The sequence below is a fragment of the Bufo bufo genome, chromosome 4 (genome assembly GCF_905171765.1).
Source record: "Bufo bufo chromosome 4, aBufBuf1.1, whole genome shotgun sequence".
Taxonomy (NCBI): domain Eukaryota; kingdom Metazoa; phylum Chordata; class Amphibia; order Anura; family Bufonidae; genus Bufo; species Bufo bufo.
Window position 1 is genome coordinate 481580189 of NC_053392.1, and position 72089 is coordinate 481652277.

Here is a 72089-nt window from a genome sequence, read left to right on the forward strand (position 1 = left end):
CAAGGACCAAGCTCAGAAAACCTCAGCTCAGTCTCGGAGCCTACAACTGCCTAGAAAGCAGCCATAAAACCAAAATATCCCTATAAGAGAGAGACCAGACATCTGAGAAGATCTAGAACTCACAAGGCCATGCATTGGATTCAAACAGCAAGGTATTGTGCTGTGCTAGTTTATGGCATAAAGGCTTTTCTGCTGTGGAAGGGAATATTGCTAAAGCATTCCCCATACTTTGAGATGGATTGACCACCATTATCTCTGTTCTGCAGCCCTCAGTCCTGTGGTTCTGCTGAGAGACTGCAAAGTGTCCTTAGAGAGAGGGAGTACTACAACCACCATCATTGTTGCTGTCTGCATGCTGCTATTGAGAGATTATTGCACTGTGACATACTGTTGGGATTGTGCCTTTTGCTGCTTTGTACTACTATCCCTGTCATTAAGGCCTCATGCACACGACCGTTCCGCCCATGTGCCTTTTGCAATTTGTGGAACGGAACGGGCGGCACATTGTAGAAATGCCTATTCTTGTCCGCAAAACGGACAAGAATAGGACATACTATATTTTTTTTGCAGAGCCACGGAACGGAGCAAAGGATCTGGACAGCACACGGAGTGCTGTCCGCATCTTTTGCGGCCCCATTGAAGTGAATGGGTCCGCACCCGAGCCGCAAAAACTATGGCTCGGATGCGGACCTGAAAAACGGTCGTGTGCATGAGGCCTAACTGAGTAAAGAGGGACCTTGCCTGATAACTGTCTCCATCATTCACCGGTCTTGCCTTGCATGCAGCAAAACATCCAACATCAAGTGCACCCCAATCAACACCAGGCAGGAGCACCAATATCAGGGTGTGCCCTGAGGGAAGAAGGGGTGCATCCTCCAGTCACTGCATAGCCCTAGGCAATACACCAGTGGAGTTGGCCACCGTGATATGTATTACCTACTACCTTCAGAGCCACAACTACCAGACCCATCCTCCGCTCACTCTCCAGTGGTCGACTGCACAATCAGAAATTTTGCAAACTAACTTGTGGAAAAGTGGCATCATATAATAGTGCCACGTTTAAAGTTGCTGAGCTCCTCAGTATGATCCATGCCTGGCTAGATTGCATGAATGTGTACTTGATATTATGCACCTGTCTGCAATGGTTCACTTCTAAAGAGTTAAAAGGGTTATCTAGGACTTAAAGGAAATGTCTATTTTTATTTTCTGATTAAATTTTTTTAAATTCTATTTCCTGAACATTATTATGGGGGTGGCCATCTTGCCTGAGCTGTTCTTAACAACATTTACAGAGAATAAAAAAAAATAATTTACAACAGCCCCATGGGCCATAGACACAGTGGACTGAAAGGGACCTTATTGATTTCTATAGGAGAGGTTTTTTTAAGTTTTTTTAGGCATGCTCTGGGAAACATGGGAAAACAGATTAGTTATCATGGCCTACTCAGCAGGAGGAAGGCTGGCTCTGCCCCTATGAGTTATAAGCTGTGTAGTGTAGTTGAGAGTTGCCAGCCAAAGTATAAGAAGCTGTATGGTTCTGTGCAGTGTGAGGTCTACTAAAAAAAACCTCCATCCCTGCATGCTGAGGACAAGTGCCAAACCTCTGACGGAAAGAAGCATTGAATCTCCATAGACTGTTTAGGACCATAAGGAGAGTATGTGGACAGTTAGTTAGGTAAAGTTAGTTAGGTAATTGCTCAGTTATGGCAACATACCTTACTGCATGTGGACTAGGTATATTGCTTCAGCACCCGCCACACTTCTGAGATGGACTTGCTACTCAAGTTCTGCACCCCGCAGCCTGGAATTACAATGTAATCTTGTGAAAGAATTGCACCTAGAGATGAGTGAATTTCTCAAAAATTAGAATTGTCCGATTCGCCAAATTTAAAAAAAAAAATCGTTTAGAATCGATTTTGCGGTGAACCGCGTTAAAAAACGTCTATTTCCTGGCTGCAGAGAGCCTTTATAGTGGTGTACACAGTGCCTTGCAGTAACACGCATAGGAAGTGTGCTGTGGTAGTGAAATAATACTGTGAGTCAGTATGACATGCAGATGACAGGCGTCGCTCTTAGATTCACTGCACACGTCACTTATTTGGGCAGTCACGGGACCAAAACTGACTAAATAACTCAAGTATGAACTCAGCTTACAGGTCGATGTTAACGCCAAGAAGAAGCACACTACTTTTACACCATCCTCAGCTGATTTCACATACAGTAGATGTCTACAGAACCTGTTCTATTAAACGCTTAAAAAGGTAGAGCCTCCCGACAGAGTGGAGAGGGTGTCAGCAGTAAGTTTGTGTTGACGTTACAGATTATTTTGCCTTTCCTCTCATCCGTCAGAACAATAACCTCCAAAAAAGGATCCTTTCTGTTGAGCATCCGCCTTCACTGGGTCAGCATTTGGTCAGTAATCCATCAGTATTGCTAATGCCAAAAAAAAAACAGGAGTGGATCCAAAGCATTGATGACTAGTGGATTGAATATTTGTGTTTTGTAACCACTCCTGCTTTTGGCTACCAAATCACAAGCCAATTCTGATGGGACCATACAGGCCTTACAGCTGCTACACAGACAGGATCCGTTGTGCGCCTCATTTTTCCTTCCTTCTGAAACATCAGAAGAAGGGTCAAATAAATGATGATGTAAGCCAGGCCGAAAGGCAAAATAGTGGCCAAGACATGAAGTGGGGAGGGTGGGAACAGCTTGAGAAGTCCACAGAGTGGCCCTATGACACAGTGGTGAGGTGGAAGCAGCATGAGGAGACCACAGAGTGGCACAATGACAGTGTGGAGGTGACGGCAGCATCAGGATGCCACAGAGTGGCGCAATGACAGAGTGTGGAGGTGGCGGCAGCAGCAGCATCCAGAGGAGGCCACAGAGTGGCACAATGACTGTGTGGAAGTGGCAGCAGCAGCATCAGGAGGCCCCAGAGTGGCAAGGTGACATAGTGTGGAGGTGACAGCAGTATCAGGAGACCACAGAGTGGCAAGGTGACATAGTGTAGAGGTGGCAGCAGCATCAGGAGACCACAGAGTGACCCGGTTACGGAGTGGGGAGGTGGGTGGCAATACGAGTACCAGATGAAAATGGTGGGTGAAAGAAGGAGCACTTGGCATCAGATGCGTGGCATCAGGCAGGTGGCAGCATCAGAATAGTAGCTGAGGCAGATAGCCAGAGGAAACCAGTCTCTTTTAAGTGTTGGTGTGGCACCATGGATGATATAGTCTGATGCATCAGGCATTGGTGGGTAGAAATCCTGGCTTATCCACGCCTGATTCATCTGGTCAGTCTCTCCACATTTTGGGTGGACAGGCGAGTTCTTCCTAAGGTAACTATGGCCCCCACCCCACTAAACAACAACTCTGATGTCACACTACTGGCCAAGCAGGACAGCTTTTCCAGGGCAAACTCTGCTAGTTGCGGCCCAAAATCCAGTTTGGCTGCCCAGTAGTCCAGTGGATCTTCAATGTGGGGTGGCAGGGTACTGTCCAAGTATACCACCACCTGCTGGTTCAGGTCCTGCTCCAGGTCTAACTGCTGCTAGTGAGTAGTTTCTTCACTAGGCCGGTGAAGAAAGCTGCTCATCAGTGACTATAGACTGAAGTTGCTACTGATGGAGCTGGAACTGCTCCTACCCCCCCCCCCCCCCCACCCTGCCAAAGCAGCCATGGCAGAGGAACGTGAGTGCAGAGGGCCCGCGAGAGGATGGACGATGGCGCAGATAGGCAGCGGCCAACTCACTACATAGGATGTCTCTATAGTAGTTCAGTTTGTCCTCCCTCTCGGTAGGTGTAAAAAAGGCCCACATTTTGGACCGGTAGCGAGGGTCCAACAAGGTGGAGAGCCAGAAGTCATCCCTCTGCTGAATGGTGACAATTCATGTGGTCCTAAGATCTAGACGCCACATCTCCATTCCCCTGACCAGCCAGATTTACCAGCATCTGTTCCAGGACATGAAGTAGTGGAATGACGTTGTTCATCCCGTAGTCCTGGTGACTGACAAATAACGTGGCCTCCTCAAAGGGCCTGAGCAAACGGCAGGTGTCACGCATGAGCTGCCACTGGCTGACATCGAAGTTACACAGAGGAGTACTCCTGTTCGCTTGGCTCATCAAGAAATCGTTTATGGCCTTTCTCTGTTCGTATAGTTGGTCCAACATATGGAGGGTGAAATTCCAACGGGTGGAAACTTTGCATATCAGCCTGTGTTGGGGCATGCTGTTCGGCCGCTGCAGCTTAATGAGGGTGTGCTTTGCGATGTACGAGTGGCTGAAGTGCATGCAAAGTTTCCTGCCCATTTTTAGGATGTCTTGCATATGGGTGAAAGGCTTCAGGAACCGCTTGACAACCAGATTGAACACATGTGCCATGCAGGACGCATGGCTCAGCCCTCCTTGACGCAGCGCCGATACCATGTTCTTCCTATTGTTGGTCACCATGGTTCCGATTTTTCAGTTGTCATGGAGAAAGCCAGGATTCGATTTCTTGATGAAGGACACAGAGCAGTTCCTCACTTCTGTAAGGCTACTTTCACACTAGCGTTCGGGGCTCCGTTTGTGAGCTCCATTTGAAGGCTCTCACAAGCGGCCCCGAATGCATCCGTACTGCCCCAATGCATTCTGAGCTTGCAGCTTTCGGGTGTCCGCCTGGCCGTGCAGAGGCAAACTGATCCGTCCAGACTTACAATGTAAGTCAATGGGGACGGATCCGTTTGAAGTTGACACAATATGGCTCAATTTTCAAACGGATCCGTCCCCCATTGACTTTCAATGTAAAGTCTGGACGGATCCGTCTGACTAACTTTCACACTTAGAATTTTTTCTAAACTATAATGCAGACGGATCCGTTCTGAACGCAATGCAGACACCAGACGGACCCGCTCTGAATGCAAGTGTGAAAGTAGCCATACTCCGTTTGCCCAGGCAAATGAGGTCCAGAACAGCGTGACACCGCTGTGCCCTGCACATGTGGTGTGCTGGAGAGGCACTGTGAATTGTCCCTGCAAAGGAAGCTGAGGACACGGTGGAGGATAAGGAGGCAGAGGCGGACATTGTTACAGGACCAACGGCGTGACAACGTGGAGGTGGAAGCGGCATCACCTGTGCAGGAACCACATTCACCCAGTGGGCCGTAAAGGACATGTATTGTCCATGACCGTAGTTACAGCTCCACACGTCGGTGCTGCCGTGCCCTTTGGCAGACAATGACAGGCTCAAGGACTGGCCCACCTTTTGTTCTACATGTGTGTGAAAGGCTGGTACTGACTTTTTGGCAAAGAAATGACGGCTTGGGACTCTCCACCTTGGCTGGCACAAGCAGTGGCCTACCGCCAATATAGGCAGACCACGCCGTTGCTATGGGGCCTGCGGCACAGGGGGGCCCGGAGCGCACGGAAGGCCCCGCCCCCTCCGTTTGCTCTGCACACTTAGTTAGTGAGTTAACTGCCTCCCCCCCCCCCCCCCCCCCCCTGTCAGAGCTACTGGCCAATCATTGACCTGAAGGATCAGGACTCCAGGGGTGCAGGCGTGCTGCATTTCAAACTGGCCAATCAGCGCAAGACAGCGCAAAGATGCAGCTGCTGATTGGCCAGTGTATTGCTGGGATGGCACAGGCTGCAGGAGCGGGCGCCACAAACTACACACAGAGCAGCTACTCAGGGAGCGTAATATCCTTCCTTTCCGCCTGCCTGGCTGAAGACTGGTCATCTGCCCTGCCGACAGCAAGTGCAGTGGCACTAGTGAGTGCAGCCCCCAGCCCAGACTAAAGGACCGCGGTCCGCTCCTGACCGGACAGGGAGGAAGGGGGGCTCATAGAGGACAGTCTGCTTTCCTCCTACTCTGTCCTTTATGAGCCTCCCCCCCTGAGTCCTTTATGAGTCCTCCCAACCCCTAATGCCCCCCAAAATGCCCAGGGGGGGAATAGGAGGATAACACACTGTCCTCTATGAGCCCCCCCAGGTCCTCTAGGAGCCCCCCAACCCCTAATGTCCCTCAAAATGCCTGGGGGGGAGGAGTAGGAGGAAAGCACATTGTCCTCTATGAGCCTCCCCCCCCGCCTCCCGAGTCCTCTATGAGCCCCCCCACCCCCTAAAGCCCCCCATTCCCCCAAAATCCCGTAGGGGGGGGGGGGGGTAGGAAGAAAGCACGCTGTCCTCTATGAGCCTCCCCCGAGTCCTCTATGAGCCCCCCAACCCCTAATGTTCCCACCCCAAATGCCCAGTGAGGGGAGGAGTAGGAGGAAAGCACACTGTCCTGAGCATTTTGGGGGGCATTAGGGGTTAGAGGGGCTTGTAGAGGACTCGGGTGGGGGGGGGGGGGGGGGGGGAGGCTCATAGAGGACAGTGTACCAGTCATTTGGGGGGCATTAGGGGTTGGATAACCCCTCTAACTCCTTGCTGCTGATACTGAGTGTGCACATAGCCACCGATTATATTCCCCCAACCCACCCACCCACCCCCAAACACATCAGTCACCTTTGGTGTGGGTGGGGGGATAGGTGGCTATATGCACACTCAGCATCAGCAGCAAGGAGTTAAAGGGGTTTGGGCAGTAGCATACTGCAACCGTTTGGGGTAAGAGAAGTGATGACAAAATGGCGCTGGTAGCAAAGGGGTTAAGATGTGGGGGATGGCCTACGTCTGGCTTTAGCACAGTGGACACAGGCAGGAGGAGCGATGTGTATGTGGGCTCCTGCCCTGCACTCGTTCAGCTGTGCTCACATACATATCGCGCCCTGTGTCCACGGTCCTTTGCCCACTCTGCTAAAGCCTGACATAGCCTATCTATGCCCGGCTTTACCAAAGCAGACAGGCAGGAGCAGTGATGTGATCATATTTATTGTATGTATGTGTGTGTCTGTCCCTGTGTCTGTGTTTGTGTCACCATCACCATGCCCACAGTGTTCCTATGTCTTGACGCAGCTGCATCAGGACGTTCTGTGCGGGCAAGATAAAGAAGATGGAAGAGGAGGCAGAGACGCCAGCATTGAGTCCGTGGGAGAAGCACAGGGAGGCACACTAAGGACACAGGTAACACTACCACATGGTCTACACTAGTGTTATCTGTGGTTTTACATAGGACTGCAGGTAACACTACCACATTATCAGCACTAGTGCTATCTGTGGTTTTACATAGGACTGCAGGTAACACTACTACATTTTCTGTAATCAGAGAGCCATCACTGTGTTATCTGTATTCAGAGAGCTATCACTGTGTTATTTGTGGTGTTACATAGCACTACAGGTGACATCTACTACATTATCTGTACTCAGAGAGTTATCACTGTGTTATTTGTAATGTTACATAGGACTGCAGATAAAACTTTAATGGAAGATCCACAGGAGTTCCATAGACTCAGATACCACAGGGCTTTGTTCCTACGGCATTACCTTTGCCGCAAAACTGACATGTGCCCTTCATTCAATGGGTCAGTACGAATACGTATGAACGTATGTATACATTTCTTTATTGGCAAATGGGGGTGTGGTGGGGGAGGAGCAGAACAGAAGGTGGGATGGGCCAGGGATGGGTAGTGGGCGGGGTTAGGGGGCCCAATTCAGATTTTTGCTATGGGGCCCAGTTCTGTGAAGGGTGCAGAGTCCACCACTTGAAAAGGGAGGGACTGCAGCACCAGAAACTTGGACAGGAGCACATTCAGCTTCTGCGCCATTGGATGAGTGCACGCATACTGTTGTCTCTTGGCAATCACTTTGGTGATCGATTGCTGACAGAATGACTAACGAGGAGTAGGAGGAGCAGGAGCATCAGGACCAGCAGATGATGGGAAGGACAGACAGCTCCCTTCGGCTGAGGTGGTGGAGCCTTAACTGCCTGAAACCGGGTGCGTACCACTGGGTGATGCAACGGTTGCTGCGGCAGGCTGGACCACCACATCAGAGCCACGGTTCTCCCAGGCCACTTTATGGTGGCGCTGCATATGTTTACGCAGGGCCGTGGTGCCAACATTGGCACCCTTGCCACGCTTCACCTTCTGCCCACAGATTCTACATGTGGCCATGTTCACCTATTCTGGCGGCTTATAAAAAACCTGCCACACCGCCGAGTAGGTGATTTTACCCCCAACACTACGCACTGACTGACTGCTACTGCCGCTGCTTCCGTGAACCCGTGCACCACTACTTTCCAGGTAGGCTCCTGCGAAGCGGCTGGTCTACCCTTGGCATGTTTGGCTACCGACCTCCCACTGATGCCACCCTGCTGACTCCCGGCCACGCTAGCAACTTGCTGGATCCACTGCTGGCTCACGGGCAAGCTGCCACCCTCTTCACCCAATGGTGATGAAGCCCCTAATTCATCCGGCTCCCAAGTGCGATCAGCTACATCATCATCATTGAGTACTGTGTGCACGTCACTGATGTCCTCCTCAACGGTCTCTGGGTCAGGAGCCTCACCACTCACAACATCTAGCGGCTGAAGCGGCGGATGTCTCCTCCACATCTGGGCTGGCCAGTAGCAGCTGACTGCCTTCTAGTAGCTCGTCCTCGCTGTATAGTAGGGCTGAGCCCACAGCATATAATACTTTTCTGGCTGAGGGAACAGAAAAGGACAGCGGAAGGTTGAGGACAGGTGAGGGTACAGTGCCTGCTCCCGGGCCATGCCAACTAAGGGTTGCGTCTGACGAACCCATCGACGCTTGGCTTGGGGAGTCTGATATCACTTGGGACAAGGTGGATGACCGAGTCAACCATTCAAGAACCGCTGGGTTTCTGTTCAAGACACGACCGCTAAATGACACCGGGAGCTCAGGCCTCTCGCTGTGACTCCTGCTGCCAAGCCCCCTTACTCTGCTGCGACCTGTGCCTGCGCCAGAAACATTTAGTCCTCTGCCACTCCCCTGTGCAGGGCCTGGCACTTCTCTTTCTGACATACTGTTAGATCAAATAAATAAAAAGTCTGTAATTTTCTCACTTCACCACACAACGGCTAATAAGCCCTTTTTTTCCCATTAATACACGCCCAAAACAGCTTTAATTTTCTCACTTCACCACACAATGGCAAATACTTTTTTTTGTGCCACTAATACACGCAAAAAAGGGCTTTAGAACATATAACTGCACCGCTGAACGGCAAATATATTTTTCTTTTTTACACTTATACACTCCACAAAAGGGCTTTAGAACACAGCTTAATGGCAAATAGGCCCTTAATTTTTTCCACTTATACATGACACAAAAGGCTTTAGAACATATAACTGCACCGCTGAACGGCAAATAGGCCCTTATGTTTTTCCACTTATACACGACACAAAAGGCTTTAGAACATATAACTGCACCGCTTAATAGCAAATAGGCCCTTATTTTTTTCCACTTATACACGACACAAAAGGCTTTAGAACATATAACTGCACTGCTAATACGCCCCCTTACTCTGCTGCGACCAGTGCCTGCGCCAGAAACATTTAGGTCTCTGCCACTCCCCTGTGCAGGGCCTGGCACTTCTCTGTCTAACATACTGTTAGATCAAATAAATAAATAAAAAAGAAAATAAAACACCCCATAAAAGTCAGCAATTTTCTCACTTCACCAGACAACGGTTAACCTCCTCAGGACCGCCGTACGCAGGATTGCGTCTTTGCGGCGGCCCTGCTCTTCTGGGTGGACGCGCCGGTGCGTCCTCTCGCGAGAAGCGAGATTTCCTGTGAACGCGCGCACACAGGCGCGCGCGTTCACAGGATCGGAAGGTAAGCGAGTGGATCTCCAGCCTGCCAGCGGCGATCGTTCGCTGGCAGGCTGGAGATGTGATTTTTTTAACCCCTAACAGGTATATTAGACGCTATTTTGATAACAGCGTCTAATATACCTGCTACCTGGTCCTCTGGTGGTCCCTTTTGTTTGGATCGACCACCAGAGGACACAGATAGCTCAGCAATATGTAGCACCAAGCACCACACTACACTACACCCCCCCCTGTCACTTATTAACCCCTTATTAGCCCCCTGATCACCCATATAGACTCCCTGATCACCCCCCTGTCATTGAATTACCCCACTGTCATTGATCACCCCCTGGTATAAGCTCCATTCAGACGTCCGCTATGATTTTTACGGATCCACTGATAGATGGATCGGATCCGCAAAACGCATACGGACGTCTGAATGGGACCTATACAGGGGCGTGATCAATGACTGTGGTGATCACCCCATATAGACTCCCTGATCACCCCCCTATAGACTCCCTGATCACCCCCCTGTCTATTGATCACACCCCCTGTAAGGCTCCATTCAGATGTCCGATGATTTTACGGATCCACTGATTAGATGGATCGGATCCGCAAACGCATACGGACGTCTGAATGGAGCCTTACAGGGGGTGATCAATGACGGGGGGTGATCACCCCATATAGACCCCTGATCACCCCCCTGTCATTGATTACCCCCTGTATTGATCACCCCCCTGTAAAGCTCCATTCAGACGTCCGCATGATTTTTTCGGATCCACTGATAGATGGATCGGATCCGCAAAACTCATACGGACGTCTGAATGGAGCCTTACAGGGGCGTGATCAATGACTGTGGTGATCACCCCATATAGACTCCCTGATCACCCCCCTGTCATTGATTACCCCCCTGTCATTGATCACCCCCATGTAAGGCTGCATTCAGATGTCCGTATGATTTTTACGGATCCACTGATAGATGGATCGGATCCGCAAAACGCATACGGACGTCTGAATGGAGCCTTACAGGGGCGTGATCAATGACGGTGGTGATCACCCCATATAGACTCCCTGATCACGCCCCTGTCATTGATCACCCCCCTGTCATTGATCACCCCCCTGTAAGGCTGCATTCAGATGTCCGTATGTTTTTTTCGGATCCACGGATACATGGATCGGATCCGCAAAACACATATGGACATCTGAATGGAGCCTTATAGGGGCGTGATCAATGACTGTGGTGATCACCCCATATAGACTCCCTGATCACCCCCCTGTCATTGATCACCCCCCTGTCATTGATCACCCCCCTGTAAGGCTCCATTCAGACATTTTTTGGGCCCAAGTTAAAGGAAATTATAATTTTTTTTCTTACAAAGTCTCATATTCCACTAACTTGTGTCAAAAAATAAAATCTCACATGAACTCACCATACCCCTCACGGAATCCAAATGCGTAAAATTTTTTAGACATTTATATTCCAGACTTCTTCTCACGCTTTAGGGCCCCTAGAATGCCAGGGCAGTATAAATACCCCACATGTGACCCCATTTCGGAAAGAAGACACCCCCAGGTATTCCATGAGGGGCATATTGAGTCCATGAAAGATTTAAATTTTTGTCCCAAGTTAGCGGAAAGGGAGACTTTGTGAGAAAAAAAAATATAAAATCAATTTCCGCTAACTTGTGCCAAAAAAAAATAATTTCTATGAACTCGCCATGCCCCTCATTGAATACCTTGGGGTGTCTTCTTTCCAAAATGGGGTCACATGTGGGGTTATTTATACTGCCTGGCATTCTAGGGGGCCCTAAAGCGTGAGAGAAAGTCTGGATCAAATGTCTAAAAATGCCCTCATAAAAGGAATGTGGGCCCCTTTGCGCATCTAGGCTGCAATAAAGTGTCACACATCTGGTATCGCCATACTCAGGAGAAGTTGGGGAATGTGTTTTGGGGTGTCATTTTACATATACCCATGCTGGGTGAGATAAATATCTTGGTCAAATGCCAACTTTGTATAAAAAAATGGGAAAAGTTGTCTTTTGCCGAGATATTTCTCTCACCCAGCATGAGTATATGTAAAAAGACACCCCAAACCATAGTGCCCAACTTCTCCTGAATACGGCGATACCACATTGTGACACTTTTTGCAGCCTAGGTGGGCAAAGGGGCCCACATTCCAAAGAGCACCTTTAGGATCTCACAGGTCATTTACCTACTTACCACACATTAGGGCCCCTGGAAAATGCCAGGGCAGTATAACTACCCCACAAGTGACCCCATTTTGGAAAGGAGAGACCCCAAGGTATTCCGTGAGGGGCATGGAGAGTTCCTAGAATTTTATATTTTTTGTCACAAGTTAGCGGAAAATGATGATTTTTCTTTTCTTACAAAGTCTCATATTCCACTAACTTGTGACAAAAAATAAAAACTTCCATGAACTCACTATGCCCATCAGCGAATACCTGGGGGTGTCTTCTTTCCAAAATGGGGTCACTTGTGGGGTAGTTATACTGCCCTGGCATTCTAGGGGCCCAAATGTGTGGTAAGTAGTTTGAAATCAAAATCTGTAAAAAATGGCCGGTGAAATCCGAAAGGTGCTCTTTGGAATGTGGGCCCATTTGCCCACCTAGGCTGCAAAAAAGTGTCACACATGTGGTATCTCCGTACTCAGGAGAAGTTGGGCAATGTGTTTTGGGGTGTCATTTTACATATACCCATGCTGGGTGAGATAAATATCTTGGTCAAATGCCAACTTCATGACCGTTGCCGCGGTACCTTGCACAGGGACAGGGGTAATGCCGTTACTGTGAATTGCGGACAGTACAAGGACATCCCTCTTGTCCTTATATCTGACCAGCAACAGGTTTCCACTGGTAAGGGCATGGGTCTCACCCCTGGGGATAGGTACCTGGTGGGGGTAGGTAGGGAGGCCACGTTGATTTTTCCGCACGGTCCCACAAGCGAACGTGGATCTGGCGGCGAGGGACTGGAACAAGGGGATACTAGTATAAAAGTTATCCACGTACAGGTGGTAACCCTTATCTAGCAGTGGGTGCATAAGGTCCCACACAAGTTTCCTGCTAACACCCAGAGTGGGGGGACATTCTGAGGGTTCAATACGAGAATCTCGCCCCTCGTACACACAAAACTTGTAAGTGTACCCTGAGGTACTCTCACAAAATTTGTACAGCTTCACGCCATACCTCGCCCGCTTTGAGGGAACATACTGGCGGAAAATAAGTCTCCCCTTGAATGCAATGAGAGACTCATCAACCGAGACCTCCCTTTCAGGTACATAGGCCTGCACGAATTTGGCCCCAAAGTGATCGATGACCGGCCTGATTTTGTACAGGTGGTCATAGCAGGATCACCTTGGGGGGGGGGACATGCTGCATTATCTGCAAAATGCAGGCATTTCCGGATGGCCTCAAACTGGGTACGTGTCATGGACGTACTGTAAAGTGGGATCTGGTAGAGGATGTCCCCACTCCAGTAATGCCTGACACTAGGTTTTTTGACTAGATCCATGTGCAGCACGAGGCCCCAAAACGTCCTCATCTCGGCTGCACTGACCGGAGTCCAGCCACCGGCTGATGGGGTATAAGTAACTCCATTTTGTCCTGTCAGCAACGTGTATTACATTTGGCCAGTGCACTTACAAAATCTCCCTTCCCCCTTCCCCCCTTTTGGAATGTTAGAAACTTCCTGTGCGGTTTTAAGATACCCATACATTCCTTAGTTTGTAAGTTTGAACAGTCTTACCTTATAGGGTTATCTTGGCTCAAATGCCTGCTGGCCTATGTGTGTATACCTGATTGGTCAAATGCTGTTACTATGAGTCATCTATTATGTTAATGCAGAGCTCATGTGTGGTCATACTATAGGTCAAACAAATGCTAACATATGATTGGATGTCAAGGAAGCTCAACCCCCTCTATTATAACTGTTTGCCAACTGTGAAATAAACCAGAATGGATTGGAACTAGACACGTGTTCAGTGTTCATCTGATTCATTCTCCCGGTACCGGATAAGATTTAATTCAAGTTGATCACCGAAATCATGTGTCAGGGACACATTAGGCACAAGAGTCTATATTGCCTTACACCTGCCCTAGCCAAAAAGGAGCCCGAGTATTGAGCAACGAACTGTTGGGCGTACAGGTTCGTCTGCTCTACCATCAGATATGCAAAGTGGTCACTGAAAAAAAGACAAAAATAGTCGTATTCAGTGAAGCCCACTGTGGAAATCTGGATTCCTGGTTGGCCTACAAAATCAGGAATCGCGGGCTCAAAATGCTCTGGGGTACACCAGACAAGTTCACCGGCAGGTGGACTGATCTGGTGGTCCGGAAAACTAGTACGAGCCCCAGAGCTGGCGGTCCCATTGGTCCGCCTTGGGGGCTCATCATCATCGCTAGATGATGAGGAGGACGCGGATGACAAAAGGAAAGTGGGGTCATCCTCGTCCTCACTGGGGCTCTCGGACTCGGAGGCAAGCTGAGCGTATTCCTCCTTGGCCGAGAACATCCGGCGAGCCATAGGGGAGTGTGTGTGCGTGCGTGTTAAACTTTGTTTGGTGTGCGTGTGTGTGGGGGCACGGGTGTTCACGAACTTACCCTAACTAACTAAAAAAAAGGGCAAAAATTTGAAAATAATAAAAATTCGAACTCACTGATCAGCCGTCCAAAGCTGATCAGTGGTCGGGTGTGCAATGCGCTAACAGTGGCCAGACGCTAAGAGTGCCAGCCACAGTCAGCGTATGCAGAAAAAAAAAAAAACTGCTTGTGCCCGAAAAAAAGTTGGGGGGGGGGGGGGGGGGGGGGGCCCAGGGGGGCAAGCTGCAGCACCCCTCTGGAGGTCTAGGGTCACACAGCTGTGCTGTGGACCCCAGACACCCGATTTAGGGTGATGCATTCAAAATAACTTTCACTGAATATCCCTGCCTAACATAACCTGTCCCTAACCTTTCCCTAAATACCTTGCAGGTGGTGCACAGATAGGGGTGCTGGGGCACAGATGGGGGTGCTGGCTGATGATCCCGTACACAAAAGGAAGAGAAGAGGAGCACTGCAGTAATTTGAACTGCCCGCCTGCCCAGTCAACCAATGAGAGCCGATCCTGAGAGGTGATGTCACCATCACCTCTCAGGATCGCAGGATGGTGATTGGTGGTGTATTATCACACCACCGATCACCATCCTGTTCCGGGTTATCTGGTCCCCAGAGACCCGAATAACCCGGAAACGCAGCAAACTGCATTGTCCCAGGGTGCCTGCTCAATGATTTGAGCAGGCACCCAGTTCTGATCACCGCCCGCCGCGCGGCGATGATCAAAACGACTCAGTACGTACAGGTACGCCCTGTGTGCTTAAGTACCTGTACGCCCTATGTCCGGGACAGGTTAAGTGTGGACACATCTGTACACACACACCATATATACGCTACACACACATAAATGCACCATATAGACACTACATATACATAGCTACATCATATACACTACACACATAATGTAATTACTCTATTTTTAAACCCCACATACACATTAATAAACCACCATATACAGTCAGGTCCATAAATATTGGGACATCAACACAATTCTAACATTTTTGGCTCTATACACCACCACAATGGATTTGAAATTAAATGAACAAGATGTGCTTTAACTGCAGACTATCAGCTTTAATTTGAGGGTATTTACATTCAAATCAGGTGAACGGTGTAGGAATTACAACAGTTTGCATACAGCTTTTTCTTCAACTCTACTCACAAGTGTTCGATTTGGGTTGACGTCTGGGAACTGTGGGGCCAATCCAGCACTCCATTGTCATTGAACCGTTTCTTCGCCAATCTCGACATATGCTTCAGGTCGTTGTTTTGCTTTATGTTGTCCTTTTCATACCTATAGTACTTGAGTGTACGAGGTAATCCGTTTTGTAGGATACTCACATCTACAGTTGCGTTCAAAATAATAGCAGTCAAAATTGACCTCTAGTTTTTTCTCGGTTGTTTCCCGAAAACTTCCACCCTCTTCCAAAACGTTTAGAAGATCTAATTAGTTCATGGGATATCCCATTTGTGTCTTGGTTTGGCCGTAGAACTTTGATTAAAAATGTTCTCATGCCCACTGTTTTATATTATATTCAAGCGTTGCCGATACCAATTCCCAAGGCCTTTTTTAAAAAAATACAGAGCATCCTACTGAAATTTTTATGGGGGGGGGAAAAAGCTAGGTTACCCTTTAAACAGGTCAAACAACGGACATATAAAGGGGGCATGGGTATACCTGATATATACATATACCACAAAGCAGTGATGTGCATGCGCTGTTTGGAATGGCTAAGAACCTATACAAACCGTTTAGACCTTTTAACAGAAGACAACATGGCCAACATCCCATTGCGCTCTTTGCTGTTTATGGAGGACTCGTTTGCTAGGTTTACACTGAAAACACACAGCTCTATAACTATATATACATTACGATTATGGTCAGAATCAAATTGGCTCGCATCATTATCCCCACATTATCCGATATTAATGCAGATAAGGGATGCATTTTTCCAAGCCCCTGTCCAGTTTCTAGATACTTGAGTCTTTGTAGGGAAGACGACATCCCTTCATTCGAAGATCTTCGCACACATCCGTTGCTGTCTAACCTTTCTACGTTTCATTTGGCCTACTTGTTACAACAAATAAAAAAATACTTTACGGGTCTCCCGATTGCACCAACTCACACTCCCTTTGAAAAACTGGCCTTACAAAAAAAGGAACCAAAAAGTAAAATATCGCAGTTATATGACATCCTACTCTCAAATCAGGGATCAGAGACCCCTAAGTTCATTCAACAGTGGGTAGAGGATCTGAATATTTCTTTATCCCCCTTAGAAGTAAAACAGGCGCTTAGGACGTTTCTTAAGGTGTCCAGGTGCGTCAAGTTGCAAGAGAACAGCTACAAAGTTTTAACAAGATTGTATTACACACCTCAGAGACTTCATCGCATGTTTCCAGAGTGTAGCCCTGTGTGTTGGAGATGCAACCTTGAGGTAGGCACGCATGCCCATATCTGGTGGGAATGCACCAAAATAACCTCTTACTGGCAGGAGATTTGTAAGATTATATCTAATTTATCTAGCCTGAAAATACCCTTATGCCCTAAAGTTTGTCTCTTGGGAGTTTTAGGAGAAACTAGAGGCCCCAAATATAATCAATCATTAAGTAACACATTGTTAGCTGCAGCTAGACTTATGATAGCAATAGCATGGAAACAATCTAATCCTCCGTCTATTCAAAACTGGATACTTAAATGCGATCAGCTCTTCCGCTTAGAACAGATAGCACACTGAGATGCTCGCACCCCTGTGAGGTTTGAAAATATTTGGAATCCTTGGAAGTCTTTTAGGAATTTCTCGGGAGTGTGAATTCTCAACGCAAAGGGGAACATATTGAGAAAGGAAGTCTCCACTTGCGCATTTGAACCTCATTTATGGTACTTATTTGAATTGCCTGCTTCCGGATGGAATTGTGATAAGACATATCGTGTTGCATCGGCCTCAGTGGTAATCCGTAACATATCAAGCTTTCCTTCCCCCCCCCCCCCCCCCTCCTGTTCCATTTTATTTTTAAGTTATGTCTATGTCTTCCCCTTTCCATTTTTATCATTTTATTTCCTTCTACAGTTTTTCTTTAGTTGGTTGTTATTTGGTCTATATAGATCTCTAATGGAAGTATCTTCGCTTTATTGTCAAGATAGGAGGTAGAGAGATATTTGATATTTTATCTCAAATGACTAGGATTATGTCCTTCTTCTACAATTGAAAAAATAAACACTAGGGCAATGTACGCCCAGGATATATATTTATGTTTACTTCCAAAATGGTGAAACATTGTCGACCTTTATGTTCAGATTCTGTGTTAAAAACTAATAAAAACAATTTTAAAACAAAATAATAGCAGTCAGACATCACTAACCTGATCAATCACAGTTTTTTGTAGAAATTATATTTCTACATGGCAAATAATTTACTAGCAGGTGTAGTAGAGTAATAGAAACCCAACAGTCATGACATGCATGCTGCTGATTCTCTGTAGGTCAATCACTTATTAAAAGGGGCATGTTCAAAAAAATAGCAGTGTGGAGTTCAATGAGTGAGCTCATTCATTCTTTGAAAAACAGGTGGCAATTATTGCCCTTATTTAAGCAAGGAAGGCAGCAAATGTTGTACATGCTGGTTACAGTGCATTTCTCTCTGAAATTCTGAGGATAATGGGTCGTTCCAGACATTGTTGTGAAGAACAGTGTACCTTGATTAACAAGTTGATTGGAGAGGGGAAAACATATAAAGAAGTGCAGAAAATGATAGGCTGCTCAGCTAAAATGATCGCAAATGCTTTAAAATGGCAACCAAAACCTGAAAGACGTAGAAGAAAGCGAAAAACTACCATTCGAATGGATAGAAGAATAGCCAAAATGGCAAGGACTCAGCCAACAATCAGCTCCAGGAAGATCAAAGAAGGTCTAAAGTTACCTGTTACAATTAGAAGATGCCTATGTGAAGCCAAGCAATCTGCAAAAAGCCCACGCAAAGTCCCACTGTTGAAAAAAAGACGTGCTGAAGAGGTTACAATTTGCCAAAGAGCACATTGACTGGCGTAAAGAGACATTTTGGGGACTGATGAAAGTAAGATCAGTTTGAATATAACAGAATACTTGAAGAGGTCATGCTGCCTTATGCTGAAGAGGAAATGCCCTTGAAGTGGGTGTTCCAACAAGAAAACAACCCCTAACACACCAGTAAACGTGCAATATCTTGGTTCCAGACCAACAAGATTGACGTTATGGAGTGGCCAGCCCAATCCCCGGATCTTAATCCAATAGAAAACTTGTGGGATGACATAAAAAATGCAGTTTCTGAGGCAAAACCAAGAAATAGAGAAGAACTGTGGAATGTAGTCCAATCATCCTGGGCTGGAATACCTGTTCACAGGTGCCAGAAGTTGGTTGACTCCATGCAACACAGATGTACAGCAGTTATCAGAAACAGTGGTTATGCAACAAAATATTAGTTAAGTGATTTAAAGGAAAGCAAAATCTTCTGCTATTTTTGTGAACAGTCTAATATTCACTTTTCTTCAATTTTTTTTAGAGGAACAACACAAATTTGATTTTGACCACCATCGATCCTGGTCAGGTATCCAACACCTTTGGCTGTGGTACAACCCCATATACTCAGACTTCCTCCACCGAACTTGACAGTTCCTTCAATTTCCGGATCCGTTAGCACCCTTTTCCCTTGTTTCTTCCAGACCCATTTGCACCCATCAAAGCCCAGTCTAATGACTTTTGTCTCATCTCTCCAAATCACCTGTTGCCAATCTTCTACTGTCCACAAAGCATACGAGCCACATCTACTGCCATTGCTTGGCCGAGACACAGCTATCGATAAGCTGAATGATGCTGTTTCTCTTTTCTTGGGAAAATATTTTTTTCATGGCTTCTGCTGGATTCAAACCAACGGGATGCTTGGGAATCAATCTAATAACACACTGAGCTATTAGTGAATGTGTAAACAGGTAGTAATTTGTAGTATACAAGAAACGGATTGTTCCACCACCAGGAGCAAAACAGTAATGCCTCTTTCACATGGGCGTCGCGTGTGAGGGCCGGACAAGATGCGGGTGCAAAGCGTTTCTGTCACGGCTGAGGATGGGGGAAACCCTCAGGCGTGCGATGCCAGAAGATGTATGGTCGCTACTCGACCAGGACGACAGAATTAGGGAGCAGGTCACCTCCTATTACGTCCCTAACTCTGACCCTGACTCCTAGTTGTATGAGCCGACCCTGATGGTAGGAGGGCTCATACTCTGGAACCTTGGGGTCCCTACTAGCCCTCAGGGTGGCCCTGAACTAGAAGCAGAGTAAGACCACCTGTTCCTCCTGGATACGGAGGAACAGGAGTCTCACTGGCCAAGCTGCAAGGAGATGGGGTACATAAACAGACGTATGGATATGGCAGGAGAACTACACTAGTTCACACCTACCTGCCACAGCCTTGCTGACTGGATCCCGTGCTCACAAGCTGATGTCCACACCATACATAAATGGACACAGCAAACACACATACACACACAGGAACCCAGATCCATAGCTGCATTAAACATGAAAGGAAAACAACATCAACTTAACATCACAGATAAACATTTATGACCACAAGGGTGGCCCTCACTGGCAGATGGTATTAGAGACCAGGAGGATGCCTCCAGCTTACTACAAGGCTGGAGTACCCCTCAGCTTCAGGTCTCCACTGAGGCTTTATAGCCCATGTAGCCACACCCACACACAGACACACCCAGTGTTCACACAAAGAAGGGAGTTAACCCTTCCTACACCAGATAAGGGAAGACAGCCACTTAAAGGGGAAGTGTACTCATAACATAAATACCGTGCACACCAAAATGACAAAAGTGCACACATACAAACACAGGTTGCCTGGTGCAACCGCATGCACTTTACAGCAAGCTGCCTAACACCAGCTCAGGCTGCTATACTGCCACATACATTATGTTGCCAGCGGCAACCACAGTTGAAGCAACATACTACAGCCCTCACCTGTGATTGACAACCAGACAAGACCGCAGGCAACTGCATGCGGTTCCAGGAGTCACGGCCATGACCGTGACAGTTTCAATGCGTTTTGCACGCGCGTGAGAAAAATGCGCTCATCACATGGTCCATCACATGATCTATCACCATGGTGATGGACCATGTGATGAGCGCAGTGACGTCATCAAAGGTCCTTTAGCCAGGTCCTGAAGAAAGTAGAAAGAAGAGGAGATCCGCTTTTAAAATCTGGTGATTTATATATGTACTGCACATGGTTCTGGTGCTGAGTTTGACTTATGGGCCTGGTTCTGGTGCTGTATGTGTAGTGTCCCACTAGATAGGCGTGGGCACTACACAAGGGTCAATTGGTGTGTGCGTTACTCTTCCTCACAAGGGACAGGAAAGTTATATTTAATTGTGCATCTTATGTATTTTATACTGTATTTTTGTGTGCAATGTTCCCCTGTAATATGCAATAGCAGGCTTAGTTGGATGCAGTTAGTCATCCCAGACGTTAGAGGGAGTTAGAGAACCCCTAATATAAAGGTCCAGGCCCAGACAGGGAGAGGGAGTGCAGGGTCAGGAGTCTGCAGAGACAAGTTAGAAGGACAAGCCAGAGCCTTCTCCTGACATGCAACTAGACAGCCCAGGCTTCTAGTTGTTACCAGGAGGCTAGTAGAGGGATCCTAGCCTACCTGCTGATCAAGAGAGCCATGGTTAGCTCAGAAGACACCCCAAAGGAAGAGTTTGCCTCCTGGGAGAGAACCTGCAGTTCCCACCAAGTCAAGCAGAGCCAGCATGTCCAGCTAGTACAAGTAAGCTGAAGGGCAGAAGGAGTAGTATTGTAAAGCAAGGATGAGTACCTGAGGAAGATTGTTACCAAGGATAAAAGCCCACATTGAGGTATCCGGGCCTTGGGATAAAAACCAGACAGGAGTTCAAAGGAACAGTGTACACTATCTCCGAGGAGACGGTACAGCCTGATTCTGAGTGTGTTGTTGTTTACCCTCTGAGTATCTTGCAAGGAAACAGTATACCTGCCATAATTGTGAAAACCTGCTTGTGAAGTGTACCTGATATGTGGGACTGAGTTGACATCCAACTGTATAAAGTTGAATTGATTACAGTGAAGCTAAGTTTGGTTCACCATACCATCTGTGTACCTCACTTCTTAATACTACCCATCGGTGTGCCACCGTTACAGGCACTGGCGTCACGAACCTTAAAGGGACCTTGCCCCAGGCACATAAAACACCTGCAACATCCAGGGCACCTCATCCACCACCAGGCCTGGTCCCTAAATACAGAGTGTGCCCCAGAGGACTCCTGTGCCAACCTCTCCTTCACTGCTGTATGCCTGCCCAGGGTTTCCCTACAGAACTGTGAGTAACCCTCGCTTGCCGTTAACCGTGACCTCACAATCGCAATACCCTGCAGGTCTGGCGTGCTGCATATGTATGTAGTGATCTTGGTTCTTGCTCTGTATTTGTCTTAAACGTGCATCATTTGATGCTACATTTTAATCTAATACCATCCATTTACATCTGAGTTCGGGCCACTGTCACATATTCTGTCAAAAAGACCAGACAAAAAAGTCCTACATGCAAGAATTTTTTGTCCACTAAAGGAGAAGTATCCTGAGTAGACCCTATTATAGTCAATGGAGTTTCTTCAGCTCAGGAGTTGGTAAATCTGGTCCCTCTAATGATCAAACTATTGCTACGGACTCAGTTATGTCCTGTATCTGGGATTGCACATGTGTGTACGATCCCAACATCATAACACAACCAGTTGCCGCCTTTTCATGATTTAAAGTCCATTTACCTATACCGCCTTTATATGGTAGGCGGAGCTAAACAGGTTAAGGGTTGGCCGCTATACATGGGCCAGTGCTGTGTGCTTGTACCCCAGGCTAAAATTGGCCAGCCACTGAGACAGGGCAAATAGAAAGGTGGTGAAGTGTGCTGTATGGTAGGAGGGATATGAAAGCAAGTGTGAAAGAGGCAATTGTGGATGACAAGGAAGTTAAATGGAATTACAAGGAAGATAAACACAGAAAAAATAATATTTGGTGTAATTTGTGTATTCAGAAAAAAACTGCAGCACTCCTGACTTGAAGTAAAGGAAGTGGTCTTTTTAGCATTCTCGTTCGGCAGCATCTGCTGTATAATGCAGGCGTCGTACATCCTCCACGTATGCGCCATACATTGTAGCGTCTTATTGGCTTTGAAACCGTCTCAACATACAAGTCATATATTCAAGTCTATTACCAAAATGGAAATCAATTCAACGTTTCTAGGACCTCACAGCTGAATATGACTATAGTCAGGCACTAGAACGGGACATAAGCTGCAACCCATAATTTTTATAGAGGGGCGCACCTAGGGAACCAGCACCACAAATATGCAAAGCCTCAATCAAATCATCTGGTCCGTATATCATGGGAATAATACCTGGATACAAGTAATCTGAAGGTGTCTATTAGAGAGTAATTCATAGGGCCGCCAATGTCCCATAAGGGTGACTTTGTGCATCAGCCACTCCTGACCATTTCATCACAAAGGTAGGTACAGAATTACAACGTGGTCAGCATTAGTTTGCCTGTGGTCCGTCAACTCTGCATGTCATACCAAATCTACGTACAAAGATGACATGCCAACATGCTCGGTCCCTATACCGGTGCTGAGTGGTTCACCACAAGTATTGAATAGTGTCATAAGTCCATCGAAAAATGTAGAGGAGGAGATAATATCCATAACATGAAGATCCAAGGGAGAGCTGCAATCCTGATCCAAAATCACATTAATCCGTCAGTCTGGAAATCTTCATTCATGTTGGAGAGTTACCTCGCGTCTGTGCATATAAAATATCGTAATTAAAATCAAAGAAACACTTTCTATATAACAAAACTATAAATACATACCTATATAATCCTAATATTCCAAGCCCATTCTGATGATATACATTATCAATCAAAAGTTTAAACATCATTTTTCAGCCCTTGGTTTTCTTGTCTGTTTTTATTTTCTACATTGTAGATTCATGTTGAAAACATGAAAATGATGAAGGAACACATATGGATATAAGTAGAAAATAAAAAAGGTGTTAAATCAGAATGGGGGTCAATTATGTATAGAACTGCGCCTGGTTTTGGCTTTAAAAAATTCACAAGGGCCTTTTTTATAACTTTTTAAAATACTGTCGCATAGGTGTTTTTGTGCCACGTTCGACACTGAGGAGTGGCAGGGGCCAGGACATCAGCAATGATACATTTTCTAGGGTCAGGGGCTGGAGTACTTTTTACCCCAGGTGCATGGACTGCTGGAGATGCATCTAATTTATGACCCTCACAATCTAGGGAATTTAGACTGTGAACCCCGTTGGGGACAGTGTGATGCTAATATCTGTAAAGCGCTGGGGAATATAAATATATTATAATATATATATAAATTCTCAAAGGGTTTCTTTTGGAATTGTAAAAAGACTTCAATAATGATTAAATGAAAAAAATTTTTGCATCTGGGTACTAATAATCTAGATGCAACATATGTCCTAGGGCTGTGATGGCTAACCTCCGGCACTCCAGCCGTGGTAAAACTACAACTCCTAAGATGTACACTTGCTTGGCTGTTCTCAGAACTCCATAGGAATGAATGGAGCATGCTGGGAGTCGTAGTTTCACGACAGCTGGAGTACTGGAGGTTTCGCCACCACTGTCCTAGGGGGAGTAACACTGAAAGAGTCGTTTGTTGAGAAGCGTCTGGGTGCAATTGTTGCTCCCTTCAGCCCCTACCTGTTGCTGTCAGCAGTTTAGCATGGTCACAAGTGCTGACAGATTCCCTCCAGTTAAAACCAACTAGTGGCACATATCCAGTTCTGTTTTTAGTTTCTGATTGCAGATTTTTTATTGGTTGGGAGGACAGTCATCTTGCCTGAGCATTTAGAGCATGTATTCTTTACAGCAGCCACCATGGGCCACAGACACAATGGCCCGGAGGGGACTCAGTGGGGGACATCTATCAATGTGTTTACACCACAATAGTGGCATAAAAAAGTTGCAAATTATGGCTCTCGCCATGTGTGGACCATAATTCCCAAATTTTAGAGGTTTTTGCCTCTTTTCAAAAGTGGCAAGAAAAGATGGAGCTTAGTGGGAGGGGGAGGCTTACCGCAGTCTGCCGGATGTACTATAAGGTGCACCAGAAACTGCCACATGTTATATCTCAAGTCTGTGCCTGCTCCTAGATGATGTAGACTTGCGTTTCTCACACACGGAGTGCCAGAGATGCGCCTAATTTATTTATAGGTATCTGCTTTTTAATAGATTTGGTGCACCCTACTCCAGTGCAACACATTGTGGGGGGGTTTATCAGAAGGGTAACATTTGAAGTCAATTTTGCTTGTGTCTGTATTGGTGTACTTTGCACACAATTTATGAAACGTTGCATACTGTTTGTTAAAGGGTTTGTACGCTGTAGTGATATTGATGACCTTTCCTCAGGATATGTCATCAATATCAGATTAGTGGGGGTCTGACTCCCAGTACCCCTGCTGAACAGCTGATTAAGGAGGCTGCAGCGCTACTGCAAGAGTTGCGTCATCTTCAATCTTTACCTGAGCGCCGTCTAGATCATAAAGGCAGTGCAGTGTAATTACAGTTTATTCTCCCGTTCAAGTGAATGGGACGAGCAGTTTCTAGTTACACTGCTCCTTCGCTACAAGCTAGATGGTGTGCAGGTAAATATTGAAGAGGATAGATCACTTGCACAAACACTGAGGGTGTTCAGCCAGGTATATCACAGGTAGATTTCCCTCCTGTCCTTAGGTGCTATCATATTATTACATATGAATAACCAGAATCTAGAAGACATATCTGCAATGTGATTCAATGTACAGGGCTACTAGCCAGTACAGTAACTAATGATGACTTACCTTTATATAGGTGAAATATGGCTTCAGAGAGTCCCCTGGCAGCAGGCGGCTGATCATAAGATATCTGGGAAAAAGTATAATTACATTGTTTAAAATAACATCTGCATGGTCTAATGCTATTATCATAATGTCTTCTTTTAGTCCTGAGCATTTTCATAACTGGACACTGTACTGCATGAGATTGGTGTGTGACCTGCAAGAGGACATAGTGCAGCCTAGAAATCTCATGTAGGGTGATGTATGACGTCACCACACCGGTGTGCCTGGCCAGCTTAATGATGTCATCAAGTCTCTGCATTAGATTTTGCAGGGGATCTCCAATGAAGATGGCCGCGACGGCTTTCTACGCGACCAAATCAATAAGGTGAGTATTTTTTATTTATTTTTTAACCTGATTAACCCCTGAAAGGCCTAAATTGCAGCCTCAGATGCCGCGATCAGTGATGAATGCGGCATCTAAGGGGTTCAATGATGGGGAGCAGTGCGATTGCCGTTCCCTGTCATTGCTCCCCTACATACATAGAAATGCGCTTTGTGACAAAGCAATTCGTCACAAATCGAATTTCTTTGTGAAATTCGGTGAAGAATCCAAATCAAATTTTTCATCTGTAGTTGTGATATTCAGGTCATTGACGGGTAAAACATTGAGGAATTTGACTTCCCTACAGCCTCAGAGCCTTTAGGGTGACATTAGGGGATAGAATTTCTATACGTTGGTATTTACTATGACACTTACATATATAGGGTGGAGCATCAAGCATGTCAGCCGTCACTGGTGCCACATTCAGATGTTCCAATGTCTGTAAAAGGCATATTGTTTTCAATAAATATACAATATCCAAATATATATAATAGTAATAATAATATATTCACTTTCAAAGATTAGATTTTCTATTATAAGACAAGTCAGAAATGGCGCACATGTTATAATACCAGTGTAAACCCAGGAAAACAACTATCATGGTGGAGAGGTTGCAGTCACACACAGGCCCTGGTGTCTGACACAGCCCAAAAGCGCCCATGCCATGAAAAACTGCGGGGGAAGGGATGCAAATGAGCTCTTAACAAGCTCTGCCTCTAATGCCACCTAGATCCTAGGATAGCTGCCTTACATCTGGTGGCATTAGAGGCGGAGCTTGTTAAGAGCTCATTTGCATCCCTTCCATCCCAGAATTCCAGAGGAGCATGTATGGCCTATAAGTCTCCTCACACTGATTAAGGTGCTCTCTCCCTGATGAAAAACTGCTGCACTATTATGGTGTATGATAGATTCAGGGCACTGGTATTTATTTGGATCATGGCCTAGGAATTTATCCAACTTTAACTAAGTGATGGACTATCTTCAGGATAGGGCATCACTAGTTAATTGTCAGTGGTCCGATGCCCCAAACTCCTGGTTGTTGCTCTGTCACTGGAAGTTGGAAGCAGAAATACACCGCTCCGTCAACTGTATAGTGGAGGAAGCTCCCATTGAAGTCAGTGGAAACAATGCTACAGTGACAAGCTCTGTCCACTACACAGCTAAATGGCAGGGGTGTGGGGTCTCAGACCACTACCAATCACCTAGTGATAGCCTATCCCAAGGAAAGAGCATCGCTTAGCAAAAGCTGGAGAACCCTCAGGACTAGGCGATTTTCTTTTTTTACTCCCAGGTTTCCCAAAGCCATAACTTTTTTATTTTACCATTTGCATACAAGGTATTGGGAAGCGGGATAAAAATTTCAAATGGAATTATAAAAACCCCCCACAATTCTGCTATAGTTTTATGGGTTTTCTTTTTACGGTGTTCACTATTCGGTTATAAATATATTTTTTTCTTTTTGTCGCCATATTCTGACCCCTATAACTTTTTGTAATTATGTGTAATTTTTTTGCAGTATGTGTGAGGAGTTGTTGTTTGAGGGGCGATCTGTCCTTTTACTGCTTGAATTTTGGTGTGTATGACTTTTTGATCACTTTTTATTCAATTTTTGTGGGAGGTGAAGTAACCAAAAAACAGTGAATCGGCCAACTTTCTTTTTCCGTTTCGCCATTTGCCCTATAGGATAAATATTCCTATATTGTAATAGTACAGGAGTTTTAGAATGTGGCAATGCCCGTAATCTTTGTTTTTTTAATTGTTTATGTATTTTTATTTTGGGAAGGGGGGTGATTTGGGTAATTAAAAAAAAAAATGTTTAATAGTTCCCCTAGGGGAAAGATTACTTCTCTCATAGACTTGAATGCATTAGCACTGAAGTCTATGGGGATTACACTGTGTTCCTATGGAGCCCTGCCACAGGCGGTCTCTCTGTAGGAACTAATGTGTGGCAGCCTAGTATCAATCAGCGATACAGAGGTTGCCACACGCACACTCTGGCTGCCCCGATCCTGGCTAGAGGGAGCTGGTGCATGGCCAGGAGTGTGTGCTCCTGGTTTTTGACCTCCCAGATGACGTGGTCATATTTGACCAAGGCATCTCAGGGGCTATGTGTATGTGTTTGACGTTATTGTCAATCGCTTACATTAGTATAACTGCATTATGTAAAAAACAGGATGCACCTGACGGCTATGGCACCCTCTTTAAACCTCCCACTGTCTACAAATTTTACAGTGGAGCAGCGGGAAGGGGTTAAAGTCATGCCTCTGTATGAACTTAGCCTTAATGGAAAACTTTAGGGAAAATAAAGATCATCTTCTAAATTTTTTGGACTATTATAGGATAAGTATGTTACTGGATGTAATAGCCGATAGCTTTAGGTGGCAGTTTAGTGATAAGCCTGGCAGCTGAAGGTCACCATGCTCTTGTGGTCAGTAGCATGGCCTTCTTTTCTATAATATTTTAGGTTGGCAGCTTAGTGATAACCCTGACAGCTGGAGGTCACCATGCTCTTGTGGTCAGTAGCATGGCCTCCTTTTCTATAATATTTTAGGTTGGCAGCTTAGCGATAACCCTGACAGCTGGAGGTCACCATGCTCTTGTGGTCAGTAGCATGGCCTCCTTTTCTATAATATTTGAGGTTGGCAGCTTAGCGATAACCCTGACAGCTGGAGGTCACCATGCTCTTGTGGTCAGTAGCATGGCCTCCTTTTATATAATATTTTAGGTTGGCAGCTTAGTGATAACCTTGGCAGCTGGAGGCCACCATGGTCTTGTGGTCAGCAGCATGGCCTCTTTTTCTATAATATTATAGGGTGGCAGCTTAGTGATAAGGCTGACAGCTTGAGGTCACCATGCTCTTGTGGTCAGCAGCATGGCCTCCTTTTCTATATTAGTATAGGGTGGCAGCTTAGTGATAAGCCTGACAGCTGGAGGTCACCATTCTCTTGTGGTCAGCAGCATGGCCTCCTTTTCTATAATATTATAGGGTAGCAGCTTAGTGATAACCCTGACAGCTGGAGGTCACCATGCTCTTGTGGTCAGCAGCATGGCCTCCTTTTCTATAATATTATAGGGTGGCAGCTTAGAGATAAGCCTGGCAGCTGGAGGTCACTATGCTCTTGTGGGCAGCAGCATGGCCTCCTTTTCTATATTAGTATAGGGTGGCAGCTTAGAGATAAGCCTGGCAGCTGGAGGCCACCATGCTCTTGTGGTCAGCAGCATGGCCTCCTTTTCTATAATATTATAGGGTGGCAGCTTACAGATAAGCCTGGCAGCTGGAGGTCACCATGCTCTTGTGGTCAGCAGCATGGCCTCCTTTTCTATATAAGTATAGGGTGGCAGCTTAGAGATAAGCCTGGCAGCTGGAGGTCACCATGCTCTTGTGGGCAGCAGCATGGTCTCTTCCCTTTATAATATTATAGGGTGACAGATTGACAATAGAGACACTTGTTAGATTTTGATAGATTCGTGTTTTTGAGAGTCAGAGTGTGAAAAGTGAGATCTCGGGTACTGTGATTTGGGCCCCAGAAAGAATATTCAATAATGCTATAAGCAATCTGCCTGGAAAATGTGGGTGAGTGCAGAGATGGAGGAGATTGCACTGACCTTGGACTCTCCTACTTCATGCTGATGTCTTCCTTCAGTTGGGGGTGAGGTGGAGAGCTCTTCTTATTCTTTCAGCAGCTCTCCGACACCCGGACCTGATCCCATTGCACAGACGCCGTAAAGGTTTCCATGACAATCTGCATCTGCAGGTCAGCTCAATGGTTATGGTGTCGTTCTGCGGCTCAGTCTGTGCTGGTTCTGCTGGTGGATTTTGCTCATCGACAACCATAGCCTGTAATAAATAACCTGGTTATATAGTATATCAGCATTATGTTTATATTGCAGTATACAGTATCTAGTCTCAGGCTGGTCTGGATATAGATTTATATATGTATTTATATTACTTCATTCCATAGGGGCCTAGATCAGGGTACGGAATCAAGAACATGATTATGGGGTGGCCATCTTGCCTGAGCTGTCAGGGCATCTGTCAGCAGATTTGCGTTTGGCAGCTAAAGACACCTTGATGATGCTTTAATATAGGCAAATGAGCCTCTAGGAGCAACGGGGGTGTTGCCCTTACCACTAGAGGCTCAGTTTTCTTGGCAACTCCCACGCCCTGTCACTTTGATTAACAGGGCCAGCCATGATGATGTTTATACTGCCTGGCCCTGTCAATCAAAGTGCAGAGAAAGCAGAACCTCTTGGTGTAACGGCAACACCCCCATTGCTCCTAGAGACTCATTTGCATATATGAAAACATTATTTTTCTTAGAAATGCAGGCAGATGTCTTCAGCTGCCCAGCGCACTTGCAATGGGTTAGGCTACTTTCACACTAGTGGCAGAACGGATCCTCCAAACTAAAAAGTCGGACATGCAGTACTTTTAGTCCGGCGGGCTTTCGCCGTGCACATTATAGTCAATGAGGACGGAGCGGCGGTCCGGCGGGACGGCGAAATAGCGGCAGGACGGATCCGACAGGGTAAACAGCCTGTCGAATCTGTCCTGCTGCTAGTGTGAAAGTACCCTTAGTCAGTTTCATAGCTACAAATCTTCTATTTTCATTCAGCAGGACCTGCGCCGACGTCACCGCGCTCACCACGTGGTGAGCGTGATTACGTCATCAAAGGTCCTTTTGCAGGTCCTGAAAGAAGAAGAAAGAAATGCCGGCTGCGTGAACAAGTGGATAAGGTGAGTTATTTTTTTATATTTTTTAACCCCTCAATTGACTTTTTAGTAAGTATTCTGTATTAAGAATGCTATTATTTTCCCTTATAACCATGTTATAAGCGAAAATAATAAAATCTACAGAACACCTAACCCAAACCCGAACTTCAGTGAAGAAGTCCGGGTTCGGGTCTGGGTACCACATTCAGTTTTTTATCACGCGCGTGCAAAACTGAACAACGCAACGCAATGGCAGTCAAAACTGACTGAAATTGCATGTGCATCCGGAGCAAATCCGGGACGCCCGTGTGAAAGAGGCCTAAGGGCTCCGTGCCCATGCTGCGGACCGCAAATTGCACAGACCGTGGGACAGCAGCATGCGGATCATGGACTCATTCACTTAAATAGGTCCGCAATCACAGAGATGCGGAACGGAGGCACGGATTGGAACCCCACGGAAGCACTACGGAGTGCTTCCTTGGTGTTTCTGGCCGTGCCTCCGCACCGTAAAAAAGTAGCGCATGCACTACTTTTTTGCGGTGCACACCGTTGGATGTGGATCACGGACCCCATTCAAGTTAATGTCTGATATCTTAAAGGAGTTATCCAAACTATAAAACATGCCCCCTTAGGAGCCAGCTGTTCAGTTCCACAAAATACGGAATGCACAGGGACGTCATCAGTATTTTTGTGGATCTGTTTTTTGCAGACCGCAAAATACACATGGTCGTGTGCATGAGCCCCAATTAGAGTTACGGAGTCACTTTGTGGGGCTTGTATAATAGAAACCACCCATAATTGGCCCCATTTTAGAAACGACACCCATTATTTAAAGCTGCTTTTACAAACTTTGTTAACCGTTTACATGTTTCACAAGAATTAAAAGAAATTGGAGGTGAAGTGAAATGTCAGAATTTTAATTTTTTTTTTGCAGATTTTTTATTTTAATAATTTTTTTCCTGTAACGCAGCACGAGTTAACAGCAAAACAAACCTCAGTATGTATTACCCTGATTCTGCAGTTTATAAAATCACCCCATATGTGGTCGTATACTGCTGTATTGACACATAGCAGGGCTCAGAAGGGAAGGCGCGCCATGTCGTTTTTCAAGGGCAGATTTTGAAGAGACCCTAAGGTACCCCGGCAGAAGAAACCTCAAAAAAGTGACCCCATTTTAGAGACTACTCCCCTAATGAAATTTTCAAGGGATGTATGAGCACTTTGACCCAACAGGTGTTTAATAAAATTTATAAATACTTGGTTGTGAACATGAAATATAACATTGTTTACAAGAAAATATCACTTTAGGCCCAGATATGCCATCTTTTTAAGGATAACAGAAGAAAGCTGCACTCTAAAGTAGGCCACAGTGTACTGTGCTTTCTTATATAGTTAAATATGTATCACCACTTACAGCCCAAAGTAAGGCTAAAAGGACACTCTATTGGTCTCTATGAAGTGAATAAAGGCCCGTATATATGTGAACATAGTCTTGTCAGTTTTGCACATACCTCATGGATGTCCAACAAGTTATGTGTTGGTGATGGTGGTGGCGCCCTCAACTCATTCCCCTATAGTGAACAAGAGTAAACAATCATCAATTATAATTGTTAAGGCAACGGCCTTTGGCCACAGCTGCTTCGCCCACCAGCCTCCGACTAGGCTTACACTAAAACTGACTGAAATTGCGTGTGCATCCGGAACAAATACGGGACGCCCGTGTGAAAGAGGCCTAAGGGCTCCGTGCCCGTGCTGCGGACCGCAAATTGCACAGACCGTGGGACAGCAGCATGCGGATCACGGACTCATTCACTTAAATCGGTCCGCAATCACGGAGATGCAGAACGGAGGCATGGATTGGAACCCCATGGAAGCACTACGGAGTGCTTCCGTGGTCTTTCTGGTCGTGCCTCCGCACCGCAAAAAAGTAGCGCATGCACTAATTTTTGCGGTGCACACCGTCGGATGTGGATCGCGGACCCCATTCAAGTGAATGTCTGATATCTTAAAGGAGTTATCCAAACTATAAAACATGCCCAGGCCCCTCATAAAGATTATGCCTACCCCGCTCCCCGATATCCGCGTTGCTCCTGATCCCCGCACGGCCGCCTCCCTGGCGTTAACCACCGCCAGTAAACTATAATTTTTGTGTGCACTCAATTTAATTACCCCACAAAGAAACGTTTCACTCGTTCATCGGGTAATTGTCGGCACATTTGCCCCGGTTGGTAAAACTCGTTAGCAATTATCTTTTTGGATTCTAGTCCCGTGTAAAGGGCCCTTTACTAATATTCTTATAAAAGTGGCGACATTTTCTTTAAAATAAGTCCTAATATTTAAGAATGCAAAGCCACAATTTCTTGAAAAGCTTTGAGGGATTAGTTAATGTATGATGTTCAGATTTCTGGTGCAGTTGCATTAATTAAATTCTTGGCGATATTTGTCATTCTTCAGCGTTGTAAATATATATAGTTAAAGGGATTGTGTCACCATCAAGCGTTATATTATTATAATTCAGCATGAATAACAAGTTACTTTTGTAATTTATTTTCTGTTACAAAAATGCTCCGACTATGGGCTCATGCACACGACCGTATTTTCTTTCCGAGTCTGTTCCGTTTCTTTTTGTGGACCGTATGTGAAACCATTCATTTCAATGGGTCCACAAAACATCAACAGTTACTCTGTGTGCATTCCGTTTCCGTATGTCCGTTCCGCAAACAGGTAGAACATGCTCTATTATTGTCCGCATTACGGACAAGGATAGTACTGTTCTATTAGGGGCCAGCTGTTCCGTTCCGCAAAATACGGAATGCACAAGGACGTCATCTGTATTTTTTACAGATCCGTTTTTTTTGCGGACCACAAAATACATAAGGTCGTGTGCATGAGCCCTATGAGATATTCTCTGTACTTCATTACAACTGCGCCCCCTAGTGTTTAATCTGCATAATAAGGTACACGTCCAATACTGAGCTAGATAAGAATGGTCGCACATGCTCAGTTCCATCCTTCAACTGTCACCAGCCATATTGTCCGTATTATGGACAAACATAGTACTGTTTTATTAGGAGCCAGCTGTTCAGTTCCACAAAATACGGAATGCACAGGGACGTCATCAGTATTTTTGTGGATCTGTTTTTGCAGACCGCAAAATACACATGGTCGTGTGCATGAGCCCCAATTAGAGTTACGAAGTCACTTTGTGGGGCTTGTATAATAGAAACCACCCATAATTGGCCCCATTTTAGAAACGACACCCGTCAAATTATTTAAAGCTGCTTTTACAAACTTTGTTAACCGTTTACATGTTTCACAAGAATTAAAAGAAATTGGAGGTGAAGTGAAATGTCAGAATAAAATTTTTTTTTTTGCAGATTCTTCATTTTAATCATTTTTTTCCTGTAACGCAGCATGAGTTAACAGCAAAACAAACCTCAGTATGTATTACCCTGATTCTGCAGTTTATAAAATCACCCCATATGTGGTCGTATACTGCTGTATTGACACATAGCAGGGCTTAGAAGGGAAGGCGCGCCATGTCGTTTTTCTAGGGCAGATTTTGAAGAGACCCTAAGGTACCCCGGCAGAAGAAACCTCAAAAAAGTGACCCCATTTTAGAGACTACTCCCCTAATGAAATTTTCAAGGGATGTATGAGCACTTTGACCCAACAGGTGTTTAATAGAATTTAGATATACTTGGTTGTGAACATGAAATATAACATTGTTTACAAGAAAATATCACTTTAGGCCCAGATTTGCCATCTTTTTAAGGGTAACAGAAGAAAGCTGCACTCTAAAGTAAGCCACAGTGTACTGTGCTTTCTTATATAGTTAAATATGTATCACCACTTACAGCCCAAAGTAAGGCTAAAAGGACACTCTATTGGTCTCTATGAAGTGAATAAAGGCCCGTATATATGTGAACATAGTCTTGTCAGTTTTGCACATACCTCATGGATGTCCAACAAGTCATTTGTTGGTGATGGTGGTGGCGCCCTCAACTCATTCCCCTATAGTGAACAAGAGTAAACAATCATCAATTATAATTGTTAAGGCAACGGCCTTTGGCCACAGCTGCTTCGCCCACCAGCCTCCGACTAGGCTTGCACTAAAACTGACTGAAATTGCATGTGCATCCGGAGCAAATCCGGGACGCCCGTGTGAAAGAGGTCTAAGGGCTCCGTGCCCGTGCTGCGGACCGCAAATTGCACAGACCGTGGGACAGCAGCATGCGGATCACGGACTCATTCACTTAAATAGGTCCGCAATCACAGAGATGCGGAACGGAGGCACGGATTGGAACCCCACGGAAGCACTACGGAGTGCTTCCGTGGTGTTTCTGGCCGTGCCTCCGCACCGCAAAAAAGTAACGCATGCACTACTTTTTTGCGGTGCACACCGTCGGATGTGGATCGCGGACCCCATTCAAGTGAATGTCTGATATCTTAAAGGAGTTATCCAAACTATAAAACATGCCCCCTGGTGCCCAGGCCCCTCATATAGATTATGCCTACCCCGCTCCCCGATATCCGCGTTGCTCCTGATCCCCGCACGGCCGCCTCCCTAGCGTTAACCACCGCCAGTAAACTATAATTTTTGTGTGCACTCAATTTAATTACCCCACAAACAAGCGTTTCACTCGTTCATCGGGTAATTGTCGGCACATTTGCCCCGGTTGGTAAAACTCGTTAGCAATTATCTTTTTTGATTCTAGTCCCGTGTAAAGGGCCCTTTACTAATATTCTTATTAAAGTGGCGACATTTTCTTTAAAATAAGTCCTAATATTTAAGAATGCAAAGCCACAATTTTTTGAAAAGCTTTGAGGGATTAGTTAATGTATGAAGTTCAGATTTCTGGTGCAGTTGCATTAATTAAATTCTTGGCGATATTTGTCATTCTTCAGCGTTGTAAATATATATAGTTAAAGGGATTGTGTCACCATCAAGCATTATATTATTATAATTCAGCATGAATAACAAGTTACTTTTGTAATTTATTTTCTGTTACAAAAATGCTCCGACTATGGGCTCATGCACACGACCGTATTTTCTTTCCGAGTCCGTTCCGTTTCTTTTTGTGGACCGTATGTGAAACCATTCATTTCAATGGGTCCACAAAAAATCGACAGTTACTCTGTGTGCATTCCGTTTCCGTATGTCCCTTCCGCAAAATGGTAGAACATGCTCTATTATTGTCCGCATTACGGACAAGGATAGTACTGTTCTATTAGGGGCCAGCTGTTCCGTTCCGCAAAATACGGAATGCACAAAGACGTCGTCTGTATTTTTTGCGGATCCGTTTTTTTGCGGACCACAAAATACATAAGGTCGTGTGCATGAGCCCTATGAGATATTCTCTGTACTTCATTACAACTGTGCTCCCTAGTGTTTAATCTGCATAATAAGGTACACGTCCAATACTGAGCTAGATAAGAATGGTCGCACATGCTCAGTTCCATCCTTCAACTGTCACCAGCCATATTGTCCGTATTATGGACAAGCATAGTACTGTTTTATTAGGAGCCAGCTGTTCAGTTCCACAAAATACGGAATGCACAGGGATGTCATCAGTATTTTTGTGGATCTGTTTTTTGCAGACCGCAAAATACACATGGTCGTGTGCATGAGCCCCAATTAGAGTTACGAAGTCACTTTGTGGGGCTTGTATAATAGAAACCACCCATAATTGGCCCCATTTTAGAAACGACACCCATCAAATTATTTGAAGCTGCTTTTACAAACTTTGTTAACCCTTTACATGTTTCACAAGAATTAAAAGAAATTGGAGGTGAAATGAAATGTCAGAATTTAAATATTTTTTTTGCAGATTTTTCATTTTAATCATTTTTTTCCTGTAACGCAGCATGAGTTAACAGCAAAACAAACCTCAGTATGTATTACCCTGATTCTGCAGTTTATAAAATCACCCCATATGTGGTCGTATACTGCTGTATTGACACATAGCAGGGCTCAGAAGGGAAGGCGCGCCATGTCGTTTTTCTAGGGCAGATTTTGAAGAGACCCTAAGGTACCCCGGCAGAAGAAACCTCAAAAAAGTGACCCCATTTTAGAGACTACTCCCCTAATGAAATTTTCAAGGGATGTATGAGCACTTTGACCCAACAGGTGTTTAATAGAATTTAGATATACTTGGTTGTGAACATATAATATAACATTGTTTACAAGAAAATATCCCTTTAGGCCCAGAATTGCCATCTTTTTAAGGGTAACAGAAGAAAGCTGCACTCTAAAGTAGGCCACAGTGTACTGTGCTTTCTTATATAGTTAAATATGTATCACCACTTACAGCCCAAAGTAAGGCTAAAAGGACACTCTATTGGTCTCTATGAAGTGAATAAAGGCCCGTATATATGTGAACATAGTCTTGTCAGTTTTGCACATACCTCATGGATGTCCAACAAGTCATTTGTTGGTGATGGTGGTGGCGCCCTCAACTCATTCCCCTATAGTGAACAAGAATAAACAATCATCAATTATAATTGTTAAGGCAACGGCCTTTGGCCACAGCTGCTTCGCCCACCAGCCTCCGACTAGGCTTGCACTAAAACTGACTGAAATTGCGTGTGCATCCGGAGTAAATCCGGGACGCCTGTGTGAAAGAGGCCTAAGGGCTCCGTGCCCGTGCTGCGGAGCGCAAATTGCACAGACCGTGGGACAGCAGCATGCGGATCACGGACTCATTCACTTAAATAGGTCCGCAATCACGGAGATGCGGAACGGAGGCACGGATTGGAACCCCACGGAAGCACTACGGAGTGCTTCCGTGGTGTTTCTGGCCGTGTCTCCGCACTGCAAAAAAGTAGCGCATGCACTACTTTTTGCGGTGCACACCGTCGGATGTGGATCGCGGACCCCATTCAAGTGAATGTCTGATATCTTAAAGGAGTTATCCAAACTATAAAACATGCCCCCTGGTGCCCAGGCCCCTCATATAGATTATGCCTACCCCGCTCCCCGATATCCGCGTTGCTCCTGATCCCCGCACGGCCGCCTCCCTAGCGTTAACCACCGCCAGTAAACTATAATTTTTGTGTGCACTCAATTTAATTACCCCACAAACAAGCGTTTCACTCGTTCATCGGGTGATTGTCGGCACATTTGCCCCGGTTGGTAACACTCGTTAGCAATTATCTTTTTGGATTCTAGTCCCGTGTAAAGGGCCCTTTACTAATATTCTTGGTGAAAGTGGCGACATTTTCTTTAAAATAAGTCCTAATATTTAAAAATACAAAGCCACAATTTCTTGAAAAGCTTTGAGGGATTACTTAATGTATGATGTTCAGATTTCTGGTGCAGTTGCATTAATTAAATTCTTGGCGATATTTGTCATTCTTCAGCATTGTAAATATATATAGTTAAAGGGATTGTGTCACCATCAAGCATTATTATTATAATTCAGCATGAAAAACAAGTTACTTTTGTAATTTATTTTCTGTTACAAAAATGCTCCGACAATGGGCTCATGTACACGACTGTATTTTCTTTCTGAGTCCGTTCCGTTTCTTTTTATGGACCGTATGTGAAACCATTCATTTCAATGGGTCCACAAAAAATCAACAGTTACTCTGTGTGCATTCCGTTTCCGTATGTTCGTTCTGCAAAGGGGTAGAACATGCTCTATTATTGTCCGCATTACGGACAAGGATAGTACTGTTCTATTAGGGGCCAGCTGTTCCGTTCCGCAAAATACGGAATGCACAAGGACGTCATCTGTATTTTTTGCGGATCCGTTTTTTTGCAGACCTCAAAATACATAAGGTCGTGTGCATGAGCCCTAAGAGATATTCTCTGTACTTCATTACAACTGCGCCCCCTAGTGTTTAATCTGCATAATAAGGTACACGTCCAATACTGAGCTAGATAAGAATGGTCGCACATGCTCAGTTCCATCCTTCAACTGTCACCAGCCATATCTAGTGTCAGAAGCTGTGACAGTTACAAGCAGAGAGCTGCATCAGAAAGGACAACTCCTAAAAAAAAGACATTTTCCTTGAAAAAGGACACATCCACTGAGCTGTAAAAGGTAGAAAGCTGCAGCAGAAAAAAATGTGCCCCTTGAGGTGCCAGCTTGAAATAAATCTAACAGTGCAAGTAAAGCAATGATTGATGGGACATCTGGATCCATGTGAGGTACAGGGCTGGTTCCAGCTTTGTTACAAAGAGATTATCATGTATTAGATGATATGTGATTTCCATGTTTTACATAGCCTAGTAACCAACAACCGCTGGGATCCTCCTCTATCTCCCTGAACCTAAAAAACCCATCTACCTGTCTGGGACTCAGGAGCTGCTCCGTTCCTGGCCGCCCCTGGGCCCCACAGGTCCAAGAAGCAGCTTGGTCCGGTGACTGCTGTGGCCAATCACAGACCTCAGAAGTCACAGTATCTTGAATGCTACGTCATTGCTTTCTAAAGCCAGTGTGAAAATCAGAAGATGGATAAATACCTCAGGGTACATAGGATAGCGGGGATCTAGGAATAGCACATTACTCCTGTACTGCTCCGGCATCACAGGGACTGGAAACCACTGTTAATATAACGGGGGCAGCAGAAGTGGATATGGTTAGACACAGTAGGCTAATTAAGAAAAAAGAAGAAAAAACGGGAATTAACTGACCTCTGCAATGATAAATCCTGGATCGTAAGGTGGAATTATTAGTGGTGCCTGAAAATATAACGATGAAGAGATGAATACAGGTCCCTCTATATAATTACATAGCATGGTGTCATAAAAACCCAATTAAATCAAATTAGATCCCAATAATAAATCAGACACTCAAAATAATAAATAATAATACTTTTATTAAATTAATTAAACAAGGTTTGATCAGAACGTGCAGAATATACAAGTGTCCATGATCTTAAAATGTACGGAATGATTGACATAATTGACGCGTATTTAGAAAGTGTTAAAGGTATATTTCCCGCTGGACATTTATGGCATATTCATAGGACATGCCATAAATGTCCGATAGATTCGGGCCATTCACCGCTCTAGGACTTCAGAGAATGTGGGAGCCACATTGTGGAATGTGGAGAAAGGCGTACAGTACATGTGCGGTGTGCTCTGTATTCACGGTTGGACCCTGTTTTTGAGATAGGAGTGGAACCCGCACCTATTGGATATTTATGACATACCTATTGATATGCCATAAATGTCCATATGGGACATCCCCTTTAATAGTGTAATTTCTTTATATACTAATAAACAAGTTTTTTGTTGGATTAAAGCTGCCCATACACACTGGACATATATTGGCCAAAGCTGCAGATTTTTTGATATAGTATGCAGTTGGCCAAATGACTGCCTGGCAGGCAACTATCTAATGCATATTTTAATATTAAAGGGAATCTGTCACCAGTTTTTAACCACTAGCTCCTAACAGCTCTGGGGCATGCCGATGAGTCCGGATATTCATGAGCTCCTGTCTGTCTCTGCACCCTGATGCTGATTTACAGTTTTTTCAATGTGCAATCAGCAGCAGGTGGATGGAGAACCAGGAGCTTCTAAATATCAGGACTATTTGCATGTGCTGGAGCTGTTTAATACAGCACTTTAGCAAAACAATTTGGGGTATTTAACCCCTTCACCCACCGTAATGTACCGGTACTGTATGGAGTGGGCTGCTGCAGTACGCCTGCTTCATATGCGGCGGGTGCCAGCTGTATAATACAATAGGCAGCCAGGAGCAATAATTGGAAAAGGCGATTGTGCAGAACCCCATCATTTAACCCCTCTGTCCAAAGTCTCCCAAGACTTCGGCATTCGATTCTATAACTTGTAAACCACGCTTCGCGCAACACTAGTCAGTACAATTACACAATGAAAGAGAAGTAATATTAAATGAATAAAAAACATGAGGAGTTAAAAAAACATTGCTGCTTTCTTCCCAAAACAGGGTCCCTGATTCACTTAACCCCTTCCTGACATAGCCATTATTTGGCTTCCTGAACGGGCCATGAGTCCCTTTATGTGGTGATAACTTTGGAATGCTTTTACTTATCCAAGCGATTCTGAGATTGTTTTCTCATGACACATGGTACATCATCTTAGAGGTAAATTTGATCCTTTATTTATAAGAAAAATCCCAAATTTACATAAAATAGTTATTAATTAACATGACACCATAAGTCTACTTTATGTTGGCATCATTTTGTAAAAAGGATTTTTTTTTCAGGACGTTAAAAAGCTTAAAATATTAGAAGCAATTTTTCAAGAAAATTTCCAAAACTTTGACCCAACAGGTGTTTAATAGAATTTAGAAATACTTGGTTGTGAACATGAAATATAACATTGTTTACAAGATGGATGTCAAACAAGTTATGTGTTGGTGATGGTGGTGGCGCCCTCAACTCATTCCCCTATAGTGAACAAGAGTAAACAATCATCAATTATAATTGTTAAGGCAACGCCCTTTGGCCACAGCTGCTTCGCCCACCAGCCTTCGACTAGGCTTGCACTGGCTGGCTTGGCCTCTCCTTTTGTGGCCATTGGGTGCTCACACACTCCCCTTTAGCTCTTTAAAGGCCTGCATGCACCCACCCTATTCTGTTCCAGCCTATGGCTTGCTACCTTAGGGAACTTAAGGCACCTTCCCCTGTGGGAGTGTGCCTGAGCAACCAGTTCAATAGCTTGTTACTAAGTTCCTGAAAATATGTGCTGTCTCTGTTGTCTGCATGTGTACTTTATTACCCTGATTCTGCAGTTTATAAACTCACCCCATATGTAGTCGTAAACTGCTGTATGGACACGTAGCAGGGCCCAGAAAGGAAGGAGCACTATGTGGTTTTGCAAGGCCAGATTTTGGTGTAATGATTTTCTTGCGCCATCACATTTGAAGGAATTTACTGAAGGGCGTAATGAGTGCTTTGACCACACAGACATTTCATAGAATTTAGCAAAATGGCTTTTAAAATGAAAATTTTCACTTTTTCCAATAAAATGTTTCTTTGGCCCCTAATTTTTCACTTTCACAAGAAATAACAGGAGAAAAGAACCATGTAATTTGTCACAAAAGTTCTACTGAATATGGCATCACACTATAATATATATGGTTGTAAAATGCTGTATGGGCACACCAGAAGCCTCGGAAGAGCGCCCTGTCCTTTTGGAAGGCAGATTTTGCTGGAATGGTTTTTGGGTGGCATGTCGCATTTGAAGAGACCCTGAGGTACCCCGACAGTAGAAACCCCAAAAAAGTGACCCCATTTTGGAAACTATACCCCCAATTAATTTTTCAAGGGGTGTACTGAACACTTTGACCCAACAGGTGTTTAATAGAATTTAGAAATACTTTGCTGTGAAAATGAAATATAAATATTTTATTTTTTTTACAAAAAAGTCACTTTGGGCCCAGATTTTCCATCTTTTTAAAGGGGTTATCCAAGACTATTAAATGCAGTTGCCCAGGCCCCTCACACTGAATATACTTACCTCGCTCCCCGCGCTGCTCCTGGTCCCCGCACCACCGCTGCTACTTCTCCCCGTGCGCAGATGAAAACATCCAGTGTCTGGAGGGTTGTAGCTAGAGATGAGCGAATCGACTTCAGATGAAACATCCAAAGTCGCATAAAAGTTTGTTCCAATACTGTACGGAGCAGCAGCTCGGTAAAGTATTAGAATGTATTGGCTCCGATAAGCCAAAGTTATTGCTTCGCGAAGTCTCGCAAGACTTCGGGTAATAACTTCATAAATTAATTTATACTGTAAAAAAACATTTCCCAAACTCGGTTTCAGTTCCAAGTGGTTACAGTATTGGAATGAACTTTTATGCAAATTGACTTGTTTCATGCGAAGTCGATTCGCTCATCCCTAGTTGCAGCAAATGGCAGACGGAGACGAGCCTCCCTAGCGTCACCTATGATGCTAGGGAGGCTCGTCCTCATCCCCGCCTGCCATTGGCTGCTCCCCCCCGACACCGGATGTTTTCATCCACGCACGGGGAGAAGCTGCAGCGACGGGGACCAGGAGCGGCACAGGGAGCGGGGAGCCAGGTAAGTATATTCATTGTGAGGGGCCCAGGAGTATGGGGGACATTTAATAGTTTTTAATAACCCCTTTAAGGGGTAACAGGAGAAAGGTGCACTCTAAAGTAAGTTGCTGTCTACTGTAGTCTATAGTAAAAATGTATCACCACTTACAGCCCAAAAAGAGGCTAAAAGGACACTCTTATGGTCTCGTTCAAGGGAATAAAGGCCAGTATATTGGCCTTTAGTTGGACAGTACAACTTTTTCCAACCTTAACAACTATGTAACTTTGTAACAGTATATATGTGAACATAACCTTGTAAGTTTTGCACAAACCTCAGGGATGTCAAACAGGTCATGTATTGGCGATGGTGGTGGCGCACTGAAGTCATTGCCCTATAGGGAACAAGAGTAAACAATCATTAGTTCTAATTGTAATTGTTAAGGCGACAGCCTTTGGCCACTGCTGCTTCACTCAACGGTCCTGGGTTTTGGCATCCAGGAGGTATGGACTCACCTCCGACTAGGCTTTTGCTGGCCTGGCCTCTCCTTCTGTTGCCATAGAGTGCTCATGCATTACCCTTTAGCTCTTTAAAGGCCAACATGCGCTCACCCTAATCTGCTCCAGCCTATGACTTGCTACCGTAGGCAACTTAAGGCACCTTCCCCTGTGGGAGTGTGCCTGAGCCACCAGCCACAAAAGGTGTGCTGTCTCTGTTGTCTGCATGTGTACCGACCTCTGCCTGTTTTTTCAATTTGACCCTCTACTGCCTGACTTGACCCGTGCCTGACCTCCATATTGACCCTCTACTGCCTGACCTGACCCATGCCTTACCTTGATCCTTTTCTGCATACAATGACCTCAGTCTATTTACGATTAAGCACATACTCTGGCTGCCTGACCTCAGTCTGTCCCTGACTATGATCTTGCCTGATCCCTCAGGGCCCTGCACCGATTTGTCCGGCCACCCTGGGTTAGTTGTCAATCACACAGGGACTACTTCAGAAGTTAGCGGCCTGGAGGTTGCCCTGCAGCGAAGTACAGATGTCTGTACAGAGGCTAAAGAGTAAAAACCAGTACTGCCAGGATCTTTAGAAGTTGTCTAAAGTCATATCTGTTGGTTGACACAGTGGTTCCACCACCAGTGATGTAACAGTAATGTCTGTGAAATACTAATATTAAATCGTTCTGGAGAGACAAGTCATAAATGTTTCCTGGTGAATAACTCATATAAGCAATGAGAGAATAAGGAAAGCTCTACGTCCATGGACAAGACGTTATGGAGGTTTTCTATGTGTAGAGAAGGTCAGTATATATATATATATATACAGTGTACATATGGAGCAGATGTTATTCCCAGGTCCTACAGAGCCAGGTCTTCTAATGCTCTCCTAATAAAACACAGGTTAGGCAAGTACATATCAGAAGAGAGAAGCTGATATTTACCATTTTACCATCTAATGATCCTTAGATAGAAGAAAGACTAATGGATAATAAAGCAGGAACATTGATGCATGTCCTGGGGAACTGCACACTTCACCCTAATACTGGAAATCAACTTTTCCATATATTAATAATAATATATCCTATACTTTACTATATTAATAATAGATTCTGATAAGAGGCCTCTTGTTTATCACTGTTTCCATATCTCCCATAAACTGCTTAGCCTGGAATGAGGGACTGGAGCTGGAGAATCATTTAGATATGAATTAATTCCATAGGTTTATTTTAAAGAACCATTGAGAAAGCCAGAATAGTCTAAAATGATTGATAGATAGATAGATAGATAGATAGATAGATAGATAGATAGATAGATAGATAGATAGATAGATAGATAGATATTAGATGGATAGATAGATAATTAGATGGAAATATATTAGATAGATATTGTTGATGGATAAATAGTAGGTATTTGAGATAACATAATATAAAAAAGATACTTTTTTTAGCATTGTGTCAGTATTTTTAATGGTATGATAGATAAGACACTTAAAGGGGTTGTGCAGATAGAATATATTGATCACCTACTCTCTGGATAGATCATCAATATCTGATTGGCGGGGGTCCTATACCCGGAACACCCGCCTATCAGCTATTTGAAGAGGAGACGGTGCTCCATGTGAGCGCAACTTCTTCTTCATTACACAGCGCGTCATCTTCCTTGCAACAGCAGCGCAGTGTAATTACAAGTACTCACTCCATTCAAGTGAATGTATTATGCACCTGTAACCGTACTGCGCCTCTGAGACGACGGGCGGTGTAATGAAGAAAAAGTAATGTTTGCATGGAGCACCGCCTCCTCTTCATACAGGTGATCGGCGGTGATGCCAGGTGTCGGACCCCCGCTGATCAGATGTTGAAGACCTGTCCTGAGGATAGGTCATCAATATAAAACCCCTGCACAACCCCTTTTAAATGGGATATAACTTATATGAGATTAGAAAAACATGGCTGCTATTTCCAGACACAGAACAGTAGGTAACTATAACATTTTATATAAGTCTTCACAACTGAATATCTATAGAAAATACCTCAGCATATTCCTCCATGAAGCTCTCACTTGAGGAAGCTGTCAGAGGTGGAGACCTCGTCATATCGTCCTATAGTGAACACGGAGGAAAGGAGGAAAAAATCAGAAAACACTCCTGTCTCCCCAAAACAACCCATTTGTCACATGTGGCACATGAACATTAAAGAGGGCTGGTATAGAAGAGATGTTATAGAGAAGGCAGTACATACAATACCGGGATCCTGCTAAACCAGTAAACATATGAATTATACCTAACCTAGTATTGGGTTAAATAATGAAAAACTTCCTAACCAGTATCTTAAATAGATTTATCAAGAGTTCAGTATTGATGACCTATCCAATAATCCATCACTATCTGGTCAGTGAGGGTCCAACTCCCAGCACCTCCATCGGTCTACTGTTTAAGACGGCTGCTTCACTACATTGAGTGCTGCGGCCTCCTTACAGCATTCCAAGCACAGCGCCGCACATTGTATAGTGGCTGTGCTTTGTATTGCAGCTCAGGCCCTTTAATTTGAACTTGACGTCACTGGCCTAGAAAGAGGTTACAGTTCTCAAAGGGAGCTTCGGCCTCTTCAAACAGTTGATCTGTGTGGGGGCCAGGACATGGGCCCCACCAATCGGATGTTGATTACCTATCCTGAGGAAAACTATGTCAATGGACAGGACATTGTGGAGCTGTTTTATGGAAACAGAGGCTCAGACTCAATATAGATCTGTACAGTGTACATATAGAGCAGATGTTATTCTCAGGCCCTACAGAGCCAGGTCTTCTAATGTTCACCTAATAAATCACAGGTTAGGAATGTACATATCAGAAGTGAGAAGCTGAGATTTACCATTTTACCATCTAATGATCCATAGATAGAAGAAAGACTAATGGATAATAAAGCAGGAACATTGCTGCATCTCCTGGCCAACATTTCACTATAATACTCAAATTCAACATCTCCCCATATTAATAATAGATTCTGATAAGAGGCCTCTTGTTTATAACTGTTTCCATATCTCCTATAAACTATAATAGAGAGTGACCAAGTACAAGCACAGCCACCTCTTAGGGCTCTTTCACACCTGCGTTCTTTTCTTCCGGCATAGAGTTCCGTCGTCGGGGCTCTATGCCGGAAGAATCCTGATCAGGATTATCCCCATGCATTCTGAATGGAGTGAAATCCGTTCAGGATGCATCAGGATGTCTTCAGTTCCGGAACGGAACGTTTTTTGGCCGGAGAAAATACCGCAGCATGCTGCGCTTTTTGCTCCGGCCAAAAATCCTGAAGACTTGCCGCAAGGCCGGATCCGGAATTAATGCCCATTGAAAGGCATTGATCCGGATCCGGACTTAAGCTAAACGTCGTTTCGGTGCATTGCCGGAGCCGACATTTATCTTTTTCTGAATGGTTACCATGGCTGCCGGGACGCTAAAGTCCTGGCAGCCATGGTAAAGTGTAGCGGGGAGCGGGGGAGCAGCATACTTACCGTCCGTGCGGCTTCCGGGGCGCTCCAGAGTGACGTCAGGGCGCCCCAAGCGCATGGATCACGTGATCGCATTGGACACGTCATCCATGCACATGGGGCGCTCTGACGTCATTCTGGAGCGCCCCGGGAGCCGCACGGACTGTAAGTATACCGCTCCCCACTACTACTATGGCAGCCAGGACTTTAATAGCGTCCTGGCTGCCATAGTAACACTGAAAGCATTTTGAAGACGGTTCCGTCTTCAAATGCTTTCAGTAGACTTGCGTTTTTCCGGATCCGGAGTGTAATTCCGGCAAGTGGAGTACATGCCGGATCCGGACAACGCAAGTGTGAAAGAGGCCTTAGCCTGGAATGAGGGACTGGAGCTGGACAATCATTTAGCTATGAATACATTCCATAGGTTTATTTTAAAGAACCATTGAGGAAGCCAGAATAGTCTAAAAATGATAGATAGATAGATAGATAGATAGATAGATAGATAGATGATAGATAAATAACAGAAGGATATATAGATAATTAGATGGAAATATATTAGATAGATATTGCTGATGGTTAGAGAGTAGGTATTTAAGATAATATAATATAAAAATGATAATTTTTTTAAGAATTGTTTTAGTATTATTAATGGTATGATAGATAAGACACTTAAAGGGGTTCTGAATATAGTATATATTAATGACCTACCCTCTGGATAGATCATCAATTTCTGATTGGCGGGGGTCCTATACCCGGAACACCCGCCTATTAGCTATTTGAAGAGGAGGCGGTGCTCCATGTGAGCGCAACTTCTTCTTCATTACACAGCGCGTCGTCTCCCTTGCAACAGCAGCGCAGTGTAATTACAAGTACTCACTCCATTCAAGTGAATGTATTATGCACTTGTAACCGTACTGCGCCTCTGAGACGACGGGCGGTGTAACGAAGATGAAGTGTTTGCATGGAGCACCGCCTCCTCTTCATACAGGTGATCGGCGGTGATGCCAGGTGTCGGACCCCCGCTGATCAGATGTTGAAGACCTGTCCTGAGGATAGGTCATCAATATAAAACCCCTGCACAACCCCTTTTAAATGGGATATAACTTATATGAGATTAGAAAAACATGGCTGCTATTTCCAGACACAGAACAGTAGGTAACTATAACATTTTATATAAGTCTTCACAACTGAATATCTATAGAAAATACCTCAGCATATTCCTCCATGAAGCTCTCACTTGAGGAAGCTGTCAGAGGTGGAGACCTCGTCATATCGTCCTATAGTGAACACGGAGGAAAGGAGGCCAAAATCAGAAAACACTCCTGTCGCCCCAAAACAACCCATTTGTCACATGTGGCACATGAATATTAAAGAGGGCTGGTATAGAAGAGATGTTATAGAGAAGGCAGTACATACAATACCGGGATCCTGCTAAACCAGTAAACATATGAATTATACCTAACCTAGTATTGGGTTAAATAATGAAAAACTTCCTAACCAGTATCTTAAATAGATTTATCAAGAGTTCAGTATTGATGACCTATCCAATAATCCGTCACTATCTGGTCAGTGAGGGTCCAACTCCCAGCACCTCCATCGGTCTACTGTCTGAGAAGGCTGCTACACTACATTGAGCGCTGCGGCCTCCTTACAGCATTCCAAGCACAGCGCCGCATATTGTATAGTGGCTGTGCTTTGTATTGCAGCTCAGGCCCTTTAATTTGAACGTGACGTCACTGACCTAGGAAGAGGTCATTTAGATTTGAATTAATTCTATAGTTTTATGTTAACGAGCCATTGAGTTCATCTCATTCCTAGGCCATGATGTAAGTATTGAAGATCAAACATGAAAATGACAACAGAGGAAGTCAAAATAGAGATAGATTGATAAATAGATAGATAGATAGATAGATAGATAGATAGATAGATAGATAGAGATACCTCAGAGTCGTAAAGTTGTGAGAGCTGAGATGTTACTCTTTGGGGAACCTGAAATAAAAATAGTAGTGAGTGTAATCCATAAGTATAAACGTTTTACATCAGATCTTCTTCTCCTTTTAATAACACGGACACATACGGGGGTCTGGTAAATTCCTTGAGTCCCTTCTTAGAAGATAATTCTTATCAGTTATAAAGAGGTGTACTGTTCACTATGACTGGCATTTCATGTTCTGCCAATTCTATAGGGAATTATTTATTATATTTATAATTGTGAAATTTCAGTTAGAGTTTAGTAAAAAAAAGAAGATGCAGATTCTTATAGTCTATTCTTGGAGCATATGAAATCTATCCGCACATCTATAGAACCCTTTGAGTGAGGAACTTGGAAGAAGAGAGTTGTGGGGTTACCATCTAAGAACATAAGTAGGATTTTCCTTCAGTTAGTAGGATCACCTATTCTATTAGTAAGGCCCCATTCACAGTCAGGTTTGGAATCTGGTGGCCTGATCCATCTTAGGACCAGTATCTGGCATTGTTGGATACGTCCATATACGGCCAGATGTCAGTGATTTTGTTTGGTCGATTCATGGCATATACTGTATGCTGGAAAGCGTCCCGATCTCTTTTGGATCCAATTATAGTCAATGAAGATCCAGCGATACATAGTCATATCCGGCAATGCCGGACACGGTGACCTCTGATAGCTTAATACTCAGCCAGATCAGGTTACCGGATTCCAAATAGTGATGAGCAGCATAGGCCATAAATTTGCAAATTCTAGAATTTGTGATCTCCAGTCATTATTTTCTTGATTGCAAAAATCAGCTACACTATATCACTATGTAACCTACACGGACTATCTCCCACTAACTATCTGTATTATATATATAAGCAGTGGCAGATTACAATAGGGACGTTCGGGTCGGCAGCCCTGGGCCCAGCACCGCTGGGGGGCCCAACGCTGACCCGAACGCCCACATACTGCGGCGAGGCACGGGAGCGCATAGCTCCCTGTCCCGTCCGCGATCACCGCCATAGGCATCAGGCCTTATAGGCCTGAGGCCTATGCAGTAGAGAAATCCCGGCGCAGGCGTGCGTGATGACGTCATCGCGTGCCTGTGCCGGGACGCAGCACTGTGACGCGCCTGACTCATCCTGCCTTCCTCTGCGAGAAAGCGCCTGGCCCTGGACATAGGTGAGTATTTATCTTTTCATTTTTTTGTTCATTTTTTATTTTTTTATTTCATGTGCCTACTTTGGGGGGGCACACAGGAGGACATATTAGGGAAGTTAAATCGAGTACATGGGGGGGGCTGTATGGGGGCAAATTATTATGAGAGGGACTACTATGTGGGGGCTAATTGCTATGTGGGGGCAGTGTAGGGGCAAATTGCTATGTGAGGGCAGTGTGGGGGCAAATTATTATGAGAGGGACTACTATGTGGGGGCTAATTGCTATGTGGGGGCAGTGTGGGGGCAAATTGCTATGTGAGGGCAGTGTGGGGGCAAATTGCTATGTGGGGCAGTGTGGGGGCAAATTATTATGAGAGGGACTACTATGTGGGAGCAAATTGCTATGTGGGGGCAAATTGCTATGTGGGGCAGTGTGGGGGCAAATTGCTATGTGAGGGCAGTGTGGGGGCAAATTGCTGTGTGGGGCAAATTGCTATGTGAGGGCAGTATGGGGGCAAATTATTATGAGAGGGACTACTATGTGGGGGAAAATTGCGGTGTGGGGGCAAATTGCTATGTGGGGTCAGTGTGGGGGCAAATTGCTATGTGAGGGCAGTGTGGGGGCAAATTGCTGTGTGGGGGCAAATTGCTATGTGGGGGCAGTGTGGGGGCAAATTATTATGAGAGGGACTACTATGTGGGGGAGAATTGCAATGTGGGGGCGGTGTGGGGGCAAATTGCTATGTGGGGGCAGTGTGGGGGCAAATTGCTATGTGAGGGCAGTGTGGGGGCAAATTATTATGAGAGGGACTACTATGTGGGGGCAAATTGCTATGTGGGGGCAAATTATTATGTGGGGAAAACTATTGTGTGGGGGCAGTGTGGGGAAATTGCTATGTGGGAACAGTGTGGGGAAATTACTATGTGGGGGCAAATTACTATGTGGGGCAAATTACTATGTGGGGGCAGTGTAGGGCAAATTACTGTGTGGGGGGCAAACTACTATATGGGGGCAGTTTGGGAGAAATTACTGTGTGGGGGCAAATTACTATGGGGGGATTACTATGTGGGGGCAGTGTGGTGGAAATTACTATATGGGGGTGTTTCTATTGGGGAGGCACTGTAGGGGCAATTCTATTATTTCTGGGGACACTATACAGGGATTATTGCCTGGAGCACAATAGAGGGTGTTATTATTGCTGGGGGCACTCTAGGGGACATTATAGCTGCTGTGGACACTATAGGAACATTTGGGGTAATTTATCAAACTGGTGTAACGCAGAACTGGCTTAGTTGCCCATAGCAGCCAATCAGATTCCACCTTTCATATTTGACAGCTCTTTTGGAAATCCAGTTCTACTTTACACCAGTTTGATAAATTACTCCAATTATGTCTATTAGGGTCACTATTTCTTCAGCAGTATAGTACCTGGGGCATTGGGGGGCACAACGGGCACAGTATTGGGGGTGGCAGGATGACGCTGTGGGGACACCAGGATGAGGAGGTTGATGGAAAAATTTAGAAATCTAATGTGTCTGTGTTACAAACTGTAGAGATGAGATGCGGCTGAAAGAATTTCCCATGGTGGTCTGGGTCAAATGGAGGAGAAGAGGAAAGAGAAGGTCTACATGACAGGAGATGTCACTGGATGTAAGAGGTATGTGGTGCTGTATTCTCCTCCATGTCTTTTTTATTACAATTATATGTATTTTAAATTTGGTGACCAAATTTTTCAGTTTAAGACCCAACTTGGGGTATTTTTTTTTAGTCTGAAGATGTCATATGGCCTAAGAAGAGACTGTGGCGCCCATGAAGCACCGCAGCCTCTTCATACAAAAAAATAAAAAAAATAAAAAAAATAAAAAATAAAATGGAAGGGGGGGGGGGGCCAAAGTTGGGTAGACAGCCCCGGGCCTATCATGCACTTAATCCGCCCCTGTATATAAGCTATCTAACTATCTATCTAATGTAATTGGATAAGGATCCAGGTGACTCAGCAAAGCACAGAGCACAGCAATGACACTGTTGTCTCTCTCAGAACTACAATAAACAGCAGGAAATGGCTTCTGGGGAGTTTCTTATATAGTAAGGGGTAGGCAACTTTCCTATTGGTTGCTAAGCTCAGACAAAGACATTGCAGCCTTCTCATTGGCCCACAAGCAAGAAGCAGTGAAGGTACTGATGAAAAAAAATCTAGAATATCATGAAGATATAACACTATATTCTAGATCTTCGCGAATTTTCGAAGTGCCGATATTTGAGATAAAAATTAGCGATTAGAATATTCACGATCAACACTAATTCCAAACACAATTGGGAATGGGGCTTAATTTATATATTTTTCAAACAGAATGAAGGTAACAAAATATATACAACATAACAAGTAAAATGCAAGCCAAAATAAATCTAACCTCTACTCGGTATTCAAAGCACTGCCCCGGCAGCTCAGGGTACTCATACGCTGTCATACGCTGTGAAGACAATATGAAAGAATATTACATAAAAATGACAAATTCGGAGTATGGTGTCAGTATTAGTAAGGGAATGATAAAGAAGAAACTTAAATGACTTATGTGGGACACAACGTGTATGAGATTAGATAAACATGGCTGCTTCTTCCAGACACAGAACAGTAGGTAACTCTAACATCTTATATTAGGCTACTTTCACACTGGCGTTTAGGCTTTCCGTTTGTGAGATGCGTCATAAGCTCCCACAAGCGATCCAAAACGGATCAGTTTTGCCCTAATGCATTCTAAATGGAAAAGGATCCGCTCAGAATGCATCAGTTTGCCTCCATTCCATCTCCATTCCACTTTGGTGTCCATCTGACGAAACTGATCCGTCCTGGCACACAATGTAAGTCAATGGGTACAGATCAGTTTTCTATGACACAATCTGGCCCAATAGAAAACGGATCCGTCCTCCATTGACTTTCAATGTTGTTCAAGACGGATCCGTTTTGGCCATGTTAAAGATAATACAAACGGATCCGTTCTGAACAAATGCAGACGTTTGTATTATCTGAACGGATCCGTCTGTGCAGATCCATTACGGATCCGCACCGAACGCGAGTGTGAAAGTAGCCTTTGTCTTCACAATTGAATATCTATAGAAAATACCTCAGTATAATGATGGATGCTGCTGTCACTTGATGAGGACATCAGAGGTGAAGACCTCGTCATATCGTCCTATAGTGAACACAGAGGAGAGGAGGCAAAAATCAGAAAACACTCCTGTAATTGGTCACATGTGGCACAAGAACATTAAAGAGGGCTGGTATAGAAGAGATGTTATAGAGAAGGCAGTACATACAATACCGGGATCCTGCTAAACAAGTAAACATCTAAATAATAACTAATCCCGTATTATAGTAAATATAAAAAACATCCTAACCAGAACCATAAAGGATTTTTTTGAGAGTTTGATATTTTTGGCCTATCCGATAACACATTATTATCTGGTGAGGATCCAACTCCCAGCACCTCCATCGGTCAACTGTTTGAAGAGGCCGCTGCACTTCATTGAGTGCTGCGGCCTCTTCACATCATACCAAGCACAGCGCCGCACATTCTATAGTGGCGGTGCTTTGTATTACAGCCCAGCCCCTTTCATTTGAACGTGATATACTGGCCTAGGAAGAGGTCGCCGCACTGAGGCCTCTTCAAACAATGTGTGTGCTGGGCGTTGGACCTCCAGCAATCAGATGTTGATGACCTATCCTGAGGATAGGTCGTCAATATATGAATCCAGGAAAACTGTGTTGATTGGGGTGGAACACCATAGTGACATAGTCACCTTCAATTTATGGTAAAATCTTGAGTGACTTCAATGTTTCCCTGCATGGGTCTTAGGCCTCATGCACACGACCATTGTGACTTTCAATGGGTCCGTTGAAAACTCGGAAAATGCACCGTTGTTCATCCGCGGCCGTGATCCGTGTTTCCTGTCCGTCCAAAAAATAGGACCTGTCCTATTTTTTTGACGGACAACGGTTCACGGACCCATTCAAGTCAATGGGTCCGTGAAAAAACACGGATGCACACAAGATTGGCATCCGCGTCCGTGGTCCGTGGCCGTAGGCTACTTTCACACAGACGGATCAGCAGATCCGTCTGCATAAAAGCTTTTTTAGAGCTGAGTTTTCACTTCGTGAAAACTCAGATCCGACAGTATATTCTAACACAGAGGCGTTCCCATAGTGATGGGGACGCTTCAAGTTAGAATATACTACGAACTGTGTACATGACTGCCCCCTGCTGCCTGGCAGCACCTGATCTCTTACAGGGGGCTGTGATCCGCACAATTAACCCCTCAGGTGCCACACCTGAGGGGTTAATTGTGTGTATCATAGCCCCCTGTAAGAGATCAGGTGCTGCCAGGCAGGAGGGGGCAGACCCCCCTCCCCTCTATTTAACTTATTGGTGGCCAGTGCGGCCTCCCCTCTCCCCCCCTCCCGAATTAAAATCACCCCCCCATCATTGGTGGCCAGTGCGGCCTCCCCTCCTCCCTACCCTAATTAAAATCACCTTCCCCATCATTGGTGGCCAGTGCGGCCTCCCCTCTCCCCCCCCCCCCCTCCGATCGGTAACCATGGCAACCAGGACGCTACTGCAATGCGCCGCACAGACCTTTCACTTACCAGTAGGAGGAGCGCCCGGCCGGTCACAGACAGCAAAGGTAAGTATAATGCTTCTAAAATTGCTAAGTAACCATGGCAACCAGGACTGCAGTAGCGTCCTGGTTGCCATGGTTACCGATCGGAGCCCCAGCGATTAAACTGGGACTCGGATCGGAACTCTCCGCTGCCACCAATGATGGGGGAAGGTGATTTTAATTAGGGGGGAGGAGAGGGTAGGCCGCACTGGCCACCAATGAATATAATACTGGGGAGGGAGGGGGGCCGCACTGGCCACCAATGATGGGGGGAGTGATTTTAAATAGGGGGGGGAAGAGGGGAGGCCGCACTGACCACCAATGATGGGGGAAGGTGATATTAATTAGGGGGGGAGGGGGGAGAGGGGAGGCCGCACTGGCAACCAATAAGTTTAAATACAGGGGAGGGGGGTCTGCCCCCTCCTGCCTGGCAGCACCCGATCTCTTACAGGGGGCTATGATACGCACAATTAACCCCTCAGGTGTGTGCAGCAGGGGGTAGTCATGTACAAAGTTCTTAGTATATTCTAACTTGAAGCGTCTCTGTGTTAGAATATACTGTCGGATATGAATTTTCACGATCTAACTCAAATCCGATGGTATATTCTAACATAGAGGCGTTCCCATGGTGATGGAGACGCTTCAAGTTAAAATATACCATCGGATTGGAGAAAACTCAGATCCTATGGTATATTAACTCCTGACTTTACATTGAAAGTCAATGGGGGACGAATCCGTTTGCAATTGCACCATATTGTGTCAACTCCAAACGGATCCGTCCCCATTGACTTGCATCTTAAGTCAGGACGGACACCAAAATGACTTTTTTTTTCATGTCCGTGGATCCTACAAAAATCAAAGAAGACCCACGGAAGAAAAAACGGTCACGGATCACTGAACAACGGAAATCCGTTTTGCGGACCGCAAAAAAAAACGTCCGTGTGCATAAGGCCTTATAGAAATATCAATTTTTGTGATGGCTACAAACATGTTCATAGTTTTTTCTACAGTGAAAAAATAAATTCACGCATTATGATAATTGGCTACAAGTATTCTACATTTATCCCATAGTGCAGGGTGTGGGGTAGACATTAGGTTGTCATGTAGTTTGATAATAGATTCACATCTGCTTGTAAATAGAGAAGTCTAATACTGGTTACAGTATATACCAGAGATTTGCTGATTTAAATAGGCTACTTTCACATTAGCGTTTTTCTTTTCCGGCATAGAGTTCCGTCACAGGGGCTCTATACCGGAAAAGAACGGATCAGGCATATCCCCATGCATTCTGAATGGAGAGTAATCCGTTCAGGATGAATCAGGACGTCTTCAGTTCAGTCATTTTGACTGATCAGGCAAAAGAGAAAACCGTAGCATGCTACGGTTTTATCTCTGACGAAAAAACTGAAGACTTGTCTGAATGTCGTTCTCTCCATAGAAATGTATTAATTGCCGGATCCGGCATTCAAAATACCGGAATGCCGGATCCGTCCTTCCAGTCTGCACATGCGCAGACCTTTAAAAATGAGAAAAAAAAATAAATACCGGATCCGTTTTGCCTGATGACACCGGAAAGACGGATCCGGTATTGCAATGCATTTTTTATGACTGTTCAGGCATTTTTCAGACTGATCAGGATCCTGATCAGTCTGAAAAATGCCTGATCAGTCAGAAAAAATGACATGCGTTTGCATACAGTTTGCCTGTTCAGGCAGTCTGTTCAGGCAACGGAACTGCCTGCCGGAATGAAACAACGCAAGTGTGAAAGTACCCTCACACAGACACAGTATATAAGCCACTAGTACATACATAGAAGGGTAAGACAAGGCAGTTTACCTCATTGGAAGAGTTCGCTCTTCCCAAATTCTCCATAATAACTGAGAAAATAAAGAATTATTCATGAATTCAAACAGTGAACTAAACAGAACAAGACATCACATGCAAAACTTTAAAAGTCTAAGGGTCCATTCACACGTCCGTATGTGTTTTGCGGATAGGCAAATTGCGGATCTGCAAAACATGGACACCGGCAATGTCCATTCCGCATTTTGCAGACCGCACATCGCCGGCACTCTCATAGAAAATGCCTTTTCTTGCAGACAAGAATAGGACATGTTCTATTTTTTTACGGAACAGAAGTGCGGACCTGGAAGTGCGGATGCAGACAGCACATTCTGGCCCCATTGAAAATGAATGAATCCGCACCTGTTCCGCAAAATTGCGGAACGGATGCGGACCCATTTTGCGGACTTGTGAATGGACCCTAAAACAAAGTAAAATGTAAACATTTCCCAACCATCATCCAGCAACAATAAACTGCCCTCTGGTTTAGCTGCAGTTACAGGCAGCAATCCTCCCTGTGTATGGGGGTGAACAATCTGTACTACAATCATTTATCCCCATTCTAGGGGCCCCAAAGCGTAAGAAGAAGTCTGGTATCCAAATGTCTAAAAATGCCCTCCTAAAAGGAATTTGGGCACCTTTGCGCATCTAGGCTGCAAAAAAGTGTCACACATCTGGTATCGCCGTACTCAGGAGAAGTTGGGGAATGTGTTTTGGGGTGTCTTTTTACATATACCCATGCTGGGTGAGATAAATATCTTGGTCAAATGCCAACTTTGTATAAAAAAAATGGGAAAAGTTGTCTTTTGCCAAGATATTTCTCTCACCCAGCATGGGTATATGTAAAATGACACCCCAAAACACATTGCCCAACTTCTCCTGAGTACGGAGATACCACATGTGTGACACTTTTTTGCAGCCTAGGTGGGCAAAGGGGCCCACATTCCAAAGAGCTCCTTTTGGATTTCACCGGCCATTTTTTACAGATTTTGATTTCAAACTACTTACCACACATTTGGGCCCCTAGAATGCCAGGGCAGTATAACTACCCCACAAGTGACCCCATTTTGGAAAGAAGACACCCCAAGGTATTCGCTGATGGGCATAGTGAGTTCATAGAAGTTTTTATTTTTTGTCACAAGTTAGTGGAATATGAGACTTTGTAAGAAAAAAATAAATTAAATAAAAAATCATCATTTTCCGCTAACTTGTGACAAAAAATAAAAAGTTCTATGAACTCACTATGCCCATCAGCGAATACCTTAGGGTGTCTACTTTCCGAAATGGGGTCATTTGTGGGGTGTTTGTACTGTCTGGCCATTGTAGAACCTCAGGAAACATGACAGGTGCTCAGAAAGTCAGAGCTGCTTCAAAAAGCGGAAATTCACATTTTTGTACCATAGTTTGTAAACGCTATAACTTTTACCCAAACCATTTTTTATTTTACCCAAACTTTTTTTTTTATCAAAGACATGTAGAACAATAAATTTAGAGAAAAATGTATATATGGATGTCGTTTTTTTTTTGCAAAATTTTACAACTGAAAGTGAAAAATGTCATTTTTTTGCAAAAAAATCGTTAAATTTCGATTAATAAAAAAAAAAGTAAAAATGTCAGCAGCAATGAAATACCACCAAATGAAAGCTCTATTAGTGAGAAGAAAAGGAGGTAAAATTCATTTGGGTGGTAAGTTGCATGACCGAGCAATAAACGGTGAAAGTAGGGTAGGTCAGAAGTGTAAAAAGTGGCCTGGTCTTTAAGGGTGTTTAAGCTATGGGGGCTGAGGTGGTTAATAAGCCTTTTTTTCCACTAATACATGCCAAAAAGGGCTGTAATTTTCTCACTTCACCACACAACGGCAAATACTTTTTTCGTGCCACTAATACAAGCAAAAAAGGGCTTTAGAACATATAACTGCTGAACGACAAATAGGCCCTTATTTTTTTCCACTTATACACGACACAAAAGGCTTTAGAACATATAACTGCACTGCTGACACGCCCCCTTACTCTGCTGCGACCAGTGCCTGCGCCAGAAACATTTAGGCCTCTGCCACTCCCCTGTGCAGGGCCTGGCACTTCTCTGTCTAACATACTGTTAGATCAAATAAATAAATAAAAAAGAAAATAAAACACCCCAAAAAAGTCTGTAATTTTCTCACTTCACCACACAACTGTTAATAAGCCTTTTTTTCCACTAATACATGCCAAAAAGGGCTGTCATTTTCTCACTTCACCACACAACGGCAAATACTTTTTTTGTGCCACTAATACAAGCAAAAAAGGGATTTAGAACATATAACTTCACAGCTGAACGACAAATAGGCCCTTATTTTTTTCCACTTATACACGACACAAAAGGCTTTAGAACATCTAACTGCACTGCTGAACGGCAAATAGGCCCTAGTGTTTTTCCACTTATACACGACACAAAAGGCTTTAGAACATATAACTGCCCCACTCAACGGCAAATATATTTTTCTTTTTTCCACTTATATACTCCACAAAAAGGCTTTAGAACATAAATCTGGACCGCTGAACGGGAAATATATTTTTCTTTTTTCCACTTATACACGAGATGATGAGGAGGATGCGGATGACAAAAGGAAAGTGGGGTCATCCTCGTCCTCACTGGGGCTCTCGGACTCGGAGGCAAGCTGGGCGTATTCCTCCTTGGCCGAGAACATCCGGCGAGCCATAGGGGAGTGTGTGTGCGTGCGTGTTAAACTTTATTTGGTGTGCGTGTGTGTGGGGGCACGGGTGTTCACGAACTTACCCTAACTAACTAAAAAAAAGGGCAAAAATTTGAAAATAATAAAAATTCGAACTCGCTGATCAGCCGTCCAAAGCTGATCAGTGGTCGGGTGTGCAATGCGCTAACAGTGGCCAGACGCTAAGAGTGCCAGCCACAGTCAGCGTATGCAGAAAAAAAAAAAAACTGCTTGTGCCCGAAAAAAAGTTGGGGCAGGGGGGCAAGCTGCAGCACCCCTCTGGAGGTCTAGGGTCACACAGCTGTGCTGTGGACCCCAGACACCCGATTTAGGGTGATGCATTCAAAATAACTTTCCCTGAATATCCCTGCCTAACATAACCTGTCCCTAACCTTTCCCTAAATACCTTGCAGGTGGTGCACAGATAGGGGTGCTGGGGCACAGATGGGGGTGCTGGCTGATGATCCCGGACACAAAAGGAGGAGAAGAGGAGCACTGCAGTAATTTGAACTGCCCGTCTGCCCATTCAACCAATGAGAGCCGATCCTGAGAGGTGATGTCACCATCACCTCTCAGGATCGCAGGATGGTGATTGGTGGTGTATTATCACACCACCGATCACCATCCTGTTCCGGGTTATCTGGTCCCCAGAGACCCGAATAACCCGGAAACGCAGCAAACTGCAGGTCTGAATTGACCTGCGGTTTGCTGCGATCGCCGACACGGGGGGGTCACAGGACCCCCGGCGCATTGTCCCAGGGTGCCTGCTCAATGATTTGAGCAGACACCCAGTTCTGATCACCGCCCGCCGCGCGGCGATGATCAAAACGACTTAGGACGTACAGGTACGCCCTGTGTGCTTAAGTACCTGTACGCCCCATGTCCGGAACAGGTTAAGTGTGGACACATCTGTACACACACACCATATATACGCTACACACACATAAATGCACCATATGGACACTACATATACATAGCTACATCATATACACTACACACATAATGTAATTACTCTATTTTTAAACCCCACATACACATTAATAAACCACCATATACAGTCAGGTCCATAAATATTGGGACATCAACACAATTCTAACATTTTTGGCTCTATACACCACCACAATGGATTTGAAATTAAATGAACAAGATGTGCTTTAACTGCAGACTATCAGCTTTAATTTGAGGGTATTTTCATTCAAATCAGGTGAACGGTGTAGGAATTACAACAGTTTGCATACAGCTTTTTCTTCAACTCTACTCACAAGTGTTCGATTTGGGTTGACGTCTGGGAACTGTGGGGCCAATCCAGCACTCCATTGTCATTGAACCGTTTCTTCGCCAATCTCGACATATGCTTCAGGTCGTTGTTTTGCTTTATGTTGTCCTTTTCATACCTATAGTACTTGAGTGTACGAGGTAATCCGTTTTGTAGGATACTCACATCTACAGTTGCGTTCAAAATAATAGCAGTCAAAATTGACCTCTAGTTTTTCTCGGTTGTTTCCCGAAAACTTCCACCCTCTTCCAAAACGTTTAGAAGATCTAATTAGTTCATGGGATATCCCATTTGTGTCTTGGTTTGGCCGTAGAACTTTGATTAAAAATGTTCTCATGCCCACTGTTTTATATTATATTCAAGCGTTGCCGATACCAATTCCCAAGGCCTTTTTTAAAAAAATACAGAGCATCCTACTGAAATTTTTATGGGGGGGGAAAAAAGCTAGGTTACCCTTTAAACAGGTCAAACAATGGACATATAAAGGGGGCATGGGTATACCTGATATATACATATACCACAAAGCAGTGATGTGCATGCGCTGTTTGGAATGGCTAAGAACCTATACAAACCGTTTAGACCTTTTAACAGAAGACAACATGGCCAACATCCCATTGCGCTCTTTGCTGTTTATGGAGGGCTCGTTTGCTAGGTTTACACTGAAAACACACAGCTCTATAACTATATATACATTACGATTATGGTCAGAATCAAATTGGCTCGCATCATTATCCCCACATTATCCGATATTAATGCAGATAAGGGATGCATTTTTCCAAGCCCCTGTCCAGTTTCTAGATACTTGAGTCTTTGTAGGGAAGACGACATCCCTTCATTCGAAGATCTTCGCACACATCCGTTGCTGTCTAACCTTTCTACGTTTCATTTGGCCTACTTGTTACAACAAATAAAAAAATACTTTACGGGTCTCCCGATTGCACCAACTCACACTCCCTTTGAAAAACTGGCCTTACAAAAAAAGGAACCAAAAAGTAAAATATCGCAGTTATATGACATCCTACTCTCAAATCAGGGATCAGAGACCCCTAAGTTCATTCAACAGTGGGTAGAGGATCTGAATATTTCTTATCCCCCTTAGAAGTAAAACAGGCGCTTAGGACGTTTCTTAAGGTGTCCAGGTGCGTCAAGTTGCAAGAGAACAGCTACAAAGTTTTAACAAGATGGTATTACACACCTCAGAGACTTCATCGCATGTTTCCAGAGTGTAGCCCTGTGTGTTGGAGATGCAACCTTGAGGTAGGCACGCATGCCCATATCTGGTGGGAATGCACCAAAATAACCTCTTACTGGCAGGAGATTTGTAAGATTATATCTAATTTATCTAGCCTGAAAATACCCTTATGCCCTAAAGTTTGTCTCTTGGGAGTTTTAGGAGAAACTAGAGGCCCCAAATATAATCAATCATTAAGTAACACATTGTTAGCTGCAGCTAGACTTATGATAGCAATAGCATGGAAACAATCTAATCCTCCGTCTATTCAAAACTGGATACTTAAATGCGATCAGCTCTTCCGCTTAGAACAGATAGCACACTGGGATGCTCGCACCCCTGTGAGGTTTGAAAATATTTGGAATCCTTGGAAGTCTTTTAGGAATTTCTCGGGAGTGTGAATTCTCAACGCAAAGGGGAACATATTGAGAAAGGAAGTCTCCACTTGCGCATTTGAACCTCATTTATGGTACTTATTTGAATTGCCTGCTTCCGGATGGAATTGTGATAAGACATATCGTGTTGCATCGGCCTCAGTGGTAATCCGTAACATATCAAGCTTTCCTCCCCCCCCCTCCCCCCCTCCTGTTCCATTTTATTTTTAAGTTATGTCTATGTCTTCCCCTTTCCATTTTTATCATTTTATTTCCTTCTACAGTTTTTCTTTAGTTGGTTGTTATTTGGTCTATATAGATCTCTAATGGAAGTATCTTCGCTTTATTGTCAAGATAGGAGGTAGAGAGATATTTGATATTTTATCTCAAATGACTAGGATTATGTCCTTCTTCTACAATTGAAAAAATAAACACTAGGGCAATGTACGCCCAGGATATATATTTATGTTTACTTCCAAAATGGTGAAACATTGTCGACCTTTATGTTCAGATTCTGTGTTAAAAACTAATAAAAACAATTTTAAAACAAAATAATAGCAGTCAGACATCACTAACCTGATCAATCACAGTTTTTTGTAGAAATTATATTTCTACATGGCAAATAATTTACTAGCAGGTGTAGTAGAGTAATAGAAACCCAACAGTCATGACATGCATGCTGCTGATTCTCTGTAGGTCAATCACTTATTAACCACTTCCCATCTGGGCCCTTTGCCCCCTTCCTGACCAGGCCAAATTTTGCAAAACTGACATATCTCACTTTATGTGGTAATAACTTTGGAACACCTTTATTTATCCAAGTCATTCAGAGATTGTTTTCTCGTGACACGTACTTCATGATAGTCATAAATTTGAGTCAAAATATTTCACCTTTATTTATGAAAAAATCCCAAATTTACCCAAAAATTTGAAAAATTCGCAATTTTCTAAATTTTAATTTCTCTGCTTTCAAAACAGAAAGTGATACCTCATAAAATAGTTATTATTTAACATTTCCCATATGTCTACTTTATGTTGGCATCATTTTGGAAATGTCATTTTATTTTTTTAGGACGTTAGAAGGCTTAGAAGTTTAGAAGCAATTCTTCAAATTTGTAAGAAAATTGCCAAAACCCACTTTATAAGGACCAGTTCAGGTCTGAAGTCACTTTGTGGGGCCTACATAGTGGATACCCCCATAAATGACCCCATTGTAGAAACTACACCCCTCAAGGTATTCAAAACCGATTTTACAAACTTTGTTAACCCTTTAGGCGTTCCACAAGAATTAAAGGAAAATGGAGATCAAATTTTTAAATTTCACTTTTTTGGCAGATTTTCCATTTTAATCAATTTTTTTCTTTAACACATCGATGGTTAACAGCCAAACAAAACTCAATATTTATTACCCAGATTCTGCGGTTTACAGAAACACCCCACATGTGGTCGTAAACTGCTGTATGGGCACACGGCAGGGCGCAGAAGGAAAGGAACTCCACATGGTTTTTAGATGCCATGTCCCATTTGAAGCCCCCTGATGCACCCTTACAGTAGAAACTCCCAAGAAGTGACCCCATTTTGGAAACTAGGGGATAAGGTGCCAGTTTTATTAGTACTATTTTTGGGTACATATGATTTTTTGATCATTCATTATAACACTTTATGGGGCAAGGTGACCAAAAAATTGGTTGTTTTAGCACAGTTTCTATTTATTTATTTTTACAGCGTTCACCTGAGGGGTTCAGTCAAGTGACATTTTTATAGAGCAGATTGTTACGGACGTGGCGATACCTAATATGTATACTTTTTCTCATTTATTAAAGTTTTACACAATAATAGCATTTTTGAAACCAAAAAATTATGTTTTAATGTGTCCATGTTCTGAGAGCTATAGTTTTTTTTATTTTTTGAGAGATTTTCTTATGTAGGGGCTCATTTTTTGCGGGATGAGGTGACGGTTTAATTGGTACTATTTTGTGGGACATACGCGTTTTTGATCACTTGGTGTTGCACCTTTTGTGATGCAAGGTGACAAAAATTGCTTGTTTTGACACAGTTTTTTTTATTTATTTTTTACGGTGTTCACCCGAGGGGTTAGGTCATGTGATATTTTTATAGAGCTGGTTTTTACGGATGCGGCAATACCTAATATGTATACTTTTTTTTATTTGTTTCACTTTAACACAATAATAGCATTTTTGAAACCAAAAAAATGATGTTTTAGTGTCTCCATGTTCTAAGAGCTATAGTTTTTTTATTTTTTGAGAGATTTTCTTATGTAGGGGCTCATTTTTTGCGGGATGAGGTGACGGTTTTATTGGTACCATTTTGTGGGACATACGCGTTTTTGATCACTTGGTGTTGCACCTTTTGTGATGCAAGGTGACAAAAATTGCTTGTTTTGACAGTTTTTTTAATTTATTTTTTACGGTGTTCACCCGAGGGGTTAGGTCATGTGATATTTTTATAGAGCTGGTTTTTACGGACGCGGCAATACTAAATATGTCTATTTTATTTTTTCTATTTTGTTTTTTTTTTTTTTATTCCTTACTTGGGATTTTTTTTTTTTTTACATGTGAACCTTTTTTTTATTTTTTTTTTTCAACACTTTATTTTATTTTTATTTTTATTTTATTTTACACTTTTCGTCCCCCATAAGGTCATACAAGACTCTGGGGGACATTTACTTCACTTTTTTTTTTTTTTTTCACTGTTGATTTCTCCTGTAACTGGGGCTGACATAGTAGCCCCAGTTACAGGACAAATGCACCCCTATAGAGGCTGTACAGCAGCAATCCTGCGCTGTACAGCCTCACAGCAGGGCTGATCGAGGTCTCTGAGAGACCTCACACAGCCCCTGCACTCTCCGGTCGCGGCGGTCACATGACCGCCGGGCCGGAACAGGAAGCGCACAGCGCTTCCTGCTCTGCAGACACAGCGCTCGGTGAGCGCTGTGTCTGCAGCGATCGTGAAGGCAGGGACACCTGGGCACTGTCCCTGCCTTATCTCTGGGTTGCCCTGCTGTCACTGTCAGCGGGCAACCCGATCAGCAGCTGCACGATTAGCGTGCAGCTGCTATTTCTGACAGGACGTTTTAAAACGTGCTGTCAGAAATAGACGTCCACCCATAGGACGTTTATATCCTATGGGCGGACGTGAGGCGGTTAAAAGGGGCATGTTCAAAAAAATAGCAGTGTGGAGTTCAATGAGTGAGCTCATTCATTCTTTGAAAAACAGGTGGCAATTATTGCCCTTATTTAAGCAAGGAAGGCAGCAAATGTTGTACATGCTGGTTACAGTGCATTTCTCTCTGAAATTCTGAGGATAATGGGTCGTTCCAGACATTGTTGGTCAGGTATCCAACACCTTTGGCTGTCGTACAACCCCATATACTCAGACTTCCTCCACCGAACTTGACAGTTCCTTCAATTTCCGGATCCGTTAGCACCCTTTTCCCTTGTTTCTTCCAGACCCATTTGCACCCATCAAAGCCCAGTCTAATGACTTTTGTCTCATCTCTCCAAATCACCTGTTGCCAATCTTCTACTGTCCACAAAGCATACGAGCCACATCTACTGCCATTGCTTGGCCGAGACACAGCTATCGATAAGCTGAATGATGCTGTTTCTCTTTTCTTGGGAAAATATTTTTTTCATGGCTTCTGCTGGATTCAAACCAATGGGATGCTTGGGAATCAATCTAATAACACACTGAGCTATTAGTGAATGTGTAAACAGGTAGTAATTTGTAGTATACAAGAAACGGATTGTTCCACCACCAGGAGCAAAACAGTAATGCCTCTTTCACATGGGCGTCGCGTGTGAGGGCCGGACAAGATGCGGGTGCAAAGCGTTTCTGTCACGGCTGAGGATGGGGGAAACCCTCAGGCGTGCGATGCCAGAAGATGTATGGTCGCTACTCGACCAGGACGACAGAATTAGGGAGCAGGTCACCTCCTATTACGTCCCTAACTCTGACACTGACTCCTAGCTGTATGAGCCGACCCTGATGGTAGGAGGGCTCATACTCTGGAACCTTGGGGTCCCTACTAGCCCTCAGGGTGGCCCTGAACTAGAAGCAGAGTAAGACCACCTGTTCCTCCTGGATACGGAGGAACAGGAGTCTCACTGGCCAAGCTGCAAGGAGATGTGGTACATAAACAGACGTATGGATATGGCAGGAGAACTACAGTAGTTCACACCTACCTGCCACAGCCTTGCTGACTGGATCCCGTGCTCACAAGCTGATGTCCACACCATACATAAATGGACACAGCAAACACACATACACACACAGGAACCCAGATCCATAGCTGCATTAAACATGAAAGGAAAACAACATCAACTTAACATCACAGATAAACATTTATGACCACAAGGGTGGCCCTCACTGGCAGATGGTATTAGAGACCAGGAGGATGCCTCCAGCTTACTACAAGGCTGGAGTACCCCTCAGCTTCAGGTCTCCACTGAGGCTTTATAGCCCATGTAGCCACACCCACACACAGACACACCCAGTGTTCACACAAAGAAGGGAGTTAACCCTTCCTACACCAGATAAGGGAAGACAGCCACTTAAAGGGGAAGTGTACTCATAACATAAATACCGTGCACACCAAAATGACAAAAGTGCACACATACAAACACAGGTTGCCTGGTGCAACCGCATGCACTTTACAGCAAGCTGCCTAACACCAGCTCAGGCTGCTATACTGCCACATACATTATGTTGCCAGCGGCAACCACAGGTGAGGCAACATACTACAGCCCTCACCTGTGATTGACAACCAGACAAGACCGCAGGCAACTGCATGCGGTTCCAGGAGTCACGGCCATGACCGTGACAGTTTCAATGCGTTTTGCACGCGCGTGAGAAAAATGCGCTCATCACATGGTCCGTCACATGATCTATCACCATGGTGATGGACCATGTGATGAGCGCAGTGACGTCATCAAAGGTCCTTTAGCCAGGTCCTGAAGAAAGTAGAAAGAAGAGGAGATCCGCTTTTAAAATCTGGTGATTTATATATGTACTGCACATGGTTCTGGTGCTGAGTTTGACTTATGGGCCTGGTTCTGGTGCTGTATGTGTAGTGTCCCACTAGATAGGCGTGGGCACTACACAAGGGTCAATTGGTGTGTGCGTTACTCTTCCTCACAAGGGACAGGAAAGTTATATTTAATTGTGCATCTTATGTATTTTATACTGTATTTTTGTGTGCAATGTTCCCCTGTAATATGCAATAGCAGGCCTAGTTGGATGCAGTTAGTCATCCCAGACGTTAGAGGGAGTTAGAGAACCCCTAATATAAAGGTCCAGGCCCAGACAGGGAGAGGGAGTGCAGGGTCAGGAGTCTGCAGAGACAAGTTAGAAGGACAAGCCAGAGCCTTCTCCTGACATGCAACTAGACAGCCCAGGCTTCTAGTTGTTACCAGGAGGCTAGTAGAGGGATCCTAGCCTACCTGCTGATCAAGAGAGCCATGGTTAGCTCAGAAGACACCCCAAAGGAAGAGTTTGCCTCCTGGGAGAGAACCTGCAGTTCCCACCAAGTCAAGCAGAGCCAGCATGTCCAGCTAGTACAAGTAAGCTGAAGGGCAGAAGGAGTAGTATTGTAAAGCAAGGATGAGTACCTGAGGAAGATTGTTACCAAGGATAAAAGCCCACATTGAGGTATCCGGGCCTTGGGATAAAAACCAGACAGGAGTTCAAAGGAACAGTGTACACTATCTCCGAGGAGACGGTACAGCCTGATTCTGAGTGTGTTGTTGTTTACCCTCTGAGTATCTTGCAAGGAAACAGTATACCTGCCATAATTGTGAAAACCTGCTTGTGAAGTGTACCTGATATGTGGGACTGAGTTGACATCCAACTGTATAAAGTTGAATTGATTACAGTGAAGCTAAGTTTGGTTCACCATACCATCTGTGTACCTCACTCCTTAATACTACCCATCGGTGTGCCACCGTTACAGGCACTGGCGTCACGAACCTTAAAGGGACCTTGCCCCAGGCACATAAAACACCTGCAACATCCAGGGCACCTCATCCACCACCAGGCCTGGTCCCTAAATACAGAGTGTGCCCCAGAGGACTCCTGTGCCAACCTCTCCTTCACTGCTGTATGCCTGCCAAGGGTTTCCCTACAGAACTGTGAGTAACCCTCGCTTGCCGTTAACCGTGACCTCACAATCGCAATACCCTGCAGGTCTGGCGTGCTGCATATGTATGTAGTGATCTTGGTTCTTGCTCTGTATTTGTCTTAAACGTGCATCATTTGATGCTACATTTTAATCTAATACCATCCATTTACATCTGAGTTCGGGCCACTGTCACATATTCTGTCAAAAAGACCAGACAAAAAAGTCCTGCATGCAAGAATTTTTTGTCCACTAAAGGAGAAGTATCCTGAGTAGACCCTATTATAGTCAATGGAGTTTCTTCAGCTCAGGAGTTGGTAAATCTGGTCCCTCTAATGAGCAAACTATTGCTACGGACTCAGTTATGTCCTGTATCTGGGATTGCACATGTGTGTACGATCCCAACATCATAACACAACCAGTTGCCGCCTTTTCATGATTTAAAGTCCATTTACCTATACCGCCTTTATATGGTAGGCGGAGCTAAACAGGTTAAGGGTTGGCCGCTATACATGGGCCAGTGCTGTGTGCTTGTACCCCAGGCTAAAATTGGCCAGCCACTGAGACAGGGCAAATAGAAAGGTGGTGAAGTGTGCTGTATGGTAGGAGGGATATGAAAGCAAGTGTGAAAGAGGCAATTGTGGATGACAAGGAAGTTAAATGGAATTACAAGGAAGATAAACACAGAAAAAATAATATTTGGTGTAATTTGTGTATTCAGAAAAAAACTGCAGCACTCCTGACTTGAAGTAAAGGAAGTGGTCTTTTTAGCATTCTCGTTCGGCAGCATCTACTGTATAATGCAGGCGTCATACATCCTCCACGTATGCGCCATACATTGTAGCGTCTTATTGGCTTTGAAACCGTCTCAACATACAAGTCATATATTCAACTCTATTACCAAAATAGAAATCAATTCAACGTTTCTAGGACCTCACAGCTGAATATGACTATAGTCAGGCACTAGAACGTGACATAAGCTGCAACCCATAATTTTTATAGAGGGGCGCACCTAGGGAACCAGCACCACAAATATGCAAAGCCTCAATCAAATCATCTGGTCCGTATATCATGGGAATAATACCCGGATACAAGTAATCTGAAGGTGTCTATTAGAGAGTAATTCATAGGGCCGCCAATGTCCCATAAGGGTGACTTTGTGCATCAGCCACTCCTGACCATTTCATCACAAAGGTAGGTACAGAACTACAACGTGGTCAGCATTAGCTTGCCTGTGGTCCGTCAACTCTGCATGTCATACCAAATCCACGTACAAAGATGACATGCCAACATGCTCAGTCCCTATACCGGTGCTGAGTGGTTCACCACAAGTATTGAATAGTGTCATAAGTCCATAGAAAAATGTAGAGGAGGAGATAATATCCATAACATGAAGATCCAAGGGAGAGCTGCAATCCTGATCCAAAATCACATTAATCCGTCAGTCTGGAAATCTTCATTCATGTTGGAGAGTTACCTCGCGTCTGTGCATATAAAATATCATAATTAAAATCAAAGAAACACTTTCTATAAAACAAAACTATAAACACATACCTATATAATCCTAATATTCCAAGCCCATTCTGATGATATACATTATCAATCAAAAGTTTAAACATCATTTTTCAGTCCTTGGTTTTCTTGTCTGTTTTTATTTTCTACATTGTAGATTCATGTTGAAAACATGAAAATGATGAAGGAACACATATGTAATTAAGTAGAAAATAAAAAAGGTGTTAAATCAGAATGGGGGTCAATTATGTATAGAACTGCGCCTGGTTTTGGCTTAAAAAAATTCATAAGGGCCTTTTTTATAAAATACTGTCGCATAGGTGTTTTTGTGCCACGTTCGGCACTGAGGAGTGGCAGGGGCCAGGACATCAGCAATGATACATTTTCTAGGGTCAGGGGCTGGAGTACTTTTTACCCCAGGTGCATGGACTGCTGGAGATGCATCTAATTTATGACCCTCACAATCGAGGGAATTTAGACTGTGAACCCCGTTGGGGACAGTGTGATGCTAATATCTGTAAAGCGCTGGGGAATATAAATATATTATAATATATATATAAATTCTCAAAGGGTTTCTTTTGGAATTGTAAAAAGACTAATGATTAAATGAAAATTTTTTTTGCATCTGGGTACTAATAATCTAGATGCAACATATGTCCTAGGGCTGTGATGGCTAACCTCCGGCACTCCAGCCGTGGTAAAACTACAACTCCTAAGATGTACACTTGCTTGGCTGTTCTCAGAACTCCATAGGAATGAATGGAGCATGCTGGGAGTCGTAGTTTCACGACAGCTGGAGTACTGGAGGTTTCGCCACCACTGTCCTAGGGGGAGTAACACTGAAAGAGTCGTTTGTTGAGAAGCGTCTGGGGGCAATTGTTGCTCCCTTCAGCCCCTACCTGTTGCTGTCAGCAGTTTAGCATGGTCACAAGTGCTGACAGATTCCCTCCAGTTAAAACCAACTAGTGGCACATATCCAGTTCTGTTTTTAGTTTCTGATTGCAGATTTTTTATTGGTTGGGAGGACAGTCATCTTGCCTGAGCATTTAGAGCATGTATTCTTTACAGCAGCCACCATGGGCCACAGACACAATGGCCCGGAGGGGACTCAGTGGGGGACATTTATCAATGTCTTTACACCACAATAGTGGCATAAAAAAGTTGCAAATTATGGCTCTCGCCATGTGTGGACCATAATTCCCAAATTGTAGAGGTTTTTGCAAAGTGGCAAGAAAAGATGGAGCTTAGTGGGAGGGGGAGGCTTACCGCAGTCTGCCGGATGTACTATAAGGTGCACCAGAAACTGCCACATGCTATATCTCAAGTCTGTGCCTGCTCCTAGATGATGTAGACTTGCGTTTCTCACACACGGAGTGCCAGAGATGCGCCTAATTTATTTATAGGTATCTGCTTTTTAATAAATTTGGTGCACCCTACTCCAGTGCAACACATTGTGGGGGGGTTTATCAGAAGGGTAACATTTGAAGTCAATTTTGCTTGTGTCTGTATTGGTGTACTTTGCACACAATTTATGAAACGTTGCATACTGTTTGTTAAAGGGTTTGTACGCTGTAGTGATATTGATGACCTTTCCTCAGGATATGTCATCAATATCAGATTAGTGGGGGTCTGACTCCCAGTACCCCTGCCGAACAGCTGATTAAGGAGGCTGCAGCGCTACTGCAAGTGTTGCGTCATCTTCAATCTTTACCTGAGCGCCGTCTAGATCATAAAGGCAGTGCAGTGTAATTACAGTTTCTTCTCCCGTTCAAGTGAATGGGACGAGCAGTTTCTAGTTACACTGCTCCTTCGCTACAAGCTAGATGGTGTGCAGGTAAATATTGAGGATAGATCACTTGCACAAACACTGAGTGGTCGGGAGGGGGACCCCCGCCGATCTGATATCATTACAGCGCACAACACCTTTAAATTTGGACCCTATTCGTAACACTTTGTATTGAAATGTTACTCATTATTTTACGTCACCCCATTAGTGCAGTAAGTTCGCAACTTCCTTTTCTACTTTTATAAAGAATTTGCACTGATAAATCAGGAGTGAAACACTTACCATAGCTAACCACTTCCACTTTCCACCCAGTTTTCCAAACTAAAGTGAGTGGTGTGAAAAATGCAAAAAGTTGCAAGATGTTTGTGACTTTTTGTGCAAAAAAAAAGCCAAAATAGTCACAAAGCCTTATTTAAAGATAAAATAGTGGAGTGCAGGGAGTGATCAATCCCCCCATGATGCATAAAGCCTCCCTACTCCCCATCCAAGCACCTCGAGCTCCAGTTTCTGACGGACAACTGTCATGGTGGACATATGAACAATTGTGCTCTTTTTTTTATTAATTCCCAATTTCTGCCTCCCAATATCCTACACAACATACACAACATGCTGATTTTCAATCATTACTTATCCCATCTACCCCTCCACCTTCCTGTGTATCTACTGTATATGGTAATTCTTTCATCCTTTACCAACCTGAGATATCCGCCTCTCATGGATCGCTGGGAGTTGGACCTGGATACAGATATGAAGAGGCTCAGCAGAAGATCTGCTCATATCCCATGTCTTGAGAATCACCTGCAGAGCCCAGGAAAAAAAATATAAATTGTTTCCTGCTGGTATAGGTACGTACCTGGTCACTGTTCACACCTACACCCTCCCGTCCCTGATACATACATCACTGTGAGAGGACAACCCTTTTACTACATAAATGGTGGGGATATGCATTGATTAAGTAATTCTGGCACTGCATCTTTGAGACCTACTATACAGTTAGCAGCATTATTGTAACAAACACAGGCCCTTTGGCTTTATTGTTCTTGTCTTATCCTACTTCAAAACTGAAGAAATCGATACTCATATTTTCCTTGGTTGTGGCTTGTGGAGATTCACTGTAACCCCGTCTAAAAGTGAATGGGTACAGAAAACATCATAAGGAGGCAAGCTGTTCCTCGCCTCTT